Raw genomic sequence first — 72,089 nt, 5'->3', positions numbered from 1 at the left:
TCAACAAATATTTTGCTTTTCAAAGAAGTTTGCTTTAAAAGAAAACTTATTGTAACACAACTGAAGGCCTTAATATGAAGGAGGTGAAATTATTGCTCAGCTGAAGACCACACACAACTTCAAATCACAAACGGATGAAGGCCTGAAATAGATGTCAGAAAAACAATTCCAAATAGCACTTTTAAAATAAATCCCTTGCCTTTAAGACAAGTTTGCTTAAAAAATCATACTGCAACACAGCTGAAGGCCTTATCACCAAAGAAGTGAAATTATTGCTCGGCTGAAGGCCACGTCAACAATAATTAGAAAATTACAAATGGTTCAAATGGCTCTGAGCACTATGGGACTTAACTGCTGAGGTCATCAGTCCACTAGAACTTAGAACTACCTAAACCTAACTAACCTAAGGACATGACACAAACCAACGCCCGAGGCAGGATTCGAACCTGCGACCGTAGCGGTCGTGCGGTTCCGGACTGTAGCACCTAGAACCGCTGGGCCACCTCGGCCGGCCAGTAAATTAAAAATATCCTTAAAACAAACATCACAATCTAAGGAATCAGGACAAGCGGTTCTCAGCAAGTGTTCCAAGGGTCGGCCTGGGAAGGTAACTCAAACTTAAGGTAGGGTGAGACAGGCAGCCAAGAGTTGCACTCACGTAACAGGATGGCAACTCAAACTAGGGGCAGCTTAGCCGCCGACCGACCGACCGACTAACCTACCGCCTTACGTCCGATCACCGGTACAACGATGGAATATTTTTATGCAAGGGCGAAGAGACAGACAGCACCCAAGGCCGAAGGAAACACTAGAACCGAGACAGACCTCCCAAAACAAATATGCAGAGTGAAATACAAGAGGCTGTCGAACTACACGCCGTGTCGGATAACATCAACACGACGAGGAAAGGTACACCGTTGGAAAAGTACGCTAACCTCCAGGGCAGGTAACTGGGGCATTAGCGGCCGTGAAGCAGAAAATACCGCTCACTGCACTTCACTAATAAGAATAATGTTAAATTCGGTAATGAAAAACAAATAGAGAAAGACGGCTGCAATATTTCACTGCCTCGAAACACTTCATGCTCAGCATCCCTAGGAGCAACAACCCACCGACCAAAGGCGAGATCTGAGAATAGTCGAGGTTGCATTAGCAGTTAACTCTTCAATCACATTAAACGTCCAGGGTTCGGTGTCCAACGAAGTCATCGCTCTCGCAGCTACCCCTCCTCGATCCGGCAGTGGCAACACGCCGGCTTGCCCTAGCCCTGCACAGACTTGCTCGCTGCTGCGCCCCAAACAGACCTGATCTCCCTTTCGCAACTCCCTCTCAAAATCCAGTACGCAGACAGCATTAAAATAACTGCTCATTCAATTAGCACAAGTACACACGGATCCGAGAAAACAAGTCGACCATCAACTCACAATACTAAAACCAGTCACTGTGAAACAACACAGACGAATTATAAGTCGGCACATACACAGAGAAGACAGAAGCGGTCGGAAGACCAAATGTACGTCGCCCGCTGCCACGACCGACCGAACGACCAACCAATGGTCGTTCCCACTCGAGTGGGAACATCCCAGTATAAATCGTCGACTGACAACTTATTGCCATGAGGTCACCTCGACGAGCGGACACACACACAAGTTTAAGTTGCACTACTCGAATATCACGGTCCATTCAGCTAAAATTCACTGAATCCTGTCCTTGACGCGGCCGTGGACCCTCGCGACCAAATCCTTCCGTCGGACAGTGCATGGGTGTCACCAGCGGTCGGGCGAGTACTGGCTGTCCAGACCTCACTGCTTCTCCGTCCCAACTAGACTATCTCTATACACGACGACCCGGAAATACTAGAGGCAGCTCCAAAGATGGTACTACAGTACACGCTATCGATAAGCACTGCTGCTGCCACTCACGGACAGACAAGGCGAGCAAACGTAGTGGCGTCAGTGAACACACTACGAAAACGAGACGCCACTATCGCTATTACAAGATGCCAAGCTATCAACGGCATCAACGCGAGCCGCACGCGGCTCAGATGGCAATACACTCCCTGGCTATGGCATCAAGTCGATCGTACAATTGGCGAATAGTATCCCAGGATACGTTGTGCCACGGCTGCTCGACATCTTCACCTGGTCCTGTGACGCTGCTGGCTGACAGCTCTCATGACTCACTTCTCGTTCCGTCATATGCCACACGTGCTCGACTGGAGACGCGACGGGAGACCGAGCTGACTAGGGAAGCCGCTGCACGTTTTGCAGAGCACGTTGGGTTTCACCTGCAGTGTGTTGGTGAGCATTATCCTGTTGGAACAACACAGAACAAGAAACGGTTTATGGGCTAGCTGCTTAGTTACACAGATAAATCAGAGTCAGTGACTTACTCCAACAACAAAGTGCTAATCTTCCACCGTGTTCACTAGACACCTGTGAGCAACAAACAGCTAAGAGAAACTGTTGTAAATAACCACCAGGAGCAGCTAAGAGTTTTTGTTTTTATTATTTTACAACTAGTATCAATCTTAAGGCCATCATATAGTAGAACTTAAAACTGTAATGTCACCAATTTTTAAATGTATTACATAGGTGTTTAATTTATGAACTGGATTTTAACATTTAAGACATGTGGTATTCACCATGGAAAATATTGTGAGTTTTGCCAGATGATGATCTGAAGGGTCAACCTAGTTGCAGAATAATAATAATAAATATTCTTAGCAGCTTCTTGTGGTTATTTACAACAAAATTTTCTTCAATTAAAACTTGTGAAGCACTATTTTAAGATTTTGTAGATGTTAAGTAGTTTTGTCTCTATTCATACTGTAAGCACCATCTATCTGCAAAATTCGGGCACCATTCACGGCACACCTTCAGATGAAGGGTAGTAATGGAAAACGTTCTGATTGCCGTTCTTTCGGAGACTGCAGATTCACTGCTACTGCGTTCTGTTGGGTGTTGCTAGACTTGATCCAGCGACCAAACCAAGCAGAAACTCTTTCTAACGTGCGTTAGTTGATACCCACATAGACTATGTGCTAAGCTGTGCTTCACTCTGGAGTTCTAAAATTTAAAAGACACGAGAAGTTGTTTTTGTTGCCTATAGGTCTACTAGTTAAAAACAAAGTTCTGCATTTCTGTACTTGTATCATCTCAAATAAAACGACGTATCTCAATATTCATGGAAACTGCAACTGCAACTGCAACAAAAGTTTCCTTCCTGTTATTTTGTTGAAAACTTAACTTTTTGAGACGTTGTATATGTGCAAAACGTGAGTTTATTCTTGCAGGGAAGCAAACAGTAAGCTGACACAGTTAGTAGTGCGATTTGTTTACACAAATAGCGCCTTCGTCGGTTTCGGATCGACAGTTGTTCACATTTACTACGATTGTTGTTATTCGATGAAGTTTCCGGATTGAAAGCAGATGAGGTCGACATCTTGCCACTATACTTCGACTGACAACCATTCAGCCACTTTCTGGTGATAGTTTTAGACTGTAGGTTGCTGGTGCATGTCGCTAACTTTACATCAAAAACTGGTACGGACTGGGAAGTGGTTCTTCTTGAAATTGCAAGATCTAATACGGATAAAGGGGTTCTATCTACCGCACTAAAAAATCGCTAACTCAGACCATATTTTACTATAAAATATTCCACAAGAGGAACAGAACATGACAGGCAAACGTAGTACTAAACCCTCTCTCACAATGGAGGTCTTTGTAAGTCGGACTACAAAACATGTGTAGTAAAACAATTGCCAGTAACACAGTGGCAAAGTCTGCAGGGAAGGGGAGAAAATAACCCGATAACTAACTCGCGGTGTAATTTAAATAAAGTATGTAAAGGTTTCGAATCGGGTATCACAATTGTGTCGTAGCTGTTTGGGTAGGAAAATACAAGCAGGAATCCAAATAACTGCGTCACGCTTAAGCATGGATGCTCTGAGCGTGATTCAAAATGAGATCTCGTACTTTAATTGAAAATGCGCCTACTACTGCCTCATCACTGTTATGAAAGCAGGGAGTTGGGGCCGAAAATAATTACTTGGAGACGATTGATTGATTATACAATAGATGGTGAGTAATGAGTAGTTGGGCAAATGTCTATAAGGTACAATACATATGTAGAATTGTGGACGGTTGGGAACGTGAATCTCACGGGAAGCGTGCAAGGGATAAGTCCCTGCAGTCGCGCTATTCATCTGTGTCCTCGGTGGCTCAGATGGATAGAGCGTCTGCCATGTAAGCAGGAGATCCCGGATTCGAGTCACGGTCGAGGCACACATTTTCAGCTGTCCACATCGAGGTATATCAGCAACACCTGTCAGCAGCTGAGGTTTTCAGTTAGTCATCATTTATTCCAGAGAAAAGCTGCACGGTCATCAAAAGTAACTGTTCTTTCGAGAACAAGTTACTGTCTTCGTATATATGATATTTATTCGTCAATAGTGGCCTCAAATAAAAATAGCATAATTAGTATAACATAATGACTGCAAGTTCATATAAGAATGACTAACAGGATACGGTTACTAAAAATCGAATTTCTGCATCAAAATCTTATCAAAAACCAGTGTCTAATCCCTAACTCCCATTATATAGTTCCTGTTAATGAAAGAAAACTGGATGTTAAGAATTCTTAAAAACAACAAATACAAAATTCAAAATCATTACTTTTATAAAACTATTATACAATCATCTTCATTTGTCTCCTTTATCGTGCACACCATAGTCTTGGAACCCTCTGGTCTTTCGATCCAGGTTAGAACCCCGTAAACGACCTTCAGTTACAGAAATACATAAATCTGTAACGAAATCAAAACGATGTTTCCCTTCTGATGCATCACGCCACAACCGCTGCCACTATCCCGTGCAGAAATTCAGTAGCATAGAACATGTATATAGCAGGTTTCCCTTTTACAGTAGCAACAGTACATGGAGTTCATCGGTGCAGACCATGTCTTCATGTGCGTAGTACTTAGACACTGATTTCATTAACATGAGACAAGTATATGTAACACACTGGAAACAATAACATTTAGTCAATAGCGTCAGACTACTCACAAAACTATTAGAGAGACTCAAGTGCATTACTTCGGCGCCTTGTAAGGATGCCTTTAATGTTTGTTTTAAAACAACGTTGGCACACTGCAAAGGACTGAACATTATTAAATTCAGCACCTTGTCTCCGAACCACAAATAGTATTCGGTGTTCACAAGAGATAGGCCGTGAAAACAGCAGTGAACAGTGCCAAGGGGCTTCTCCAGTAATCTCCCAGCAGAAGCACTGTACAGCCATACCGTAGTTCAAACGTCGACTTGGTACGTGCTTGCATCGCCACATGATGTAGCACTAATACTTGTGCAACATCAGTGAGCAGGGCTCCAAACACACCACTTGTTCGCGGCCAGTTCCCTCGGCCCACCAGCAAGCTGTGTGTGCCACGCGTCCGGCTTGTCCCATTCTAGTCAACAACCACCTATCTTGCCGTCGAACCTGCGCCATAGAGCCAGCCCGAGGGTAAGCCATTGCCCCTTGATCTGACTGTCGAACAGTGCCGACATGGCACATCATTAACATCTCACCAATCTTTGCTGCCAGACCTTACCAGCACTGAGACGCAAACAAATGGACTGCTACTTCAGTAACTACAGAAGACATCTGCGCTGCAAGTACTATCTCAGGACCCATGTGGAAGTGCAAGTCTCGAACAAGTAGCCAGCTCGAGAAGTCGAAGAGGTTGCCGTAGGATCCTCAATCCTGCGTGCAGCAGAAAATGTTGGAACAGAGCGGTACTTAGCGCTGTCTTGCAGGAAAACAGCCAAAAGTTACGAAAGAGCCAATCACAGGGGTTGTTAGTAACACTGCCCGCATCTCGTGGTCGTGCGGTAGCGTTCTCGCTTCCCACGCCCGGGTTCCCGGGTTCGATTCCCGGCGGGGTCAGGGATTTTCTCTGCCTCGTGATGGCTGGGTGTTGTGTGCTGTCCTTAGGTTAGTTAGGTTTAAGTAGTTCTAAGTTCTAGGGGACTTATGACCACAGCAGTTGAGTCCCATAGTGCTCAGAGCCATTTTTTGTTAGTAACACTGACAATGAAAAGCCAGATCGCAAATATTGCCCTCTCCTAAAAAATGGTTCAAGTGGCTCTGAGGACTATGGGACTTAACATCTGATGTCATCAGTCCCCTAGAACTTAGAAGTACTAAAACCTAACGAACCTAAGGACATCACACACATCCATGCCCGAGACAGGATTCGAACCTGCGACCGTAACGGTCGCGCGGTTCTAGACTGAAGCGCCTAGGACCCCACTGCCACACTGGCCGGCCCTCACCTAAAGGTTTATTCTCATTAGGGCTAGTCACTTAATTTACAACAATTTGGTATGAGACCCTAGCCCTGTCATATGGTGAAGGCTTTGACCAGTAGGCAAAACCTCACCTTCCTTCTCTTCCACTCAGGCTAATTTTTAACACACCATCAAGACAATGAGTACTCTACAGCCTGCGTCAAAAACTCCGTCGATAATCTTCAAGCGTTGACACCTGGGAGGCATGGAGCACGCCTAATATATGATATTGAGCTCCACTTATTCCGCAAGAGCTTGTCTGCAGTCCAAATTACTGCCGAAATTTTCGAAAACCCAAATAAGCGGCTCGTTGTACAGTTGACACTAAGGCCTCTATAGCAGTTTGTGTCTTTTCTATTGCCTTTCTTGAATACAGGATGACAGGAACATAACAAGATGTTTTTAATTAATCTTTGTATTGATTATATTGTAATAATAATAATTTTCCAAAAGCAACCTTTGCTCGTCGGACCGGCGCCATCTGTAATACATTTAAATTACAATGCAGGCCTAATAAGTACGTAATTGCCCTCCTACACCCTACGCAGGGTCTTATCTGTAGCCGACGTTACTACCCAAATTCTCTGAACACTTTGGGTGAGTTCGCCAACATGGCACCACAAGCGATAGCGTGGGCGGTCAGTAAGTGTCCCCTGCAACAACCCATCGATGGTGGATGGAGGAGGCCAGACCACTCATGAGCTGACGACATGCTTATGTGAGGGCAGCAGCTATCTAGTGCCCTAAGTAGCTGCTGCCCAGACCCATTCTGCACAGCGGGCTTATTTCCATCCTGACTGCCTCGCCGTGTCTCAGCAAATGTTCTTGCCAGCTCCAGCATACGAATAAGTATGCGAATTAATTTAAAATACTTTTGTTGGATGAAAGTTGTTACCTCTCTAATGAATACGTAAGATTCATTTGAACATCGACACCTGCATTGTACTAACATCAAATAGCAGAAAATCTTCCTAGTTCTTGACTGAGTAACTAGTAATATTAATAAAAATGAAACCAAGGTGTCATTACGCATAAAATATTTTCTTTCAGAAGATATTAAATAGCTCACAGGCTCCCCTGCCTTATCCAGATGAAATCCGTTACAAGCCGCTATCAAGATTCTACATCTACATCCATACTCCGCAAGCCACCTGATGGTGTGTGGCGGAGGGTACCTCTATCGGTTCTCCCTTCTATTCCAGTCTCGTATTGTTCGTGGAAAGTAGGATTGTGGGTATGCCTCTGTGTGGGCTCTAATCTCTCTGATTTTATCCTCATGGTCTCTTCGCGAGAAATACGTAGGACGGAGCAGTATACTTCTTGACTCCTCGGTGAAGGTATGTTCTCGAAACTTCAACAAAAGCCCGTACCGAGCTACTGAGCGTCTCTCCTGCAGAGTCTTCCACTGGAGTTTATCTATCATCTCCGTAACGCTTTCGCGATTACTAAATGATCCTGTAACGAAGCGCGCTGCTCTCCGTTGGATCTTCTCTATCTCTTCTATCAACCCTATCTGGTACGGATCCCACACTGCTGAGCAGTATTCAAGCAGTGGGCGAACAAGCGTACTGTAACCTACTTCCTTTAGTTTCGGATTGCATTTCCTTACGATTCTTCCAATGAATCTCAGTCTGGCATCTGCTTTACCGACGATCAACTTTATATGATCATTCCATTTTAAATCACTCCTAATGCGTACTCCCAGATAATTTATGGAATTAACTGCTTCCAGTTGCTGACCTGCTATATTGTAGCTAAATGATAAGGGATCTTCCTTTCTATGTATTCGCAGCACATTACACTTGTCTACATTGAGATTCAATTGCCATTCCCTGCACCATGCGTCAATTCGCTGCAGATCGTCCTGCATTTCAGTACAATTTTCCATTGTTACAACCTCTCGATATACCACAGCATCATCCGCCAAAAGCCTCAGTGAACTTCCGATGTCATCCACATGGTCATTTATGTATATTGTGAATAGCAACGGTCCTACGACACTCCCCTGCGGCACACCTGAAATCACTCTTACTTCGGAAGACTTTTCGCAATTGAGAATGACATGCTGCGTTCTGTTATCTAGGAACTCTTCAATCCAATCACACAATTGGTCTGATAGTCCATATGCAATTACTTTCTTCATTAAACGACTGTAGGGAACTGTATCGAATGCCTTGCGGAAGTCAAGAAACACGGCATCTATCTGTGAACCCGTGTCTATGGCCCTCTGAGTCTCGTGGACCAACAGCGCTAGCTGGGTTTCACACGATCGTCTTTTTCGAAACCCATGCTGATTCCTACAGAGTAGATTTCTAGTCTCTAGAAAAGTCACTATACTCGAACATAATACGTGTTGCAAAATTCTACAACGGATAGACGTTAGATATATAGGTCTATAGTTCTGCACATCTGTTAGACGTCCCTTCAAGATTAAGTAGATATTCCACCTAACATCCCCGCAGATTCCTTAATAACTGAAACATTGGAGGATCTTGCTGAAGAGATGATTTCTGTAGCAGAATAATCCATAGAATGTCCCATAGGGATAGAATACTGGGTTGGATGGTTGATTTGTTGATTTGGGGAAGGAGACCAAACAGCGAGGTCATCGGTCCCACATCGGATCGGGGACCGCAGGCTTTGACACATCGGCATAGTATTCTGTAGATTCCAACCTTGCGCAATCCCGTAATGTCCCACGCAGAACCAAACAGAGCACCAATTTGTGCTGGTGGTCGGAAGATTTCTCTAACAGGAAGTTTGCTTAGAATTTTGCCTAATCTCGACGAAATGTTGCCGACATTTGGAAGGGACGCCCTGACCTTTAAGAGCTGCTTCTCTTCTTGTCCTTGTGAGTGGTCACATTGCTTCCTCCGTGAAGCTGTGCTGACCTGATGTAGAGAATACGTAACATCTTCAAAAACATGTAGGTGTTCCAGAGCTTTTGGAAGGCAGTCTATCAGACATAGCATGTGCCCGTTGCACCAGTGTTCCAAGGACGCCCATAGTCTAAATTTCAGTTTTCACCTGTTTGTTGTTGTTTTCATTAGTTGTTGGAAAATACAGCCAAAGATTAAAGCAAAGAACAAATGTAATATAAATGTGAACATCCGTCTGAAGGTGAATCTATCAGTTCGAAACCGGTAACTGATGTTATTTGTATAAATGAGTACCATTATTAACAGAGTGTGATTGCTGTTTTCTTCTTTGCAAGAATGAGCTCGTAAAAATTTCTTATTTGCTCTCAGAACCAAACAGTTTCAGGTGGGGAACTTTGAACGTTATAATAAAGTATTTATTTTCTAATTTGTCTCATTTTTTTGTGCGATACGGTGAGCAGCTTACTCGTGTGGTATCAGAATACCTTCTCAGCTTTTTGGATACAAATCAGTTATGTGCAAACAGCGTTGTGTTGCTTTTTCACTCTCCCGACAGTTGTAAGATTGGTACGTAGTCTGCAAAACGCTGAGCAGGTCACTCAGCGAAAAGCGACTGACTGAATGCAAAATGACTATATTAATCCAATATTACACGTTTAGGCGTTTGCCATCATCAGATACCCAGAAAATGTAACCAGTAGACACAACAGTTACTTTTTGTAGACGTAACAAATGGCTCAAATAGCTCTGAGCATTATCGGACTTAACTTCTGAGGTCATCAGTCCCCTAGAACTTCGAACTACCTAAACACTAACCTAAGGACATCACACACATCAATGCCCGAGGCAGGATTCGAACCTGCGACCGTAGTGATCGCGCGGTTCCAGGTAACAATTATGAGCAATCTTACGTAGCCTCTAAGTTCATGTCATAATTACTGTGTGTGTATGTTTGAGTGTGTTTTCCTGATGACAAAAGTGAACACGCTTCAAAAAATTCAGATCGTTGGATAATTTTGCTCTTGGATAAGATGGCGACCCTGAGGCTATATCTGGACCGGCTGTTTTGTTCTAATAAGTGGAAAAACACTGGTATATGATCGGCTGTTTCGTTTTAATTGGAGCCAATGTCTGAAGAAATGAAACATTTCCTTGTGTAGTGACCTACATCATAAATGGGTGATGTGGCTTGATTAAGATGACGTAGAGAAAGGGGTGAGAGTTGAAAATTCCTGACGGTAGGTAGCCGACATACCATGGGTAAACGGATAACATAACAAGAAGTCACATCCCCTGAATGAAATTTTCAACCTGCAGCCTAGTGTGTGCTGATATGAAACTACTTGGCACATTAAAACTGTGCGCTGAACCCGAGACTCCAGCTGCCTTTCGCAGGCATGTCTGCACAATATCCTTTCTTCCAGGAGTGCTAATACTGAATGTTCGTAGGAGAGCTTCTGTTAAGTCTGGGATGTAGGAGACGAGGTAATGGCAGACTTAAAGCTGTGAGGACGGGTCGTGAGTCGTGCTTGGGTAGCTCAATTGGTAGAGCACTTGCCCGCAAAAGGCGAATACCCGAGTTCGAGTCTCGGTCCAGTATACAGTTTTAATCTGCGAGGAAGTTTCGGATCAGCACACACACCGCTCCATAGTGAAAATTGATTATGGATACATCGCCCAGCCAGTGGCTAAGCGACCTCTCCGCAATACCCTTTGTTCCCGGAGTGGTACATCTGAATTGTTTGCACGAGAACTTCTGTGAAGTTTGGAAAGCAGGAGACGACGTATTGGCAGAATTTAAGCCGTTTTTGGGTTGCTCAGTCAGTAGAGCACTTCCCGTGAAAGGCAAGATACCGAGTTCGAGTCTTGGCCCTGCACACAGCTCTAATCCTCCAGGAAGCTTCATATCAGCACAGACTAAACTGCAGAGTGAAAAATTCATTGAGGGAGTGTGAGTAGTTACGTTATATGTTTGCCCCTGGTATGTCGGCTACCCAACTGCCAAAGGTCAGGATGAACCAGTTTATCCCATAGTCTTCTTACTGATCTTATTCGCCAACTTTTGGAATTACAGCTATTACTGTTTAGTGGCACACACTTTTTTCAAACACTTGGGTAATACCCATGTATCTACTGTGTGCATTTGCAGATTCTGGTCATAATAATTTTCTTTTGTCCTAGGCAGTGAATCTTCGTATATTTCTGCATTTACTGGGGTCACACTTATTTTTTGCCACAGAGAAACGCACTTGACTTCGATCCCGCCCTTAACATAAATTCGATTTACCTCAGCACAAGCTATCTAATTTCGTTATGCTTCTTGTAATAACCCGCTATGAAAGATATCCCCCATGAACCATGAACCTTGCGTGCCTCAGCGATACAGAAAGCCGTACTACCACAACGGAGGGGCACCTGTTGAGAGGCCAGACAAACGCGTGGTTCCTGACGAGGGGCAGCAGCCTTTCCAGTAGCTGCAGGGGCAACAGTCTGGATGACTGACTGATCTGGCCTTGTGACAGCAATCAAGTCGGCCTTGCTGTGCTGGCACTGGGAATAGCTGAAAGCAAAGTGAAACCACAGCTGTAATTTTATGAGGTGCATTCAAGTTCTAAGGCCTCCGATTTTTTTTCTAATTAACTACTCAGCCGAAATCGACGAAACTGGCGTTACTTCTCGACGTAATCGCCCTGCAGACGTACACATTTTTCACAACGCTGACGCCATGATTCCATGGCAGCGGCGAAGGCTTGTTTAGGAGTCTGTTTTGACCACTGCAAAATCGCTGAGGCAATAGCAGCACGGCTGGTGAATGTGCGGCCACGGAGAGTGTCTTTCATTGTTGGAAAAGCCAAAAGTCACTAGGAGCCAGGTCAGGTGAGTAGGGAGCATGAGGAATCACTTCAAAGTGGTTATCACGAATAAACTGTTGCGTAACGTTAGCTCGATGTGCGGGTGCGTTGTCTTGGTGAAACAGCACACGCGCAGCCCTTCCCGGACGTTTTTGTTGCAGTGCAGGAAGGAATGTTTTCTTCAAAACATTTTCGTAGGATGCACCTGTTACGTAGTGCCCTTTGGAACGCAATGGGTAAGAACTGCGCCCTCGCTGTCCCAGAACATGGACACCATCATTTTTTTCAGCACTGGCGGTTACCCGAAATTTTTTTGGTGGCTGTGAAACTGTGTGCTTCCATTGAGCTGACTGGCGCTTTGTTTCTAGGTTGAAAAATGGTATCCACGTCTCATCCATTGTCACAACCGACGAAAAGAAAGTCCCATTCGTGCTGTCGTTGCGCGTCAACATTGCTTGGCAACATGCCACACGGGCAGCCGTGTGGTCGTCCGTCAGCATTCGTGGCACCCACCTGGATGACACTTTTCGCATTTTCAGGTCGTCATGCAGGATTGTGTGCACCGAACCCACAGAAATGCCAACTCTGGAGGCGATCTGTTCAACAGTCATTCGGCGATCCCACAAAACAATTCTCTCCACTTTCTCGATCATGTCGTCAGACCGGCTTGTGCGAGCCCGAGGTTGTTTCGGTTTGTTGTCACACGATGTTCTGCCTTCATTAAACTGTCGCACCCACGAACGCACTTTCGACACATCCATAACTCCATCACCACATGTCTCCTTCGACTGTCGATGAATTTCAATTGGTTTCACACCACGCAAATTCAGGAAACGAATGATTGCACGCTGTTCAAGTAAGGAAAACGTCGCCATTTTCATTATTTAAAACAGTTCTCAGTCTCGCCGCTAGTGGTAAAATTCCATCTGCCGTACGGTGCTGCCATCTCTTGGACGTATTGACAATGAACGCGGCCTCATTTTAAAACAATGCGCATGTTTCTATCTCTTTCCAGTCCGGAGAAAAAAAATCGGAGGCCTTATAACTTGAATGCACCTCGTACGTGAGGGCATTCAGCTCTATGGTGTATTTCAATGATGATGGCATCCTCTAGGGTAAAATATTCCGGACGTAAAATAGTCCCTCATTTGGTTCTCAAGGCGGGAAGTACTCAGAACAAGAAACGTGGCGTTCTATGGATCGGAGCATGGAATTTAGATCGATTAATGGGGCAGTTAGGTCAGGAAACTTAAACAGGGAAGTGGATATGTTGAAGTTAGAGATGGTGGGAATTATTGAAAATCTGTGACTGGAATAACAGCTCTTCTCGTCAGGTGAATACGGGGTTTAAAATACAAATTCAAATACAAGGAATGCAGGGGTGGGTTTAATAATGAATAACAAAATAAGACTTCGGCTACGCTACAATGAACAGCATACTGAACAAGCTATCGTAACCAAGATACACACGAAATCCACACCTTCCACAGTAGTACAGATTTATACTCCAGCTAGCTCCGCAGATGATGAATGTAGAAATGTATGATGAGGTGAAAGAAATTATTCAGACTGTTAAGGGAAACGAAAATTTAATAGTAATGGTGGACTGAAATTCGATCGTGGGAGAGGAAGAGAAGGAAAAATAGTAGGTGAATATGAACCGGAGGAAAGGAATAAAGTATAATTTAATAAATAAACAAGGAATAAAGTAAATTTTGCATCGAAAATAATTTAATCAATGGCAAGACTTGGTTTAAGAATTGGGAGAGAAAGTTATACAAGTGGTGACACTGGAAGGTTGTAGACTGATTAAATGCTGAGGTAGACATTTCTGAAGCAGATTTTGAACTGTAAGACATTCAAGGGTGAAGATGTGGACTCTGAACACAATTTACTGGTTATGAACTGTAGACGAAAGCTGAAGAAATTGCAAAGAGGTAGGAAATTAAGGAGATAGGGCCTGGAAAAGTTGAAAGAGCAAGAGGTTATTGAGATTTTCAGAAGAAGCTTTCGGCAACTGTTGATTAGAACAGTGCAAAGGAATACAGTTGAAGAAGATAGTAGCTTTAAGAGATTAAATAGTGAAGGTAACAGATGTTCAAACATGTAAAAAAAATGACGCCTAGTATAAATCCTTGGATAACACAGGAGGTACTGATTCTAAATGAGGAGAGGCGAAAATGTGAAAATGCAGCAAATGGAACAGGCGAAAGGGAATACAAACGTTTAAAATATGAGACTGACAGGAAGTGCAAAATGGGTAAAAAGGAATAGCCAGAGGACAAATGTAAGGATTTAGAAGCATATACCACTAGGGGATAATTAGATACTGCCCACAGGAGAATTAAAAACGCCTTTTAGGAGAAGAGAAGCAGTCTCAAATTCGTCATTGAAATATGCCAAGACTGACAGTAATTTGATTTTTGTAAGAACTTGGTGGACACCGCCGTTCTATTTCTCGGTGGAGCTCGCAGCGGGTCGTGTTTGACTGTTCTTCACTGTGAAATCCATGAGACGACGCGTTTCAATGTTGGAGGCAGCCCTGTGCGCTGTATGGCGGAGTACACGCTTGGAGTTCTCAAGCGTGTGGCTGACTGGCTTTGAGTGCGCGATTGTGGCTGTGCTTTCTGACATTTTGGGCGCGGCATTACTGCGTTACGCCCAAGTAAATACGATTAGCGTATGCCTAGAAAGATCAGGCACTGCGGGCTGGTGTTAATTCTGTCCTTGCTTATCCACATTGACGGGATTGTTTCGGATGCTGGAATCTGTTGGATCTTGTTTATTAGACGAAATGGCAGTTTGTAATCGTCTTACGTGCCGCAGTGAGTGAGATTTTCTTTGCATATTTGTTGGTGCAACTATTCAGAATAAATTAATTTTGATTGATGTAAAAGCTTTATGTATCTATTACCGAACTGCTCTAGGTAAACCTTTGAGCTGTTGTTAATTTTGATGTGAACTATATGTACGGATACTGGCCATAATGTAACCAGTCGGCATGCGTAAAGGAACCAGGTGAATTTTTAATAGCAGGCATGTTTGACTAAGTTTTTTGGAATTCAGAGATGGAGCAAAGTAAGTTCATTATTAACAGGAATCTACCTTTTTCTAAATGTTTGATTTTTAAGAATGTCTTTTATACCTGTTAGCCTCATCAATTATTTTGAAATGTTGTTCGAAATATTGGTTTTGCTACCATTAGCTGTATTTTAAAAATGATTTTGTTTTTAAACAAAATGTTTTAATAGGTACTAAGTTGATTTCAAATCCTTAATATGTTGATATATGTCGCTTGTGAGGCATGTCTTACAGTTATTGATATTTTCCATCTTGCTTTTCTTTACGTTTTGTGGCATAGCTGTTAGGGTATACACTGTTAGTAAGGCTCAAGTTAAATGTGTTTTTCTGAGAACGTCTAAGAAGCGATCTTTCAAGTTGCTGTAGTTTGTTCTCTTTTTCTAAGGTCGTTACTAAATAATTTTGACAACTATTGCACCTTGTATTTCCATCCATCCTTCTCCACCTTCCATGCTACTGTCCAGTACCGCCACATGAGTCATTGACCAGCGCACACATTCGCAAAACTAACCCCATTGAGAAAACATTGCCTTACTAAGTTCATACATGCTTACTGGTTATTATGCACTACGTATTTCCTGTGCGAAAGTCGTTGATGACTGTACAGTTCAATATAATATGGGCACAGAACGTAAGCACATTGTAATCAACATATATCTTTCAGTTAATTATAAACAGATACCACATTCTGAACGGAGAGCTGTCTGCTAAGACTATGTTTTCCATGTTAAACATTCGAAACATCAGTTAGTTTTAGTACGAAAGATAGTTTAGTTGTCTTTAAGGAGACGGGCACGTTACTCATATAATGTCAAACAACGCTATTAATTATATTGTTGTAATTTCTCATAATGCTCTTAATCGTAAATATGCACATTATTTTAGATCAATCTGATGGTGTTCAATATGATCGAAACTTGTCGTTCAACCGAATAAAAGAAACCTGTTACCAAAGACTCTCCTAGTTTGCACGTAAGTTTATCAGAAATACGTGGTGGCGCGGAGCGGATTTGAACCGTTGTGCACCGAACACAGCGTCATCTCTCATTACATTCAGTTCGCTTAAACTTGTAATACAAAGATAGAACCGGTATCAGTGTCTTCTGTGAGTGCTGCACAACGTTAATTTTATTTGCAGTAGCCAGTTTTTAACACTGTATGCGGAGAGTTCAAGAAAATGCAATTCCTTACGAAGTTACCGAATTTCCGCCATATGGGTACCTTATTCGTTATTGATTTCATGTGGATAGATTGCGCAAACTGAATCTCCAAACCGGACTTCCGAAGCAGATATTCAATGTGATATAATTTGAGTTAAAATGATCACGATGCGGCGCCCAGTCGTAAAAACCTCAGGAGTCGTCTGCTTGATTTCACTGCGAGAAACAGAGCGCCAAGTTTATAATTAACAAGTTATTAAGTTTTCTAAGTAACTGCCTAGTTCTTAGCTACATTACAATACAGATATGACACTTCACGGAATTGAGGGATCATATCGGTTTGAAAGAAAGTAGAATACAAAATGCGCAACTCAAGCACTGCAGTAACTACACTGTAAACAGTGAAAGTGATTTATTTTGTGGTATTATGACAGCGTTTCTGATATGAACTTCAATTGTTGGGAATAACCTTCTTATTAATACTCAAAACTTACAAATATGGAACTTTTCTATGCAGATACTGAAACTGCACACACAATCGAACCCACGTGTGCATATCCTTTGATGGTGACAGTGGAAAAACTCTGCTGACGTTACTCTCATGGCTATCAGAGATGTTTCAAGTTACGCTGCCACCGATGTTGTTTAAAGAAGGACCATTTACTGTAGGCAATAATGTTTTAAATAGCTTCATTCTGCCATATTTTTTCCATCAATTACTACATACGACTGACGGATTTATTCAGTCTTCAGAAGTGACTTGTCTAATCGCTCAGTTGCCTCAACAACAGAAGCACTAACTCTTTTTAAATACTGCCGACAACTTAAGCCTTAATCTGTTTGGTTAAAAGGGCAGTAACAAGCTGGCAACCCTATGACGGTATGCGTAAGTCTTTTGCCAGCTCGTCGAATTACGACAGAATCCTTTAAAAATATATATATGAATCCTTTAAAAACATATATACGTTTCCCTATCTACTGCTCGAGGAAGTAATTTCTGGGAATGTACGTTTGGAGTACAAGGAGCACGGGGTAGTGAAACATGGGCTGTGGGAAAACCGGAACAGAAGAGAATCGAATCATTTGTGGTGTGGTGTTTCAGACGAATGGTGAAAAGTAGGTGGACTGATAAGGTAAGGAATGAGGAGGCTCCGCATAGAATTGCAGAGGAAGGAAAGCAATATACGGAAAACACTGACAAGGAGAAGGGACAAGATGACAGGGCATCTGTTAAGACGTCAGGGAATGACTTCCATGGTACTAGAGGAAGCTGTAGATGACAAAACGTGTGTAGGAAGACAGAGATTCGAAAACATCCAGCAAATAACTGAGGGCGTAGGTTGCAAGTGCTGCTCTGAAATGAAGAGATTGGCACACAGAGGAACTCATAGCGGAAAGCATCAAAACAGTCAAAGTCTGCTGACTCAAAAAAAAAAAAATGTAATTAGTCATCAGTGATTAGAGTACATCAGTATTCAGTAATGAACACATGTTGCAACACAAACTCCTTGTCTACAGTGTACCACTGCAGCTTTCAATTCACAACAATAGTCATATATCACACTACTGGGCTCATAAAACTGCATTTATTCCAGAAAGCCTTCGTTTTATTGCTTCATCCTGCGGAAATGACAAATAAATGGAAATAAAACAGTTTGGATTCCCGCTACATAAAACAGTTGTTACACGGGCTAATGGAACATCAATCAATGGCTTTTGCAAATAACAGTAATTTGTACGCGTCTAACGATCTGCTGATCTGTTCATTTGCTCTGCTGCCTCACTTTACACGTTGACAGCAGTGACGCTGGTAACCCAAATGTCCATACTAATGGAATTATCACGTGATTCTGTTCTCTGTGTTGCTGCGTCCTCGGCAAGTGTTTAAACATATCTAAAGAAAGTGATGAATGGCATGAAGGAACAGATTTCGTAGTAGTCACGTGTTTTTTGACATTTAACAGTCACCAATATTTGCGAAACCGAAATCAGCCTTATATCGAACTGTTACTCTGAACGAGGTCGTTCCTTTATATACTGGGAACGTTCGAACAATAGTCAATGCCTATTAGTCTCTCACAAATAATCGAAAAATAAAGCCACTCAAATTTTCTTGTCTTTTTCTTTTCCACTTCCCACATAGCCCTATTCATTCCTCTGAAGTAAGGAATTTCGAGAAAAAAATAACTGGCAAAGTTGCACATTAATTAACAGTATAATTGCTTTCTTTATGTGTCAGTAGTTCCAGTAATTCCTTCTACTGCTATTTTTTTGTTCGCTACAATCATGTTTCTCAGCTCGAGAGAAATATTTCATCACTTTGGTTTATGACTGCACCTCTAGTTCTGAGCCGTTTACTTCCTATGAACATCTTACTCTGTTTAACTACGACTCTCACACAATTTTTTTTGTCTGTTTATATTCTCTAGGTGATTCTTAGTTCTGTTCGCGCTACTCTCACTTTCTTCTTTTATTTATTTTCAGGCCAAATACAACCACAGCCATCACTTGTGTTGCATTTAAGAAGTTTGGGACCACGTGATATTTAGTGAGAAGGTTAGTCACGTGAACTTCTACAGATGCCCCTCCGTTGAACACGTCAAATGCGGTGCAGATGATGGATAAGAACCCTCTTTTACGTCTTTCTAATGGGATTTCAGCTCCATCTTAACTTTGTAGTTATTCTTTCTTTATGTGACCTCTGTATTTCATATATTTTCGAACATTTTCCATTGTATGTTGTTGCGAGCTTGTTCGATAGCTTATCTACGGAAATATAGAGATATTCTAGTGCTTCTTAATCGTTTCTTCCTTCACTAATCATGAAATCAGATTTTGTTCAATATTACTTTATCTTCATGGATCATGATTCAGTGTTATTCAATTTTCCGTCTATTATTTCCTGCATTATTATTCCACTTAAAATTTCAAAATGATTACTAAACAGTCTACCTGGACAGAGCGTGTAGGGTTTTCAATATTGTAGTTGGCTCTGGCTCTGAGCACTATAGGACCCTACTTCTGAGGTCATCAGTCCCCTAGAACTTAGAACTACGTAAACCTAACTAACCTAAGGACATCACACAAATCCATGCCCGAGGCAGGATTCAAACCTGCGACCGTAGCGGTCGCGCGGTTCCAGATTGTAGCGCCTAGAACCGCTCGGCCACACCGGCCGGCAAATATTGTAGTTGAAAGAACCAGAACCCACATTCCCATACTGCAAATGTGACTTAGGTACGTATCTATGGATTCCCCAGATCATTTCAGAAAGTAGTCATGGCGGTTTCTTCTAGTACTGTTGTCGAATTTAAGTCTGAATACCATGATTCATCAGTATCTCTTACGTCTATACAAGCTGCTCCTGTCATTGCTGGATATTTGTCAACCTTCTATGATTACTCAATTGCTTGAACCAATGCGTAATATCTTCTTTTGATGTTTGTTGGCGAAAATACATGTTTAATTCCGGAGGTGCGCATAAAATATCATCCGAAATTGTGCTAAACGCATTCTCTGAAAATTATTTCGAGCAGTTACTTCATGACCCCACGCGAATAGTAAAAGGTTGTAAAAAAACACCTGACCTCTTAGCAACAAATAATCCTGAGTTAGTAACGAGCATCAAAACCGATTCAGGGATTAGTGAACACAGGGTTGTCGTAGCGAGACTGAATATTGTAAGCCCAAACCATCCAAAAATAAACGAAAAATATACCTATTCCAAAAAGCAGGTAAAAATTCACTTGACGCCTTCTTGAGAGACAATCTCAACTCACTGCAAATTAATAATGTAAGTGTAGACCAGATGTGGCTAAGATTCAAAGAAATAGTATCGGCAGCAATTGAGAGATTTATACCAAATAATTTAACAATCGACGGAGCTGATCCACCTTGGTACATAAAACGGGTTAGAACACTGTTGCAGAAACAACGAAACAAACATCCCAAATTTAAACAGACTTAAAATCCCCAAGATTGGCGATCTTTTACAGAAGCTCGAAATTTAGCGCGGACTTCAATGCGAGATGCTTATAACACTTTCCACAACGAAACAGTCTCGAAACCTCGCAGAAAATCCAAAGAGATTCTGGTCGTATGTGAAACATGTTAGCGGCAAGAAACAATCAATATTGTGTTCGAACATTTTGAATTACCTTGAAGAAAACGGTCTATTGACACACAGCAAACATGGGTTTACAAAACATCGTTCCTGTGAAACACAACTAGCTCTTTATTCACATGAAGTGCTGAGTGCTATTGAACAGGGATTTCAGATCGATTCCGTATTTCTGGATTTCCGGAGGGCCATTGACACTATAGCACACAAGCGGCTCTTAGTGAATTTGTTTGCTTATGGAATTATCGTGGCAGTTATGTGACTGGATTTGTGATTTGCTGTCAGAGAGGTCACAGTTCGTAGTAACTGACTGAAAGTCAACGAATAAAACAGAAGTGATTTCTGGCGTTCCTCAAGGTAGTGTTATAGGCCCTTTGCTGTTCCTTATCTTTATAAACGATTTGGGAGACAATCTGAGCAGCCGTCTTCGGTTGTTTGCAGATGACGCTGTCGTTTAACGACTAATAATGTCATCAGAAGATCAAAACAAACTGAAAAACGATTTAGAAAAAATATCTGAATGGTGCGAAGATTGCCAGCTGACCGTAAATAACGAAAAGTGTGAGGTCATCCACATGAGTGCTAAAAGGAACTCGTTCAACTTCGGTTACACGATAAATCAGTCTAATCTAACAGCCGTAAATTAAACTAAATACCTAGGTATTACAATTACGAACAACTTAAATTGGAAAGAACACACAGAAAATGTTGTGCGGAAGGCTAACGGAAGGCTAACGGAAGCCTGCGTTTTACTGGTAGGACACTTAGAAAATGTAACACATCTACTAAGGAGACTGCCTACCCTATTTCTGTCCGTCCTCTTTTAGAATACTGCTCCGCGGTGTGGGATCCTTACCACGTACGACTGACGCAGTACATCGAAAAATTCAAAGAAAGGCAGCACGTTTTGTACTATCGCGAAATATGGGAGAGAGTGTCACAGAAATGATACAGGATTTGGGATGGAAATCATTAAAAGAAAGGTGTTTTTCGTTGCGACGGAATCTTGTCACGAAATTCCAGTCACCAACTTTCTCCTCCGAATGCGAAAATATTTTGTTGACACCGACCTACATAGGGAGGAACGAACACCACGATAAAATAAGGGAAATCAGAGCTCGTACGGAAAGATATAGGCGTTCATTGTTCCCGCGCGCTGTACGAGACTGGAATAATAGAGAATTGTGAAAGTGGTTCGATGAACCCTCTGCCAGGCACTTAAATGTGATTTGCAGAGTATCCATGTAGATGTAGATGTGCTCTTCTACGAATTAACATCTTTGGAAGTAATACGCTATTTTCCTCACTACTACAATATGTGGGGCAACGGCCTTGCCGCAGTGGAGACACCGGTTCCCGTGGGATCACCGCAGTTAAGCGCTGTCGGGCGTGGTCGGCACTTGGATGGGTGACAATCCCGGCCGCCATTCGCTGTTGTCATTTTTCGGGGTGCATTCAGCCTCGTGATGCCAATTGAGGAGCTACTTGACCGAATAGTAGCGGCTTCCGTCAAGAATAGCATCATAACGACCAGGAGAGCGGTGTGCTGACCCCACGCCCCTCCTATCCGCATCCTCTACTGAGGATGACATGGCGGTCGGATGGTCCCGGTAGGCCAATCGTGGCCTGAAGATGGAGTGCTTTTTACTACAATATGTTATCGGAGTGTACAGATTCCTCTATAATATCGAAGTATAGCTAATTTATTTTTGAAGGACAACTGTTGAGCCGGCCGTGGTGGCCAAGCGGTTAAAGGCGCTACAGTCTGGAACTGCGCGGCCGCTACGGTCGCAGGTTCGAATCCTGCCTCGGGCATGGATGTGTGTGATGTCCTTAGGTTAGTTAGGTTTAAGTAGTTCTAAGTTCTAGGGGACTGATGACCTCAGATGTTAAGTCCCATAGTGCTCAGAGCCATTTGAACATTTGACAACTGTTGACACATTGAACGCTGAAAGAACCTTGTAAGCAGGCTGTATAGGTTTTTTTAATTGGTAACGCCACGTAGCGCTCTGTATGAAAATCACTGGCTGTGCTGTGTTTGCATTGTTGTCTGCCATTGTAGTGTTGGGCAGCTGGATGTTAACATCGCGTAGCGTTGCGCAGTTGGAAGTGAGCTGCCAGCAGTGGTGAATGTGGGGAGAGAGATGGCGGAATTTTGAGAGCGGATGATCTGGACGTGTGTCCATGAGAGACAGTAAATTTTTGAGATTGGACGTCATGAACTTATAAATATATTATGACTTTTGAACACTATTAAGGTAAATACATTGTTTTTTCTCTATCAAAATCTTTCATTTGCTAACTATGCCTATCAGTAGTTAGTGCCTTCAGTAGTTTGAATCTTTTATTTAGCTGGCAGTAGTGGCGCTCGCCGTATTGCAGTAGTTCGAGTAACGAAGATTTTTGTGAGGTAAGTGATTTGTGAAAGGTATAGATTAATTTTAGTCAGGGCCATTCTTTTGTAGGGATTATTGAAAGTCAGATTGCGTTGCACTAAAAATATTGTGTGTCAGTTTACTGTTGATCAGAATAGGCAAAGACCGAAATGTCTGAGTACGTTCAATTCTGCTCAGCTGTTTGAAAATCAAATAATGTAAGAGGTTTATCAGCACAGCAATTCAATAATTTTTCTAAGGGGACGTTTCAACCTTTACGCTTTATAATAATTTTTTAAAGTAAATGGCAATGATTACATTTTTGAAAAAGTTTTATACGTACTATAAGCGAATGACCAAGAAAGATCTTACTGTTGTTTGATTACTCTATTATCTGAACTCGCCAGTAACTGTAAGAACGGGATAGACAGTAGTAAACCATCATGACATGCCGATGAACTTCGATAAAAAAGTGATATCAACGAGATTTCCAGTCATTCTCGTTACGGTTATCGTAAGTTTCGGCTCTGCTGCAATAAACATGGGCGAAGATCTGCTTGAAGACTACTCAAATTAGCTACGTTGTACGGACAACTAACAAGGCTGATCATTGAAATAGGCTAACTTCGTTTTTCTTTTGTAATGATTGCTCCAGTCAACTATTCATGCTGGAATAAATACTAATTTATTGCTTTTTAAAATCAGTGCTACTAGTTAAGTTATTTGTGCTACAGTCACTTTCTTTCTCCTCTCTGCTAATCATTTCAAAGTATCTTTTGTAAGTGTTATATTCCGAGAGGAAGTTTAGTCATCCCCTCAACCCTTTAACAGCTACACACATGGCCCCTGTATTCCGTGCTGAGTGCGACTTTGTTGTCGCTGTAGTGCTCGCCTAGAACAGCTACCTACGTAACTATGGAATATTTGTCATCCCATTTCAAGAAAATAATTCACTTAAACAATAGACCTTTGCGCGTCTGCGCTACCAGACCTAAACTGACTGCCACGGTTTTCGTGTCCCAGGCGTCTGAATGAAAAGAGCTTGCCCCATTTAGCAGATGACACAAATATGTATATTGATAGGCCATCGGGGTCTCATGTTGTTAAGTTACCCACTATTGGAGTGTGGGAGGGCATGGACTACGACCCTACTTCCGCAGAGCGGGTGCTGGGTGAAGGTCGTAGAAATCAGTATACAAGTAAAGGATATCAAAATAAGCATAAAGAAATATATTCTGAAAGTAGCTCAGAACGACGTACCCTTAACCGAGGGCATCCTCCACTGTCATAGACATATTCACAGAATGACACATAGAAATACACTATGCGATCAAAACTATCCGGACACCTGGCTGAAATGACTTAAAAGTTCGTGACTCCATCGGTAACGCTCTCGCAGGCATACGGTCAATTAGGTGCTGGAATGTTTCTCAAGGAATGGCAGCCCATTCGTCACGGAGCGCTGCACTGAGGAGAGGTATCGATGTCGGTCGGTGTGGCCTGGCACGAATCCGGCGTTCCAAAACATCCCAAAGGTGTTCTATAGGATTCAGGTCAGGACTTTGTGCAGACTAGTCCATTACAGGGATGTTATTGTCGTGTAACCACTCCACCACAGGCCGTCCACCATGAACAGGTGCTAGATCGTGTCGAAAGATGCAATCGCCATCCCCGTATTGCTCTTGAACAGTGGGAAGCAAGAAGGGGGTTAAAACATCAATGTAGGCCTGTGCTGTGATAGTGCCACGCGAAACAATAAAAGGTGCAAGCTCCCTCTATGAAAAACACGACCACACCATAACACCAGCGCCTCCGAATTTTACTGTTGGCACTTAACACGCTGGCAGATGACGTTCACCGGGCATTCGCCACACCCACACCCTGCCATCGGATCGCCACATTGTGTACCATGATTCTTCACTCCACACAACGTTTTTCCACTGTTCAATCGTCCAATGTTTACGCTCCCTACACCAGGCGAGGCGTCGTTTTGCTTTTATCGGCGTGGTGTGTGGTTTATGAACAGCCGCTCATGGAGATGTTTAGGAGTGTGGAAATCTCGCGTACTGACGTATGACACAAGTGACACCCAATCACCTGACCACGTTCGAAGTCCGTGAGTTCCGCGGAGCGCCCCATTCTGCTCTCTCACAATGTCTAACGACTACTGAGGTCGCTGATATGGAGTACGTGGCAGTAGGTGGCAGCACATTGCACCTAATAAGAAAAAAACGTATGTTTTTGGGGGGTGTCCGGATACTTTTGATCAGATAGTTAAATTTCTGTAGCTACAGGTGAAACCTACACTAAGAACCCATCGGAGAGAGAATACTGAACCATGAGAACACTAGGTTTCGGCAACAAAAAGGGGGATGGTGGAATATGGTGAACTTTGCCGTATGGCTGGCGCTGCAGCTCTCTCCCGTAGTATTGCAGAATACTCGCATTTGCCAAACGAAACGGCGACCGAATCAAAGCATCATCTGTAGCTAGTGCCCGAAGTCACGAACGGTTAAGCTTTACCGTCACATAGCGGCAACATTGGTCTGTAATTTTGCGGGTTCGTTCGTTTGCCCTTCTTATACACCGGAGTCACATGTGCTTTTTTCCCAGTCGCTTGGGACTTGCCACTAGGCGAGAGATTTGCGAGAAATGCAAGCTAAGTAGGGGGGCAATGCCGTACAATACTCTTTGAAAAACCGAATTGCGATTCCGTCCGGACCTGGTGACATATTTATTTTCTACTCCTTCAGTTGTTTCCTACGCTAGGGATGCGTATTATCATGTCGCCCATACGGGAGTCTGTTCGATGGTCAAACGACGATATGTTTAAACAGTTCTCCTGCGTGAACAGAGGAAACGGCAAATCTACAGTTTCTTACCCACTTTTTTAGTATATAAATTGACGAAATGGAAAAAAAGAAATTATCCCGGGAATAAAATTAATTCCTTGAAATACACTTTTAAATGCTGTACTCTTTAATGATGACGATATTGTTTCACAAAAGGCAGAGGGGGAATTATAACTTCCTTTATATCGCTTGGACTTAATAGACAACCCCCCACAAATTGAAAATATCAGAGATTAAAACCAAAGTTACTGCTTTTAAAGGTACGTACCCAGTACATCCTAAAATATTTCTAAATGAATAATCAGTGGAGAGGAATCTCAATTTCCGCTGTTTGGTTGTGATACAAGTAATAAAGTTAAACAAGTTAGAAATGATAGTGGCACTACACATAGAACATTAGCCAATAAACCTAGAAAAGACACAATGACAAAGTTCTGCAGAGTAATGGCAAATCTTACGCTCACATGCAGCGGTGAGATCTGGACATTAACTAAGGAAGACCAAAGAAGAATATAGTCAGCTGAAATGGAATTTCTAATGAAAGTAAAAGCATGTATTGTGAGAGACAGAATAAAGAAACATGAAATAAGGAAAGAATTAGATATATTTTTCATGAATAACGGAGTAAGGGGTAAGAAAATGAAAGAAACATATTTAAGGAATGGGGGTACAACCAATAGTGAGACATGTAAGAGCTATATACATAAAGGAAAGAGAGGTACAGGAAGATGAATTGAAATGTAGAATTTTTGAAAACAGAACAGGATACAAGCCTACTCCTTGCAGTGAAGAAGAAGAAGAAGAAGACGATTATTATTATTATTATTTCTTTACTTTCCCAGACGTTAAGTCTGGTTAAGAATGGAAAGTGACGCGGACCTTGATCAAGCGTCACTTCCTATTAACTGTACGGTATGTGTTATATTGCATTTAGGAACTTTCGGGTAATTGAACATGTATCAATAATTACGGATTTCTGTAGTTGTATATATATGTTTGGATGTAGCTGTATTGCATTGATGTACTGGTGGATATTGTGTGGTATGACTCCTGTAGTTGATAGTATAATTGGTATGATGTCAACTTTATCCTGATGCCACATGTCTTTGACTTCCTCTGCCAGTTGGATGTATTTTTCAATTTTTTCTCCTGTTTTCTTTTGTCTATTTGTTGTATTGGGTATGGATATTTCGATTAGTTGTGTTATTTTCTTCTTTTTATTGGTGAGTATGATGTCAGGTTTGTTATGTGGAGTTGTTTTATCTGTTATAATGGTTCTGTTCCAGTATAATTTGTATTCATCATTCTCCAGTACATTTTGTGGTGCATACTTGTATGTAGGAACTTGTTATCTTAAAAGTTTATGTTGTAAGGCAAGCTGTTGATGTATTATTTTTGCGACATTGTCATGTCTTCTGGGGTATTCTGTATTTGCTAGTATTGTACATCCGCTTATGATGTGATCTACTGTTTCTATTTGTTGTTTACAAAGTCTGCATTTATCTGTTGTGGTATTGGGATCTTTAATAATATGCTTGCTGTAATACCTGATGTTTATTGTTTGATCCTGTATTGCAATCATGAATCCTTCTGTCTCACTGTATATATTGCCTTTTCTTAGTCATGTGTTGGATGCGTCTTGATCGATGTGTGGCTGTGTTAGATGATACGGGTGCTTGCCATGAAGTGTTTTCTTTTTCCAATTTACTTTCTTCGTATCTGTTGATGTTATGTGATCTAACGCGTTGAAGAAGTGGTTATGAAATTGCAGTGGTGTAGCCGATGTATTTATATGAGTGATTGCCTTGTGTATTTCGCTAGTTTCTACTCGTTCTAGAAAGAATTTTCTTAAATTGTCTACCTGTCCATAATGAAGGTTTTTTATGTCGATAAATCCCCTTCCTCCTTCCTTTCTGCTTAATGTGAATCTTTCAGTTGCTGAATGTATGTGATGTATTCTATGTTTGTGGCATTGTGATCGTGTAAGTGTATTGAGTGCTTCTAGGTCTGTGTTAGTCCATTTCACTACTCCAAATGAGTAGGTCAATATTGGTATGGCATAAGTATTTATAGCTTTTGTCTTTTTTTTGCTGTCAATTCTGTTTTCAGTATTTTTGTTAGTCTTTGTCTATATTTTTCTTTTAGTTCTTCTTTAATATTTGTATTATCTATTCCTATTTTTGTCTGTATCCTAGATATTTATACACTTCAGTTTTTTCCATCGCTTCTATGCAGTCGCTGTGGTTATCCAATATGTAATCTTCTTGTTTAGTGGGTTTTCCCTTGACTATGCTATTTTTCTTACATTTGTCTGTTCCAAAAGCCATACTTATATCATTGCTGAATACTTCTGTTATCTTTAGTAATTGGTTGAGTTGTTGATTTGTTGCTGCCAGTAGTTTTAGATCATCCATGTATAGCAAATGTGTGATTTTGTGTGGGTATGTTCCAGTAATATTGTATCCATAATTTGTATTATTTAGTAGGTTGGATAGTGGGTTCAGAGCAAGGCAGAACCAGAAAGGACTTAATGAATCTGCTTGGTATATTCCACGCTTAATCTGTATTGGCTGTGATGTGATATTATTTGAATTTGTTTGGATATTAAGTGTGGTTTTCCAATTTTTCATTATTATGTTTAGGAACTGTATCAATTTAGGATCTACTTTGTATATTTCCAATATTTGTAGTAACCATGAGTGGGGTACACTATCAAAAGCTTTTTGGTAATCAATGTATGCATAGTGTAGTGACCTTTGTTTAGTTTTAGCTTGATATGTCACCTCTGCATCTATTATCAGTTGCTCTTTACATCCTCGTGCTCCTTTGCAACAGCCTTTTTGTTCTTCATTTATAATTTTCTTCTGTGTTGTATGTGTCATTAATTTCTGTTTAATGACTGAAGTTAATATTTTGTATATTGTTGGTAGGCATGTTATGGGGCGATATTTTGCTGGGTCTGCGTGATCTTTAGGTTTCAGATAAGTTATTCCATGTGTAAGTGTATCAGGGAATGTGTATGGGTCTGCAATGTAACTGTTAAATAATTTAGTTAGATGTGAATGTGTTGAGGTGAACTTCTTTAGCCAGAAATTTGCTATTTTATCTTTTCCAGGGGCTTTCCAATTGTGAGTAGAATTAATTGCTTGGGTGACTTCATGTTGCAAAATTATCACTTCAGGCATTTGTGGTATCATCTTGTATGTGTCTGTTTCTGCTTGTATCCACCGTGCATGCCTGTTATGTTGTACCGGGTTTGACCATATGTTGCTCCAGAAGTGTTCCATGTCTGTTATGTTTGGTGGATTGTCTATTTTAATGTGTGTGTTATCTATTGTCTGGTAAAATTTCTTTTGGTTTGTGTTGAATGTTTGGTTTTGTTTCCTTCTATTTTCACTTTTTTGTATCTTCTAAGTCGTTTGGCTAATGCTTGTAAATTCTGTTTCTTTTCATCTAATTGCTCTATCGCTTCTTGTTGTGAGATTTTACCTAACCTTTTTCGTTTTTTTTCTGACATTCCATTTCTTATAAATTGTGTTAGCTGTCCGATGTCCTTTCTCAGTTTTTCTATTCTGATCTCTAGCCTGTGTTGCCATGCTGGTTTTGTGGGTTTCTTCTGTGTGTTGGTTGGTTCTGATCTCTGCCTAGTGTGTATATTTAGTGTAATGAGTGCTCCTATATAAACCAGTAGTTGTAACTCTTCCATAGTTGTGTTTTTATTTATTTTGTTGGGTATGATTGTGTTGATAGTTTTTATTGTTGTTTCGACGTGTGGGTTATTTGGTGGTCTATGCAAGAATGGTCTAATGTCTGTATTTGTGTCTTTGTATTCTATATATGTCAGCTGAAATTTTTCATCTATATCTAACATCTGTGTCACTTTGTGTTCTGTTTGTGCTTGTTCTGGTGGCTGTCTTAAGATTTCTTTTTCCTCTGATTGTTTAATTGGTGCGTGTTGTTCTTTGTTTGTTTGCTCTGGGATGTTTGAGTCCATTACTGTATTTTCTTCTTCTTCTTCTTCTTCTTCTAATTGCACATTATTTTGTTCCAGTATTTGTTGTTTGATGTTTGATGTTTTATAATTCTGACTGGGGTATCCTGTTATTTTTGATTATTACACGGATCTGATCAGCTAGTCGTTGTTCTGTTAAAAATTTTAATTCTGGGTATCTGGTAATAAATGTTGTGTATACTTGTGATCTGTATCCAGTTGTATTGGTTCCTAGGTTTGTTGCTTGGTAATAACAGAACATGAGGTGTCGATTAACTTCATCTGACCATCTCATCCTCTGTCTTTGTTTTCCTTCTAGGGTGGTTGCAGGAAGCATATCCTGCAAAACACCTCTATTTGGATTTAAATCATTTTCCAGTTGGCTAGCAGTGTCGTTACCATTGTGGGCGGGCATAGGGTTCAAGCGTCGTCCCCGACCATGACGGCGCTTGTCCGAGGCTTCTTTAGTTCTGTCCTGAACCAAGTAATCACACTAAAAGAGGGGTTAGCCCTATTAGTGGTTTGTTCTTTTCGTCGCCTTTTACGACTGGCAGAACATACCGGAGGCCTATTCTTTTCCCGGGCCTCAACGGGGATTATTATTATTATTATTATTATTATTATTATTATTATTACTATCACTATGATCAGCATGTACAAACATTCAGTGACCAAACTAACAGGGATGATACAACAGACAAAAACAAATATATTTCGTAAAGCAGCCATGTGTCGGAATCCCGCATTGCGTGAGCACTGACATGAGTCGGTAATTGACGAGTGGAGCAGCAAAGGTTGTTGTAACTCGTGGATAAGTCGCATGTTTCGTAAAGCGTATTTAAACTACCAGCTGTTTATTTGTCCAATTAGTCATCCATTGGTTTTGGTTGTTAACCATCATCCAGGATGTTCATCAACATCAACATCAACATTTAAAAAAATTAGAAAACTACAAAACATTCAATAATAGCAAAACACAACAAATATACGGGTGCAGAATTCCATTCTTATACTTACAGGTTACAACAGATTAGTTAAAAGCATCCTATATTCCTTTGAAGCTGAACAATATCGAAATTCGCCAGTGAAATTGTACAAATAGCTGACGTAAATTGTCTTAGAATACCGGCAGTCATATCTCATGTCAAACAGACAGACTACATCGCAGATAAAACAATACGAACAGTTGCTGGAAGACTCCCTCAGCAGTTAAGTTATAGCAAAGATAGTACGTTTGTACTACGTAGGTAACATAACACTATACTTTTGCATCAGTGGTTAAGTGAGGGAACAGAACATATAGTATTTACCAACACCTTGACTAAACGTAAACAAAAACAAAGAAAAATTAATACTGAAAGTTGCAGTAAAAAAGGTCGCAAGATAAAGGTGGGACCACATATCAGTAAATCAGATATTACAACGCTAAATGTGTACACCCAGTTTAGGGAGCTAAAGGAATTACGTATTAAAAGCAATAATGTTAATCTAAAGTGCACCATCGAGTTTCTAGTGGTACTTCACTTACACCAGCACCCTTTATGCAATAATACTTGTCAGACACGGTTTTAGTTCTGATTATAGTCTCTTTTAACTAAATGACATTTTTCGAAACGGGTTTATTGAATTTATTAAATTAAAAGGAACAGTAGTAGACAATCGTGAGCATCGTTTCAAGATGATCGGTTATATAGTTCCAGGTAAGGCAACATAAAACTTCAATAAGTAATTATCTGACGACAGCCCTAAAATCACCTATACCTCATATTGTAAGAGCTATTCTTAAGGGGCTCCGGAAAGGCTCAAAATCATGAAAAGTTCAATTTTTACTTTTTTGCGTTTTCCGAATCTGCAGACTATTACCTATTAATAGATATATAATTTATTCAATTCAGAAGACTACAACTATTTTTAAATTTTTTTTGATATGTGTTCTACATGAGCGTGACCCACTGTGGCGCTGCTAAACTGCTGTCAGATGGTGTTATTATTAACGTCCGTGTTCATCAGGTAAATTTTAGTGATGTGAGATAAAGTATGTGTTGTGGCTAACCTGTGATGGTTCAATATATATCGCTGGTGTGATTGTCGATTGACTCATGTTTATTTACTCTGTCGTTATCTCGAAAATATTCGTAATTAATTCCGTTTCTTCAGTCTCTGTTTTGTTGAAGTATAATAATGAGTAAAAGTAAAGTTATTAGAAATCCTCTGAAGGCTTTTAAGAAAAGGAGAAATGTTAGAAATCCAAAGGTATGTGTTATTACCGTAAACAATAAAGACGATGAAAATCCCCAACATAGCTTGTGTCCCAAAGAAGAAGACAGTTGGTGTAAATATAACAAAGGATTGCTAACTGGTGAAGTGTACACTCATAAGCATAGTCTGCCTCATGCAATAATGGAGGTGATAAAACCTATTTTCAGAGACTTAGCAGCACCTGAACTGTTGAAAAAGTGTATTCACGGAAAAACTCAAAACCCCAATGAAAGTGTAAATAGTGTTATATGGTCGAGAATCCCCAAGACTGTATTTGTTGGAATAGAAACAATTCACTTTGGTGTGTATGATGCTGTTACGACTTTCAATGATGGCAACATTGTAAGGTGCAAGGTATTTAGAAATATGGGAATGAAGATAGGTTCTAACATGGTACGAGCGATGCTTGCTTTAGACAAGGAACGCCTTCGGGCTGCAGACAGGGCTGTAAAGAGTCTAGAAATACAAGCAAGAGTAAACAGGAGGAGGAACAAGAGGAAGCTGGAGGAGGAGTTTGCAGAGGATGAAGATAATCCATCCTATGGACCTGGAATGCACTAAAAAGTTAATCCAATCTTTGTCGCTCGATTCCCAAAACTTTTATTTTCTCATACTAATTACATGTTTTCTAAGGATCTTCCAAACATATTTGTTTCAAACTTTCAGTAAATGTTACACAGTACCTTCTGCATAATTTAACACAGCCTTTTTCCAAAAAAACTGTATATTTTTGAATATATAAATAAAAAATTGCAAAAAAATTTTGTGAATTTTCATTACAATTGAAAAAAATCATCTTTAATAACTGAACTAAAATTTTGTAAAATCCGTATGTTAAGTTGTAGCCCATATTCCAATAAATAATCTGTAAAAAGTTCAACTTCCTACCTCAAATACTTTGTGAGGAAAGATGTAATTTATAAGCGTTATTTTAACATTGCAAGTATAGGGCGTTCCAGAGCCCCTTAAAAGTCCGAAGGCAATCATCAGATACGTAAATGGAGATTACCAACATGCAAACAAATGACATAAATGGTTCTTAGGGGGCTAGCAATCCATATACAGGCAGTAATTGTTATATTAACGCTCGTTATTAGTCAAAAACAATGTGTTTCTTGGTATTGTATAAATACTGTGCCAAAACCACCTAGGCATCAGGTTGCACATCATCGTTATGAACTGCGATGGATGTACAGAACAGTAATGGTTATGGCATACCACTGGCACCTGTTTCTAGGTTGCCACTGAAGAAACACCATACAATCATTTATCACAGAAAAGTTGTGGACATTAAAACAACCCATGATTCTCTATTTTTTTTTTATGTTCAGTCAAAGATGTTGGAAAAGATGTTCTCTTGCTTCACTTGACGACTGATGCAAAAGTATGTTGTTATGTAACCTACGCAGTACAAATGTAATATCATTGTTACTACTTGGCTGTTGACGGATTCTTCCAGTAATTTTTCGTCTTGTTTTTCCTGTGATTTTTGTCTGTTTGACATGAGATATGACAGAATTCTAAGACAAAATATGTCAGGTGTTTGTACACTTTCACTGGATAATTTCGACACTGTTCAGCTTCGTAGGAATATAGGATACTTTTAAGTAAGCCATTGTACCGCGTAAGCATACAAATGAAGTTTTGCACCCATATATTTGCAGCGCTCACTGTTTTTGTATGCATTGTACTTTCATAATTTTTCTTTAATGTTGATGTTGATAGACACCCTGGATAATGGTTAATAACTAAAACTGAACAAATAAACAGCTGATGGTTAAAATGCATTTTATCAAATACTTTACGGCTGCTGAACCTCACCTTATGGAAACATTACAATTCGTATGTACAAGGCGTGACAGTGAAGTAATGAGATTGATTTTCTTCGCAAGATGTGGCAACCCTGCAGGCTTTCGCAGACACAATATCTTTGACCTTGGTCTATAAGCTGCGCATCGATACAACTGCTCGGTTCTGAGTTGCGCTGTAGCAAGTTAACACATGTTTGTGTCTCTCGTCACTAAAATGGAACCGTATAATACTGCGCAACGGTATGCCATTTCTTTTTGCGTTAAATTGGGTGAAAACGCGACGACAGCTTACTGCAAGGTACAGAAGGCTTTCGGAGAGGAGCTTATATCAAGAGCCCAGTCCATAAAAACCTCACATGTCAAAGTCAAAAGTTAAATGCATGCTTGTGTGCTTCTTTAAATCCAAGGGAATTGTTCATAAAGAGTGCGAGCCTCCTAGACAAACAATTTACCAATATTACTACAAAGAAATTTTAGAAAGACTTCACAAGAGAGTTCTTCGTGTCCGTGCCAACATTACTGATAATTGGATCTCCATCACGATAATGCGTCATCCCATACTGCTCTGTCAGTTCAGCGATTTCTAACCTCAAAACAAATTTTAGTAATACCACAGCCACCTTATTCACCTGATATCGCTCTGTGCAACTTTTTTCTAATTCAAACAGTCAAAATGGCGTTCAAGTGACATTATTTTCAAACAACACAAGATGTCCAAAAAGCTGTGACGAGGATATTACAGAAGATGAGTTCCAGAAATGTTACCGTCAATGGCAGAAGCGCTGGAAAAAGTGTGTGCAACCAGAAGGGAACTACTCTGAAGGAGACAACACTAAACTTCACTAAAAAGGTAAGTAACATTTTTTTTCACATCAGTCTCAATACTTTATTGTCGCACCTCATATGGTGGGATGAAACTATGTACTACAATTGCGCTACATCATCACAGACACTTTCCAATAAACATGTGGGCCGGAAACGTGGACAACTACTTATTTGGATGTTAATGTTGCCTGCTTGACTTAGGTGGTCAATGGGCCGCGTGTCTTTGGAAGTTTACCAGCCGATGTTACTGGAGCAGGTACCTCCCAGATATCAGAACAAGGATGTGGTTTCAGCATTATGGGATCCCAGAGCACTTTGTAGAACCAGTACGACTGTTAATAACCAGTACTTCTGGCAATCGGCGGGGGAGGTCCTGTACATTGGCCTGCAAGATCGCCTGACCTTACCCCATCAGACTTCGCTCTCTGGGGCTACAAGAAAGCTGAGGTGTAATCTACCCCTGTTGACTCTGGGGTGGGATTGGTTGCAAGCATTCTTGCAGCGGCCACACAAATACGGAACACACCACACAGTTTCCACCGGACACGGGATTCCTACGTCGATACCGGCTTTGTGCTAAGGTTAATGGTGCTCATTTTAAACATTTATTGTAATGTGATAGTCATCAGAAAAATAAGGCAATGAAAAACATTTAACACCGTTTTATTCTAAATCAAACAGTAATCTTCTGCAAACTCAGTACTCCAAAAATTTGCGTTCCAGACGCATGATTGCTTTACGAAATGTATTTGTTTTTGTCTCCGTCATCATGAGCGTTAGCCTGGTCACGGAATTTTCGAACGCTCTGTATACTGCTAGAGTGCTACACGTAACAATGATTAGCCGAAACATTATCACCACCGCCCACTGCGAGAATGAATGGCTCCTGGTGTTGTTGCGGGCACGTGACGCAGTAAGGAAAAAATGTAAGCGAAACAGAGAAGATACTGGCCCCAAGTGTTCTGCTGATATAAGCGGCTTTGAGAAGGGGCACATTGTTGTGGCGATGCGGCTGGGAACGAAAATCTCTGAAACGGCGAGACTGGTCACCTGTTGGTGTACTGCTGTCGTGATCACCTATGGAAAATGGTTAAAGGAGGGTGAAATTATGAGTAGGTAGTACAGTAATGGACGACCAGGTCTCATCATAAAACGTAGAGGTCGGGGGATTCCACACTGTGAAATCCAGGATAGGCAGCGATCTGTGTCAGATCTGACGTCAGAGTACAGTGCAGGTGCGGGCACAAGTGTTTCGGAGCTCACCGTTCAAAGGCCACTGCTGAACGTGGAGTTTCACATCACACGACCCCTACGTATTCCTGTGCTGACCCAATGAGATCGTCAGTTGTGATTGCGCTGGGCACAGCATCACTGAGTCTTCACCGTGGATCAACATGAGTTGAAAATGGCTCTGAGCAGTTCTGAGGTCATCAGTCCCCTATAACTTAGAACTACTTAAACCATAACTAACCTAAGAACAACACACACGTCCATGCCCGAGGCAGGATTCGAACCTGCGACCGTAGCGGTCGCGCAGTTCCAGACTGTAGCGCCTAGAACCGCTCGGGCACTCCAGCCGGCCAACGTGAGTCCTAACACGCCGACATCCAGGGGAACGGCTGCACGAAACATGCACCGCGCCACAGATGCAGGCTGGTGAGGGCAGAACTATGCTATGGGGTACGTTGAATTGGGCTTCAATGGGAGCGGTGAACTACGTGACCATTACTGCACCGCTTCATGTTGGAAGTCTCCCCTAAGGCGAAGACACCTTCCAGCAGGATAACCGTGTTGCTAGGTCAGAATCATGGTTTGAGGGGAATTGTAGTGAACTCGCATTAACGTCTTGGCCAGCAAATGTGCTGGATCTGTACTCACCCACTGGAACGCGGATTGGGCGTCACGTGCGTACCCGAAAACCACCATCCATTAATTTGAGGGAACCGCTTCACCTGTGCGTAGGCGGCCAGTGCGACATACTTGTGTAATCCTGTCAAGGACTTGTAGAATCCATGCCAAGCAAAATCTCTGCTGTACTATATTTGGAAAGTGAAACAACATGCTATTAATGAGGTGGGAATAATGTTTTGGCTCATCGATGTATTTTAATGTTGACTCACTAAGGGTGAAGGAATAGGTGTAACACGGAACGTGATCTTCCTAGCAGAAACAAATGAAAAAATAAATAAATCTCCTAGGATTCTCCTTTTTTATATGATATACAGAACAGGAAAAACTGTAATATTTCTAGCTTTGCAGCCATCATATTCGGCTACAATTAGCCATTTTTAGAGCAGTTGAGAAGGCAGCTGTGGCAAGACAACGTGATGTGGTGTGAGGTACCAATTGCAGATGAAACTTCCTGGAAGATTAAAACTGGGTACTGGGCCGAGACTCGAGGCAGAAGACGAGGTACTGGTAGAAGTAAGGCTGTGAGGAGGGGGCGTGAGTCGTGCTTGGGTAGCTCAGATGGTAGAGCACTTGCATGCCAAAAGCAAAGGCCCCAGTTCGAGTCTCGGTCTGACACACAGATTTAATCTGCCAGGAAGTTTCTTTTCAGCGCACACTCCGCTGCATATAGAAATTTCATTCTCTATTGCAGATGGTTTGTTCAGTAGGGGTATCGTGAGAAAGACCACAATGTAGGCGGTCTTTCTCCACGATTGGCTGCTTCGTTCAGAAGTTGCGCTAAAATGACATTCTATTATTAATACTAGACAAACTACACAGCGCGTATACTTGCATTTCATATTTAGAGCATCTCGGTAGCGTGCTATCATCCCATTATTTCACAAGGATTAATAAACAGCAAAATAGTAAACAACTGCCAAACGAAGAGGCAGACGAGGCACATCGGTGATCTTCGGATCGCGCCTCGCTTGGATCGCGGGTGAAGTGGTTCGGCTATAAGAACAGACCTCGTTCGGCAGTCCCGGAGGACGGACATGTCCGCCGCTGTACCAGTAAAGACTTGGTTAGCAATGTCTAGTGTGTAAATCCGAGCTCGTTGGGTAGCGTCCGAGGACGGACGGGTTGTCCGCCGCAGTATCAGTTAACACTTAACTTCCAATGTCTAGTTGAGAACAGTGTGATTGTAATTACAGAAATAAGCAGTTAATTATTTGGTTGAAGAATTAAAACTATTTCTGACTCTAAAGTGGAATGTAACTGCAGTTTCTCGTGTTCTGCCAGTAAAAAAGCGAGTGGTATCCCGTAGAAAGAAACTTATCGGAAATTTAATCATTTCTAAGACAACAGTTCCTCGCTAAGGTTATCTTACAACCTCAAGATTATGGATTCACGACATATGATATGTCTGCGTAAGCAGAAGAAACTAACGATCAAAGTGCAAAAACAATTTATGGGACTGTTCAAGTAACCAAAACAAATTCTCCAAGTATAACACCAACACAAAACGGTGATCCTTCTTCGAATCACAACTACATACAAGAATATTATATTGCTAGAGAAGGCCGAAATGCACGCGTTAACTCACGCAGGCTAGTAGATAGGTCTGAAACAGGATACGTAATGAATGCTATAAAGAAAAGTACGTAGCTCCTGGAATACTTAACTTTAATCCATCCTTGTGGTACATCGCTCTTGACGATACAAGTGAGACTCTTTAGATACATGCTATGTAATGCTAATGGCTCCTTGCTAGGTCTTAGCCATTGACTTAGCTGAAGGCTATTCTACCTATCTGCTCTGCAAATGAGCGAGGCTTCGTCAGTGTGCATCGGTAGCTACGTCGTCCGTACAACTGGGGCGAGTGCTAGTAAGTCTCTCGAGACCTGCCGTGTGGTGGCGCTCGGTCGGTCCGACATGTACTAATGGACCGCAGCCGATTTAAAGCTACCACTTAGCAAGTGTGGTGTCTGGCATAATACAGAAAACAACTTAATAATTTCCTACTAGTCTCCGCCAGAGACTTCTCCGATATACCAAGCCTAATCCAGGGATCAGCGAGAAGATCCAAGCCGGGCTGCCAGGACGGCAGCTATCCATGTCTGCTGGCAGTCGATGAACTGCCGATGTGCGGTTTTTTTTTACTTTATTGTCATTTTAAAGCCTATACAATAGGCAGGCTGGCAGCAGCACACTACGCTGCTCTTCAGCCAAAGAAGACATAAGCATAAAAAACAGGAGAAAAACATAAAAGTCACAAAATGGTGGGCGAGAAAACAGGAGACACAGAGAGACAAACACGGAGCCGTTCACACTCGACGAGAAACCACACTGCAAACTGTTGAGACGACGCACAAACACTGAAGAAGACGATGGCACTGGTGAACAATGGAGTGTGACGGTGAACACTGAACACTAAACACGACGGCACACACAAGACACTGATGGCGGCGATCTCCGGCGCGCGAAAGTCCATGTAGCGTGTGCGAGTCCGGGGACCTGCCAAGAGGGGAACGGGGGGAGGTGGGGGAGAGGGGAGAAAAGGATGCCAATGGCGGAGGAGACGGGGGCAGGAGGGAGAGGGACAGGGGAGGGGAGGCCCGGGGGAGGAGGGGAGAGAAAAGGAGGGGGAAGGGAAAAGGGAGAGAAGGGAGGGAGGGTGCCCTGAGGAGCATGCACAGGAGGAGGGCGGGAGGATCAAAGTTGGTAGGAGGGGTAGATGGAGGGGAGGAGGGCATCATCAGGGAGGGGGAGCTGGCGGAAGCCACCTTGGGAGAGGGTAAGGAGGGTGGAGAGATGGAGACCGGGTGGGACATGGGAGTACAGGCGCGGCAGCGGGCGGGGGTGGGAGAGGATTGGGGAGACGAGCGGGTGAGGAGGATCGAGTTTACGGGAGGTGTAGAGGATGCGTATCCTTTCGAGGAAGAGGAGGAGGTGGGGGAAGGGGATAAGATCATACAGGATCCGCGTGGGGGAGGGGAGACGGATGCGATAGGCAAGGCGGAGAGCATGGCGTTCAAGGATTTGGAGGGATTTATAAAAGGAAGGGGGGGGCGGAGATCCAGGCTGGATGGGCGTAACAGAGGATAGGGCGGATGAGGGACTTATAGGTGTGGAGGATGGTGGAGGGGTCCAGACCCCACGTACGGCCGGAAAGGAGCTTGAGGAGACGGAGTCGGGAACGTGCCTTGGCTTGGATTGTCTGGAGATGGGGAGTCCAGGAGAGGCGACGGTCGAGGGTGACGCCAAGGTACTTAAGGGTGGGGGTGAGAGCGATGGGACGGCCATAAACGGTGAGATAGAAATCAAGGAGGCGGAAGGAAGGGGTGGTTTTGCCTACAATGATCGCCTGGGTTTTGGAAGGATTGACCGTGAGCAACCACTGGTTGCACCAAGCGGTGAACCGGTCAAGATGGGATTGGAGAAGGTGTTGGGAGCGTTGCAGGGTGGGGGCAAGGGCAAGGAAGGCGGTGTCATCGGCAAACTGGAGAAGGTGGACGGGGGGTGACGGCGGCGGCATGTCCGCCGTGTACAACAAGTACAGAAGGGGGGAGAGGACGGAGCCTTGGGGCACACCGGCGGAGGGGAAAAAGGTGTAGGAATCGGTGTTATGGATGGTGACATGGGAAGGACGGCGGGAGAGAAAGGAACCGATCAGACGAACGTAGTTAATGGGAAGGGCGAAGGTTTGGAGCTTGAAGAGGAGACCGGAATGCCAGACGCGGTCATATGCGCGTTCGAGGTCAAGAGAGAGGAAGATTGCGGAGCGACGGGAATTGAGCTGTTCGGAAAGGAGATGAGTGAGGTGAAGGAGAAGATCGTCGGAAGAGAAGGACGGCCGAAAGCCACACTGGGTAACGGGGAGGAGGCGGTGCTGGCGGAGATGCTGGTGGATGCGGCGGGTGAGGATAGATTCCAGGACCTTGCTGAAGACCGAGGTAAGGCTGATGGGACGGTAGGAGGAGACGGCGGACGGCGGTTTGCCAGGTTTGAGGAACATGAGGATACGAGGGGTTTTCCACAGGTCGGGGTAGTAACCAGTGGACAGGACTACATTGTAGAGCCTGGCCAGGGTGGAGAGGAAAGAGACAGGAGCTTCACGAAGGTGACGGTAGGTGACACGATCATGACCAGGAGCGGTGTTGCGTTTGGTGCGGAGTGTAGTAATGAGATCCTGTGTAGTGATGGGGGCATTAAGTTCCGTGTGTGGAATGTTGTCCAAGTACTGGAAACCAGGAGCGAGGGGAGGGACAGAGGTGTCAGTTCGATCGCGGATATCTGGGAAGAGGGAGTAATCGAACCGGGGATCATCAGGGATGGAAAACACATCGGACAGGTAGGAGGCAAAGTGGTTGGCCTTACTAAGGGCGTCAGGGAAGGGGTGGTCATCGTGGAGAAGAGAATAGTAGGGGGAGGGCTTAGTTCCGGTAAGGCGACGGAAGGCGGTCCAGAACTTGGACGAGTTTATAGGGAGGGTAGCATTTAAACAGGTGCATGTCTGTCGCCAGTCCCGGCGTTTCTTAGCCGCGAGCAAATTTCGAATGTGTCGCTGTAGTTGCCGGTGGCGTCGTAGGGTGTCCGGGTCACGCGTGCGGAGGAAGGCACGGTAGAGACGACGGGATTCACGGAGGAGGAGGACGGCCTGTGGTGGCAAGGTAGGACGGTGGGGGTGGATGGCAACAGTAGGGACGTGGGCCTCCACGGCCTCAGACAAGGTCTGCTGGAGAAAGGAGGCGGCATGGGAGACATCATCGGGACGGCGGTAGGCGAGAGGGTGGCTGTCGACCTGAGTGGAGAGGGTATCCCGGTAGGCATTCCAGTTGGCACGGGAATAGTCATGGATGTACTTGGGGGGAGGGTCATGACGAGGGTCGGGGCGGGGGCGACGACCGTCTGAAACGGTGAGGAGGACAGGGAGATGGTCACTACCAATAGGCTCCAGGACATCCACCGTAATGCGACCAAGGAGGTTGGGGGAGGAAAGAATAACATCGGGAGTGGAATTGGATTCGGGGCGGGTGTGCTGGGGGATGGGGATGAGGTCGCCTTGAAGGGAGGAGAGGAACCGATGCCACCGCCGTAACTGGGCAGCGGAGCGACTATGGATGTTGAGGTCGGCGGCGATCACATAGGAGGAGAAGGTACGGTCGATGTGGGAGAGGAAGTCGAAAGGAAGAGGGGCGTTGGGGCGGACATAGATGGTGGCACAGGTAATGGTAAGGCCGGGGAAGAAGAGACTAAGGATCAGGTGTTCGGTGGGGTCGGGAAGGAGAGGTTGGAGCCGAACGGGGATCTGGCGGTGGTGGCCAATGGCAACTCCGCCACGCGCAACTGGGAGGGGATTATCGGATCGGTGGAGGAGATAGGGGGAGGTGTGGATGGAGTGGTGGGGTTGGAGGAAGGTTTCATTGAGGAGGAAGGCATCCACACGGTGGGTAGCAAGGGTGTGCAGGAAGAGGTTCTTGTTGGCGGGAAGGGAGCGGATATTGTTGAAAAGGATACGATGCTGTCGCGCCATGATAAGGATTTAGACGAGGGTGTCAAGGCGGGAGAAGGTGAAATGGGCCTGGTTATTGGAATAGGTGGCGTACATTTTAAGGTGGAATATGGAACGGGCGGCGAGGGAGATCTGTTGGAGGGTGTGGGGGCGCTGAAAGGGATGGACGTTTTGGAGGACAATGGTGAGGAACCTGATGTCCTCAGCAGTGGGGGGGGGGACGAAGGGAATTGCCAGGAGGGGTGGGGGCGTCCAGGGGACGGACAGGTACGGTGAGTTCAGGGCTGGTGGGAGGGGGTCGGGCTTTACACTTTTGGGAGTAGGTAGGGTGGGGGAGGCTGCAGGTATTACAGGAGGGAGGGGATTGGAGGTTGGGGCACTGCCGGAGGAAGTGCGCTTGTCGACAATGCGGGCAGGTGGGGGCCTCGCGGCACTCTGCTGTTGCATGTGCATTGTAGCGCAGACATCTCTGGCAGCGCAGGGATTGAGGGGGGGAACGGGAGGGGTCTACCTTGTACCGCTGATTGAAGAGGAGGGCACCCTCCTTCAGGAGACGGTCAATGGAGGGGGCATCCTCAGAGAACACCCGCATAAGGCGGGTGGGGCCGGTCGCGTTAAAAATGCGGCGGACTGCCCGCACCTCCAGGGTGGGATGGGCCTTCAGCTCCGCCAACACCTCCTCCTCCGTGATCGACGGACTAAGCCGAGTGATCACGGCGGTGAGGGTCAGCGGGCGACGCGGGGGTTGGGGTTGGCGGGTAGGAGATGGGGAGGGAGCAGGGGTGAGGGAGGCGTTAGGACCAAAACGGGTGATGGGGAGGCGGGAGAGGATGTCAGTATGGAGGGTTGGGCTGGGGGAGGAGATAAGAACAGAATCCCGTCTGGGAATAATGAGAGATACGGGGGCGCCAGGGAAATGTTGGTGGAGGAGGAGGGAGAGATTCCGGGCCTCGAGGAAGGAAGGATCGGGACGGGACAGGAGATATTTGTAGAGACCGGGCGGGGAGGGGGAGGAGGAGGAGGAGGAGGGAGCGGGGCCTGGTGGGGAGACGTCCATGGCATTTTGGGGTGGGGATGGGGGGCGGGGTGGAGCCTTTTTAGGAGCAGAGGAAGTGGGGGCGCCACTAGGGCGTTTGACAGCGGCAGATGGGCGGGTGGTGATCAGAGGGACGGGAACGATGGGGAGGTGGTGGGAAGGGACAGGTCCCGGCACGGACGCAGCAGTCGGCGCCGGAGATAATGACTGTGACGGTGCAGGTGAAGGTGTCAGTGATGGTGAAGGCGACGATGATGGCAGTGGTGGTGGTGGTGGTGGTGGCGGCGGTGACGGCGATGGCGACGGGGAGAGCTGGGCGTGGGCAGTGGCCCGACGGGCCACCACCCGAGCCGGAGCTGCAGTGACAGGCTGGGGGAGTGGGGGGAAGGGATCAGAACGAGAGGAAGAAGCGGGAGAGGGGGCGACAAAGAGCGAGGGCGAAGGGATAGAGAGGAGGGGAGGGATGGAAGGAGGGGGGTGGGACTGGGCACACCAAGTGATAGTGGTGGAGGCGGCGGAAGGGGACGTATACACGATGGCGGTGGTGGTAGTAGTGACGGTGGTGGTGGGGGCGGACATGATGACAAGGAGAAGAAAGAAAAAACACAGCACTAAAAGGACAGGACACGCACTGGGGGACGACGGACGGCGACGGCGACGGCGACGGCGACGGCGAGGGGCAGGAACGCTGCTGCCGGGGGCGGGGGCGGCGGCGGCTGCTGCTGCTGCTGCTGGCTGGACCGCTGCTGGCTGGCTGGCTGGCTGGCTGGCTGGCTGGCTGGCTGGCTGGCTGCGGGACCATTGCTGCAGGCCGGGACCGGGAACTGCTGCTGCTGCTGCTGCTGCTGCTGCTGGGCTGGCTGGCTGGCTGGCACCTGGAACACCTAACACTTCGATAAGCGCTAGAAGTGCACTATCGAAGGGCGGTAACCATGCGGTGTACCGCCGGAGAACGCCGATGTGCGGCCGAGCGTCGGCCTTTATAGCGCTTCGGCGGATGAGTACCTCGGTACTATTTTCCATCATGTGGTTTGACGTGTGAAAATAGTTCCGGGATCTGCAGCGACCTCTTCCTTATGTTTATGTTGGCCGGTAGTCGCCCCTGGTGGCCGCTAGTGTCTTTACTGTGTTGTTGTTGTTGTTGTTGTTGTGGCCATTCATTAATATTGCCTGTCGGTTGTGTAGTGCTTTGGTGTGCCTGCGAAGCGGGCAACCCGCGGCTGCAGGCGGTCATTTTGGTTGCTGATACTCTAGGCGCCGTGATGTCTGGTGGAGAAGGCCACAGCAACCTATGTGCTGTTTTTTGCGAAAGGGTCAACAGCTACAGAAGACTGCGTGTTGGTGAACTTTTATTAGAACTTATGTATTTAACCCTGGGCGGTGGAAGCAAATAGGCATCTCGCGTGTACTGCAATCTTAGTACAAATGAGATCAGTGACACATTATCTGTGGTAAACCAGAGGAGGTTTGAAGAGGGGAAATACTTTTGGGGGAATGGATTTATCATACACACGTATATATCCCTCCCCCCCCCTCTCTCTCTCTCTCTCTCTGTCTCACTCACTCACTCTCTCTCTCTCTCTCTCTCTCTCTCTCTCTCTCTTGTTCAACTTGCCATAGAACGAATGGTTGTAATAAGTGAATAAACACTTGGAAAGACTGGAAAACTAACGAAACTAGTAAAGAGTGTCATTCCGTGTTCTGTTACTGGATGTAGAGACAGCGTTTGTGGAGATCCCTACGCGTTAGAGATGGAACAGCAGTAGGTGTGCAAACAGTTCCGATTAAAGGGCCGGAGCGGTGGACGGCTGATATTTGCGGCAACTAAGGGCGCGTCCCGGTTGGGCGCACCTGTTGTCGTCGCCTGACGGCCGCCTCCTGTAATAGGGCCGGCGCTTCATTAGGGCGGCGACCGCCGGCGCCACAAAGCGACCGCCGGCCGCCGGCGCCGCAGCGGCCACTGTACAACCGTGTGACGTCAGCGGCGACGCGCTCCGCCTCTACTGTTACTTCCGGCACCTTAATTATCCGGCGCGAGGCGTTTAAACACCACGTCAACTAGGGGAAGCGTTCGGGCGTTGTGTATACCAAGTGTTTCTGAACTGCCGTAGCGTGAATGGAACCTTCGCTCTGCAGGGGAGTGTGCCGCTTTTATGAAACTACCTAGCAGATTGAGCTCCTCAGTTCTTCTCTAGTTATATGCTATATTCAGATTTAATGTTTTCTAGCTCAGCGAATGAACTAAACTCGCTTTTTATCGCAGTGTAATCATGTCGTTGAGATGTATAGGTAAAATCCGTTTTCAGTACTTTTGTACTATAACCTCTTATTTTAATATATACTACATTACTTTAGTTTTACTATAATACTACATTTTTTTATTTTTTTGAAATCTTATGGGACTTAACTGCTAAGGTCATCAGTCCCTAAACTTACACACTACTTAACCTAAATTATCCTAAGGACAAATACACATACACACCCATGCCCGAGGGAGGACTCGAACCTACGCCGGGACCAGCCGCACAGTCCATGACTGCAGCGCCTTAAACAGCTCGGCTAATCCCGCGCGGCATACTATATATATATATATATATATATATATATATATATATATATATATATATATATATATATATATATATAGTAATCTCTTACTTTAATATGCTAATACACCGTGTACTATCGAGTACGTATTTGTTTATCCATCGTTATGTACGGTATCGCTCCATAGAGTCGTCAGACACATATTCTCAGGTGCTTCGGCAGATATTTGGAATTTCGCTTTTTGCATTGAATTTTACGTTTCCATTCGCTAAAGTGCTCCAAAATTAGTCTAGTTCGATAATCGCTTTATCGATACGTCTCAACAGGACAAAAACACGAAGAACTCACCTGATCTCATGTAGAGCCCTACCTTCTGCTGTCTGCTATCGCCATGCCACAGCGCCACTCAGCAGCTGGTGGAGTTCAAGGAAGAACATGTTTATTGGCATTGAGTAATACATGTGTGGAAAGCTTAGACTTCTACCTATTTTTCGACATCATCGCTTTCGAGATCAATGCATTTTTGCATGCGGTGTACCATTTTCTGTATGCCTCCAACGTAGAACAACTCTCCGGTTGTAAAATGCATCAGACCCATGTGTTTCTTCAATTCAGCGAAGAGATAGGAGTCACTTAGGGGTATGTCTGGGCTACAGGGTGGTTGCGTGACAGTATCCCATCAAAGTTTTTTGGCGATATTGGTTATGACACAGGCAATGTGCAGACGAGCGTCGTCCTGATGGAAATGCACTCCCTTCGTGAGAAAGCCTCTCCTCTTGCTTTGGATCGCGCGGCGAAGGTACGCATTGATTGTTGCACAGGCGAGCAGGAATTCGCACAACAATAGCTCCTTCCTGTTCCAAACTTGCACGAGCACTTTCCAGAAACAGTGATTGTTGAAACTTCCACGGATTCGACGACGCTGGATGTTTTCACTAACTGGATAGTTGTTTCATTTCCAGCATTGTGTAGTGCACCCATGTCCCGTCAGAGTCGAAGAATTCCTTGCCACGAGTTGCGTAGGCCTTCAAAAATTCGCGGGCTGTTTCCACAAATAAGTTCGAGTATAATGACTTTTCTGGAGACTAGAAATCTACTCTGTAGGAATCATCATGGGTTTCTAAATAGACGATCGTGTGAAACCCAGCTCGCGCTATTCGTTCATGAGACTCAGAGGGCCATAGACACGGGTTTACAGGTAGATGCCGTGTTTCTTGACTTCCGCAACGCGTTTGATACAGTTCCCCACAGTCGTTTAATGAACAAAGTAAGAGCATATAGACTATCAGAACAACTGTGTGATTGGATTGAAGAGTTCCTAGATAACAGAACGCAGCATGTCATTCTCAATGGAGAGAAGTCTTCCGAAGTAAGAGTGATTTCAGGTATGCCGCAGCGAGTGTCTTAGGACCGTTCCTATTCAGAATATATATAAATGACCTTGTGGATAACATCGGAAGTTCACTGAGGCTTTTTGCGGATGATGCTGAAGTATATCGAGAGTTCGTAACAATGGAAAATTGTACTGAAATGGAGGAGGACCTGCAACGAATTGACGCATGGTGCAGGGAATGGCAATTGAATCTCAATGTAGACAAGTGCAATGTGCTGCGAATACATAGAAAGAAAGATCCTTTATTATTTAGATACAATATGGCAGGTTAGCTACTTGAAGCAGTTAATTCCATAAATTATCTGGGAGTATTCCAGAATGAGATTTTCACTCCGCTGCAGAGTGAAAATCTCATTCTGGAAACATCCCCCAGGCTGTGGCTAAGCCATGTCTCCGCAGTATCCTTTCTTTCAGGAGTGCTAGTACTACAAGGTTCGCATGAGAGCTTCTGTAAAGTTTGGAAGGTAGGAGACGAGATACTGGCAGTAGTAAAGCTGTGAGGACCGGGCGTGAGTCGTGCTTAGGTAGCTCAGATGGTAGAGCACTTGCCCGCGAAAGGCAAAGGTCCCGAGTTCGAGTCTCGGTCGGGCAGACGGTTTTAATCTGCCAGGAAGTTTCATATCTGGGAGTAGCCATTAGGAGTGATTTAAAATGGAATGAGCATACAAAATTAATCGTCGGTAAAGCAATTGCCAGACTGAGTTTCATTGGAAGAATGCTAAGGAAATGCAGACCGAAACCAAAGAAAGTAGGTTACAGTACGCTTGTTCGCCCACTGCTTGAGTGCTGCTCACCAGTGTCCGATCCGTACAGATAGGGTTGATAGAAGAGATAGAGAAGATCCAACGGAGAGCAGCGCGGTTCGTTACAGGATCATTTAGTAATCGCGATAGCGTTACGGAGATGATAGATAAACTCCAGTGGAAGACTCTGCAAGAATAACGCTCAGTAGCTCGGTACGGGCTTTTGTTGAAGTTTCGAGAATATACCTTCACCGAGGAGTCAAGCAGTGTATTGCTCCCACCTACGTACAGGGTGATCAAAAAGTCAGTATAAATTTGAAAACTTAATAAACTACAGAATAATGTAGACAGAGGTAGAAATTGACACTCATGCTTGGAATGACATGGGGTTTTATTAGAACAAAAAAAACAACACAAAACGTCCGACAGATGCCGCTGGACAACAAAACTGCTACCGTGAAGGATGAGAGGTACGCGGATATGTTACAGAATCGCATCATCCCCATCCTGACTGATAAACACCTGCTGGAACGTAGGATGTTTATGCAGGATGACGCTCCATCCCATATTGCTATACACGTGAAAGATCTCTTGCGCGCGTCGTTTGATGGTGATCGTGTGCTCAGCCGTCACTTTCGTCACGCTTGGCCTCCCAGGTCCCCAGACCTCAGTCAGTGCGATTATTGGCTTTGGGGTTACCTGAAGTCCCAAGTGTATCGTGATCGACCGCCATCTCTAGGGATGCTGAAAGACAACATCTGACGCCAATGGCTGACATAAATCCGGAAATGCTTTACAGTGCTGTTCACAACATTATTCCTCGACTACAGCTATTGTTGAGGAATGATGGAGGACATATTAGGCATTTCCTGTAAAAAACATCATCTTTGCTTTGACTTACTTTGTTATGCTAATTATTGCTATTCTGATCAGATGAAGCGCCATCTGTCGGACATTTTTTGAACGTTTATAATTTTTTGGTTCTAATAAAACGCCATGTCATTCCAAGCCTGTGTGTCAATTTGTATCTCTCTATCTACACTCCTGGAAACTGAAATAAGAACACCGTGAATTCATTGTCCCAGGAAGGGGAAACTTTATTGACACATTCCTGGGGTCAGATACATCACATGATCACACTGACAGAACCACAGGCACATAGACACAGGCAACAGAGCATACACAATGTCGGCACTAGTACAGTGTATATCCACCTTTCGCAGCAATGCAGGCTGCTATTCTCCCATGGAGACGATCGTAGAGATGCTGGATGTAGTCCTGTGGAACGGCTTGCCATGCCATTTCCACCTGGTGCCTCAGTTGGACCAGCGTTCGTGCTGGACGTGCAGACCGCGTGAGACGACGCTTCATCCAGTCCCAAACATGCTCAATGGGGGACAGATCCGGAGATCTTGCTGGCCAGGGTAGTTGACTTACACCTTCTAGAGCACGTTGGGTGGCACGGGATACATGCGGACGTGCATTGTCCTGTTGGAACAGCAAGTTCCCTTGCCGGTCTAGGAATGGTAGAACGATGGGTTCGATGACGGTTTGGATGTACCGTGCACTATTCAGTGTCCCCTCGACGATCACCAGTGGTGTACGGCCAGTGTAGGAGATCGCTCCCCACACCATGATGCCGGGTGTTGGCCCTGTGTGCCTCGGTCGTATGCAGTCCTGAGTGTGGCGCTCACCTGCACGGCGCCAAACACGCATACGACCATCATTGGCACGAAGGCAGAAGCGACTCTCATCGCTGAAGACGACACGTCTCCATTCGTCCCTCCATTCACGCCTGTCGCGACACCACTGGAGGCGGGCTGCACGATGTTGGGGCGTGAGCGGAAGACGGCCTAACGGTGTGCGGGACCGTAGCCCAGCTTCATGGAGACGGTTGCGAATGGTCCTCGCCGATACCCCAGGAGCAACAGTGTCCCTAATTTGCTGGGAAGTGGCGGTGCGGTCCCCTACGGCACTGCGTAGGATCCTACGGTCTTGGCGTGCATCCGTGCGTCGCTGCGTTCCGGTCCCAGGTCGACGGGCACTTGCACCTTCCGCCGACCACTGGCGACAACATCGATGTACTGTGGAGACCTCACGCCCCACGTGTTGAGCAATTCGGCGGTACGTCCACCCGGCCTCCCGCATGCCCACTATACGCCCTCGCTCAAAGTCCGTCAACTGCACATACGGTTCACGTCCACGCTGTCGCGGCATGCTACCAGTGTTAAAGACTGCGATGGAGCTCCGTATGCCACGGCAAACTGGCTGACACTGACGGCGGCGGTGCACAAATGCTGCGCAGCTAGCGCCATTCGACGGCCAACACCGCGGTTCCTGGTGTGTCCGCTGTGCCGTGCGTGTGATCATTGCTTGTACAGCCCTCTCGCAGTGTCCGGAGCAAGTATGGTGGGTCTGACACACCGGTGTCAATGTGTTCTTTTTTCCATTTCCAGGAGTGTACATTATTCCGTGATTTATTCAGTTTTCAAATTTATACTGACTTTTTGATCACCCGGTATATCTCGCGAGGAGACCATGAGGATAAAAAAGAGAGATTAGAGCCCACACAGAGGCATACCGATAATCTTTCTTTCCACGAACAATACGAGACTGGAATAGAAGGGAGAACCGATAGAGGTACTCATTGTACCTTCCGCCACACACCATCAGGTGGCTTGCGGTGTATGGATGTAGAAGTTTCCATTTCTGCTCTCGCAAAACAGTTCTAGAGACCCACCTTGCACGAATCTTGGCAAATCCTAAATGGTCTGTCAAAATTTTATCAATGTATGGTACTGGCTCAGAGCACTATGGGACTCAACTTCTGAGGTCATCAGCCCCTAGAACTTAGAACTACTTAAACCTAACTAACCTAAGGACATCACACACATCCATGCTCGAGGCAGGATTCGAACCTGCGACCGTTGCGGTCACGCGGTTCCAGACTGTAGCGCCTAGAACTGCTCCGTCACAATGGACGGCAATGTATGGTGTTGCAGACATCAGGGATAATCTCGGTCTTTCAGCATTGCTTCTTCCACTTTCGTAATCGTTGCGTCCAAAACCGATGGCTGTGTAGAACGCTGCTCGTAATGGACGTCTGTACGCCCATCTTTGAATTCCCTGCACCATTTCCGCACATGTTGTATCTAATACAATTTTCTCCGTAGACTTCACACAGCTGGGGATGATTGTGTACTGGAGCAGTCGTTTTTGTACACAAAAAACGAATCACAGAGCATAATTCGCACCTGGCATGCGAGGTGGGCGAGAGCTCCATCTCCAATCGTTGTCAAGCCCAGACGGTGCGTCGCTGACAGCTCACCGGACCGGGAAACAGGAGAGGGAGAAACAAGCTAGATGCCAGAGTTGCCGATTCCCGCGTAACAGCATTCCTCGCGACTGTAGCTCCTTGTGAGCCTTATGTCTCGGACAACCCTCATACATATCCCTAAAACCAATTCCGCACTACTGTAATTTTGGAGCGCTCTATCGAATGAGTACGTAAAATTCCCGTTTCAGAATCTTTTTGTTTGTAACGGGAAAGAAACAAACGCTTTCCATTGACAAAGGGCGTCGCACGAAATATACGGCGAGCGGTATTTCGTGCGTGCATTACGTGCCCCCACCTCTCAACATTCTGAGGGTACTCAGAGAACCACTACTGAGGTCGAAATTGAGCACGCGACCGCAGCCCTCTACGGTCACTCCATACGCTCATGGCACCATCGCATTTGGTGTCGCGACTGTGCGCGTGCCAACCTAACATAACGTACTGGTCGTGTGGCGAAGAGAACACTGCCACGCAGTCGCGGTGCCATGTAGGAACGTGAGAATGCGTGCGTTTCACTCCTGTTAAATGAGGTGTCAACTGCATCCGCTCTTCGACGTGGTTCCCCTCTAGCCTCTTGCACAACACAGAAGTCATCTGCTGCTGTAGGTGAGCGTAGTCTCTGACCTCCTCACACTCGTGCGTCGGTGAGAGTGGTTCGGAACGCTCCCCATACATGTGAAACAATGCTGTGAGCAACACCAAGCTCTTGGGCAACGCTCGTCACACTTAGTCCTTCCAGTTTTCCGATGATTCTTCAGCCTACCGGTGTGGCCGAGCGGTTCTAGGCGCTTCAGTCTGGAACCGCGTGACCGCTACGGTCGCAGGTTCGAATCCCGCCTCGGGCATGGATGTGTGTGATGTCCTTAGGTTAGTTAGTTTTAAGTAGTTCTAAGTTCTAGGGGACTGATGACCTCAGTTCCATAGTGCTCAGAGCCATTTGAACCATTTTGATGATTCTTCCTCACGTAGGTTAACCAGATGTTGCCTCCGTGACATGTTGTAGTGAAGAACACAATCAGAGTGCACTGTAACTACTTGCTGATTGGCACACACTGTCTTCTCCTGTTCTTTCAAATGCCATATTTTCCGGGTCCGGTCCAGGTTGTGACGTACAACTTCCTGTGCACCTCCGAGACACTTCGGCAACACGCTCCAGCACTTTCATTCTCACCGAATAGTTAATATGTTAGGTTATCTATCACTTCCTTAAGTATTGTGTAACAGCATTACGCAACCAACCTCTGACTATTTGTTAGATACTGGAAAAATGTCACTGTTAGACGTCTGAACATCGACTGATGTATTGTTGTTATAACATCTTACAAGTTCCCAGAGGTATAATGCAGTATTATTGATACATTGGGTATGCTGAACAGTATTTAAATTTTATCTATTGAGGTACGATGTACATTTGATGGTTTTCACGTTACATACACTGGGATGGAAAGTCATATATACTATCTACATCACACTCCGCAAGCCACCTAATAGTATGGGGCGGAGGGTAATTTTTGAACCACTATCTAAGCCAACCAACCATGTTCTACTTGCAAATAACGCGCGGGGTAATGATTATCGGTAAGCTGCTGTATTAGCTCTAATTTCTCGAATTTTCTCCTAGTGGTCATTACGTGAGCCGTTATTGTTGTTGTGGTCTTCAGTCCTGAGACTGGTTTGATGCAGCTCTCCACGCTACTCTACCCTTTGCAAGCTTCTTCATCTCCCAATACGTACTGCAGCCTACATCCCTCTGAATCTGCTTAGTGTATTCATCTCTTGGTCTCCCTCTACGATTTTTACCCTCCACGCTCCCGTCCAATACTAAATTCGAGATCCCTTGATGCCTCAGAACATGTCCTACCACCCGATCCCTTCTTCTACTGAGCCGTATATAAGTCATATGTTGTCCGACTCTTCAAGAAAAGCGCTCTCTAATAATTTCAATAGCAAATATCTCCTTGTTGCACAACGCCTGTCTTGTAACGTCTCCCAATAGGGTTTGTAGGTCACCTCGTAACACTCTTGCGCCAGCTAAACGATCGCTTGACGAAACGCGCCGCTCTTCTTTGCATCTTCTCGGTCAGTCCTATCTGGTAGGCATCCTAGACAGACTAACAGTACTCAAGAATCGACCGAATAAGCGCTTTATAAGCCACTTCCTTCTTGGATGAGTTACATTTCCGTAAGATACGTTCTATGAATCTGACTTTGGCATCTGCTTTTCCCACTATTTGTTTTATGTGGTCAATCCACTTAAGGTCACTCTGGCTAGTTACTCACAGATATTTTACGATATATACTGTTTCCAGCTATTTGTCATCAATTGCAGCTGTACAGTAGTCGATCGCGCAATATATTACATTTATTTACGTTCGGGGTCAACTGCCAGAGCCCACACCACTAATCAGATCTCTGAAGGCGTTTTTTATAATTTTTTTTAATTTTTTAGTTACCAGTCTTCTGACTGATTTAATACGGCCCGCCACGAATTCGTCTCCTGTGCCAACCTCTTCATCTCAGAGTAGCACTTGCAACCTACGTCCTCAATTATTTGCTCGCTGTATTCCAATCTCTGTCTTCCTCTACAGATTTTGCTCTTTTGACAGCCCCCTCTAGTACCATGAAAGCCATTCCCTGATGTCTTAACAGATGTCCTGTCATCCTGTCCCTTCTCCTTGTCAGTGTTTTCCGCATATTCCTTTCCTCTCCGATTCTGAGCAGAACATCGTCATTTCTTACCTTATCAGTCCACCCAATTTTCAACATTCGTCTGTAGCACCACATCTCAAACGCTTCCATTCTCTTCTGTTCCGGTTTTGTCTACAGTCCATGTTTCACTAACATACTGGAGGTTATTCTCATCATAAGTATCCATAAATTCCTATGTGAGTAGGATTAGTCACTAGATGTTACGGGAGGTAGACAACGCAGTGTAAAAGAAGTCGTGGGTATTGTGTTGTCATTACAGAAGCAAGAGAGCAAGTTGTGTCTATTGGGAGAGCTCCGAGACCCTGAACGTTGACCAGTCATTGGACTCTCATTGGACTCACCCGAGTGACGTCTCCTCTAGGGACGTTTCCATACTTCTGAGTCTGCCAAGTTGACTGCTGTTGATGTGACTGAAGCGGAAACACGGAAGAACAACCACGTGTACATGTGCTGAACGGACAAAAACTGACGATCATTGCGGAGGTGGTTGTAATAAATCGAATGAACTCCGTGTAAGGAATCACTCGTGCGTTTCAGAGTGCGGCCAGCAGTCCAAGTAGCACACAGACTGTGCGTTGTTGTTGTTGTGGTCTTCAATCCTGAGACTGGTTTGATGCAGCTCTCCATGCTACTCTACCCTGTGCAATCTTCTTCATCTCCCAGTACCTACTGCAGCCTACATCCCTCTGAATCTGCTTAGTGTATTCATCTCTTGGTCTCCCTCTACGATTTTTACACTCCACACTGCCCTCCAATGCTAAATTGGTGATCCCTTGATGCCTCAAAACATGTCCTACCAACCGATCCCTTCTTCTAGTCAAGTTGTGGCACAAACTTCTCTTCCCCCCAATCCTATTCAATACCTCCTCATTAGTTACTTGATCTACCCACCTTATCTTCAGCATTCTTCTGTAGCACCACATTTCGAAATCTTCTATTCTCTTCTTGTCCAAACTAGTTATCGTCCATGTTTCACTTCCATACATGGCTACACTCCATACAAATACTTTCAGAAACGACTTCCTGACACTTAAATCTGCCATCGCCGTGGTTAAACCCCTTTGTACTAGAAATAATACCGGGAAAGTGAAGAAGTATAATTACGGAAGTGGTCCGTGACATTTCTAGTGCCGATATTTTGGTTTCGTTTCTACCGTGCCGGCATCACCTTGGATTGCAGTGTTGGATTGCAGTATTGGATGCAGTGATGGATTAGCGTGTGACGATAATAGAAAATGAAGAAGACTGTGCGTAGAGAGTTAAAATGAATGGGAACAATGGTCGAGCAGCTGTTCTTCCGCCACATATTTCTGTGGTAAAGGCTAATTAACTCTTGACGTTTTGTAAAGAACGATGCCACCGGACAGTGAACGACTGGAAACGAATGATTTTCTGCGCTGACTCACGCTTTACACTTTGGCAGTCAGGTGGAACGGTCTGGATTTGGCGAATGTGTTGAGAAATTTACCCGTCATCATACGTGGTGTCAGCAGCTAAGTACGCAGGAGATAGTGTTACGGCATGGGACTGTTTTACATGTACCCCAGGAAAACGTAATACTATAAGATCAATAGTCATAGTCATAGTCAAAAATTAAAAAGCGTCAATCCATATCACTATGTGATCAAAAGCATCCGGACACCCCCAAAAACATACATTTTTCATATTAGGTGCATTGTGCTGCCACCTGCTGCCAGGTACTCCATATCAGCGACCTCAGTAGTCATTAGACATCGTGAAAGAGCGGAATGGGGAGCTCCGCAGAACTCGCGGACTTCGAACGTGGTCATGTGATTGGGTGTCACTTGAGTCATACGTCTGTATTCGAGATTCCCACACTCGTAAACATCCATAGGTCCACTGTTTCCGATGTAATAGTGAAGTGGAAACGTGAAGGGACACATACAGCACAAAAGCGTACAGATCGACCGCGTCTGTTGACTGACAGAGATCGCCAACAGTTGAAGAGGGTAGTAATGTGTAAAAGACAGACATCCATCCAGACCATCACACAGGAATTCCAAACTGCAGCAGGATCCACTACAAGTACTATGACAGTTACGCGGGAGCTGAGAAATCTTGGATTTCATGGTCGAGTGGCTGCACATAAGCCACACATCACGCCGGTTAATGACAAACGACGTCTCTTTGCTGTAAGGAGCGTAAACATTGGACGATTGAACAGTGGAAAAACGTTGTGTGGAGTGACGAATCACGGTACTCAATGCGATGACCCGATGGCAGGGTGTGGGTATGGCTTATGCCCGATGAATGTCAACTGATAGCGTGTGTAGTGCCAAGAGCAAAATTTGCAGGCGGTGGTGTTATGGTGTGGTCATGGTTTCCATGGAGGGGGCTCGGGCCGGCCGGGGTGGTCGAGCGGTTCTAGACGCTACAGTCTGGAACGGCGCGATCGCTACGGTCGCAGGTTCGAATCCCTCCTCGGGCATGGATGTGTGTGACGTCCTTAGGTTTGTTAGGTTTAAGTAGTTCTAAGTTCTAGGGGACTGGTGACCTCAGCAGTTAAGTCCCATAGTGCTCAGAGCCATTTGAACAATTTTTGAGGGGGCTTGCACCCCAGGTTGTTTAGCGTGGCACTATCACAGCACAGGCCTACATTGATATTTTAAGCACCTTCTTGCTTCCCACTGTTGAAGAGCAATTCGGGGATGGCCATTGCATCTTTCAGCACGATCCAGCACCTGTTCATAATGCACGGCCTGTGGCGAAGTGTTACATGACAGGAAGATCCCTGTAATGGACTGGCCTGCACAAAGTCCTGACCTGAATCCTATGGAACACCTTTAGGATGTTTTGGAACGCCGACTTCGTGCCAGGCCTCACCGACCGACATCGATACCTCTCCACACGGCAGCACTCCGTGAAGAATGGGCTGCGATTCCCAAAGAAACGTACCAGCACCTGATTGAACGTATGCCTGCGAGAATGGAAGCTGTCATCTAAGGGTGGGTCAACACCATATTGAATTCCAGCGTTCTGATGGAGAGTGCCACGAACTTGTAAGTCATTTTCAGGCAGGTGTTCGGATACTTTTGATCACATAGTTTATACTGCCACAAAAATCAACACACTTAAAAGACAATGTTCACGGTCAAATGAGTATATATCCGTATAATGAATGGTTAATGTCAACACATGATCTGGGAAAAAGAGTAGAAAAAGGAGTAGCGCCTCTGTTAAGTAATCATAACGTCATGGGTACCTGGGTCGAAACTCCCCAGTGTTTAAATTTTGTTTAAAAATGGAGCCGAAAACTTCCGGCATGAGACGTCACCTCGACCTGGCTATGGTCTTGTCAAAGTGGATGGTAAAGCGGACAGTTGTTTAGGGCAAAATGTTGCGCTTGCGGGAAACTGCGGTGGCAAAGCGTAAGATTCAACAGTAATTAAAGGCATAAAGATGCAAAAGACAATGGAAACCACTGCACCGAAAACACATAACGTATATCCACATGACAGGTGGCCCGTGATTGAAAAAGTGTCATGAAGGTCTCTCCACTGGGGAAAGATTCCGGATTAGTCCCCCTTTCGGATTTTCAGGAGAGAATTGCCAAGAGGGAGACGATGGTGAGAGAAAGATGTCATAACCAACGAAAGAATAATATTCTACGACGCAGAGCGTGGAATATCACCAGTTTGAACGAAGTGGGAATGGTAGAATTTCGGAAAAGGGAAATGCAAAGGCTCAATGTAGATATAGTGGATGTCGAGGAAGTGAAATGGAAAGAAGACAAGGACTCCTGGTCAGGCGAATATTGGGCGGTATCAACAGCAGCAGGAAATGGTATAACATGAATAGCATTCGTAATAAATGAGAAAGTAAAACAGAGAGTGGATTACTGTGAACAGTTTGGTGATAGGTTGTCCTCATCAGATTCGACAGCAATCCGACGCCAACAACGGTAGTTCTGTTATACACTCCCGGAAATTGAAATAAGAACACCGTGAATTCATTGTCCCAGGAAGGGGAAACTTTATTGACACATTCCTGGGGTCAGATACATCACATGATCACACTGACAGAACCACAGGCACATAGACACAGGCAACAGAGCATGCACAATGTCGCCACTAGTACAGTGTATATCCACCTTTCGCAGCAATGCAGGCTGCTATTCTCCCATGGAGACGATCGTAGAGATGCTGGATGTAGTCCTGTGGAACGGCTTGCCATGCCATTTCCACCTGGCGCCTCAGTTGGACCAGCGTTCGTGCTGGCCGTGCAGACCGCGTGGGACGACGCTTCATCCAGTCCCAAACATGCTCAATGGGGGACAGATCCGGAGATCTTGCTGGCCAGGGTAGTTGACTTACACCTTCTAGAGCACGTTGGGTGGCACGGGATACATGCGGACGTGCATTGTCCTGTTGGAACAGCAAGTTCCCTTGCCGGTCTAGGAATGGTAGAACGATGGGTTCGATGACGGTTTGGATGTACCGTGCACTATTCAGTGTCCCCTCGACGATCACCAGTGGTGTACAGCCAGTGTAGGAGATCGCTCCCCACACCATGATGCCGGGTGTTGGCCTCGCCGATACCCCAGGAGCAACAGTGTCCCTAATTTGCTGGGAAGTGGCGGTGCGGTCCCCTACGGCACTGCGTAGGATCCTACGGTCTTGGCGTGCATCCGTGCGTCGCTGCGGTCCGGTCCCAGGTCGACGGGCACGTGCACCTTCCGCCGACCACTGGCGACAACATCGATGTACTGTGGAGACCTCACGCCCCACGTGTTGAGCAATTCGGCGGTACGTCCACCCGGCCTCCCGCATGCCCACTATACGCCCTCGCTCAAAGTCCGTCAACTGCACATACGGTTCACGTCCACGCTGTCGCGGCATGCTACCAGTGTTAAAGACAGCGATGGAGCTCCGTATGCCATGGCAAACTGGCTGACACTGACGGCGGCGGTGCACAAATGCTGCGCAGCTAGCGCCATTCGACGGCCAACACCGCGGTTCCTGGTGTATCCGCTGTGCCGTGCGTGTGATCATTGCTTGTACAGCCCTCTCGCAGTGTCCGGAGCAAGTATGGTGGGTCTGACACACCGGTGTCAATGTGTTCTTTTTTCCATTTCCAGGAGTGTACATGCCGACGTCTAAAGCTGAAGAAAGAGAGACAGAGAAAGTATGTGAAGATGAGAGGGTAATTGAACATATAAGAATATATGAAAAATCTAATAATTATGGGGAATTGGAAAGCAGTTGTTGGGGAAGGAATAGAAGAAAGAGTGACGGGAGAGTACGAGCTAGGTAGTAGGAATGAGATAGAGATGATTAATTGATTTCTGCAATAGATTTCAGATTTCAGTGACGAATATTCTGTTCAAGAATCAAAGGAGGAGGAGATATACTAGAAAAACACTGCGAAAAACGTGTTTACTGGCAACAGTCCAATCAATATCACGTGAACAACTCGTGGCGCTAGCGCTGTCCTCTCCTAAAGATTCCGAGAACTTTTGAAAACCATGCTCTTAGATGCTGAATTGCGTAAGAGTGCACATTTCTCCATTTATTTACTTTTTCATGATGAGTTAAATACACCATGGATACACATTCTTTGAAGCACATAGTTCATCTATAATTACCAGTAATTTTAAAATTTGAGGGGCTGTTGTGATTCATCTGTCACCGTCGTCAGTGTTCATATGGCGCTCAAGGGCCTCTCTGCCCTTTGTTTTGATTCCACAGTCAGCAAATGTGTTGAGTTTACAGATGAACAATGTTTGCACCTTTCATCCTAGGGTACAACCACGTCCCACCGACGATTAGGTATTCTTGGTGAACAGCTTCGTCCATTTCAAAGGGGTCTCACTGTAAGCCTGCCGGAAACTGGATGGATGTTCCGTCAAATTGATTCACATGTCGTTGATTTCAACTATGTTCCAAGAAAGTCCCCAGGAAATGGTCTCCAAGTAGCCGAACATAGCTCTTTCCAGTCAATGACCGGTACGGTTTGACCAGAGGAGCCAGTCCATTCATGTAAACACAGCCCACATGATTATGGAGCCACCAACAGCTTGCACAGAGCCTCGTTGACAACTTGGGTCCATGGTTTCGTGGATCTGCACCAGACTCGAAACCTACGAAAACTCTTACCAACTGAAACTAGGAATCACATGAGCAGGCCACGGTCTTCCATTCCTCTAGAGCAGGGCTTCACAACGTACGTGCTCGCGGAGCTAGCTGTGAGCAGCAAGGCGCGATCACGGAGCAGCGCGAGCACGCTACCCCCCACTACCGGACCAGAGCGGAGAGTGGGGACAGTCACGTGGGGCACACAGCAGCTGCCGCCAGTCGATGTAAATCCGCGGCCACCTGCAGGGATATCACTCACGAATTATTACTGCGACAAATGAAACACATAAAGGAGAATGTACACGTGCCACGTAATTTTATTAGCTTAGTGTATGCCTCTACATTCGTATTAATTTGTGAACTGTTACACAATAAAAGGTGTCACTGAAGTGTGGGATTCTCGGTTATCTTGTACTTTTCGCCCTTTACAATTGCGTCTATGTTCGGAGTAATTGTTCTTGTGCATTTTAGGCGCAGCGTGCAGTTTAAATTTCGATCAGACAATGCGTTTCTCAGGCGCGTCTTGTTACATTTCATTGCAGAGAACAGTTCTTTAAAAACATACGTGGAACCGAACATTGATATTATTGTAGCCGCCAGTTTGTGCAAACGAGGAAATCTATCCTGAGGGAAGTGTCTGTAGAATTCCAAAATATTTTTCTTGTTCTGAAATTTCTCTCTGTATTCTCTGTCGCACTGTAGGTCAATAATTTCTTGCTGCAGCTCAGGACGAATCCCTTAAATATTCGCTGAATATGGAGAGAACAGATCAAAATCACTGTCTAGTGCTCTCAGATCATGAAAGCGCTGATCAACTAAACTATGTGAATAACGTTCACAGTCTTTGTGAACATCTTGCATGGATGATAATTTAGGGAAATGAGCTAGGTTTCCTGTTTCCAGTTGACTCACCCAAAGTGTCAGTTTCATTTTAAAAGCTCGTATTCGATCTATCAAATGAGTAATTAGCAGATCTTTACCTTGTAGTAAAATGTTCAAAGCATTCAGATGGCTAGTTAAATCTGCTAAGAACGCGAGATCACATTCAAACGTGCACGCGCATTTCCCCTCCCTCCCCTCCCTCCCTACTCCGCGACCTTGCAGCTGCTCGCGAGCACGTGCCTGAGCAGACGCGAGTGCTCGCGCTCAAAACCGGCCAGTTGTGAAGCCCTGCTCTAGAGTCTAACCGAAATGTCAGGAGCGCAGGAGCGTCGTCGTGGGCGACGTCGTGCTGTCAACAAAGGTAGTCGGGTCGGTCGTGTGCCACCATAGCCCATTAACAACAATTTTCGCCGCAATGTGGTCGTACGTCCCACACTGATCTCTCCTTTTATTTCACACAGTGTTACTTGTCTCTTAGGAGTGACACCTCTAAGCAAACGCCGCTGCTCTTGGTCATTAAGTGAAGAACACCGGCCACTGCGTTGTCCGTAATGCCTGAAATTTGATATTGCCGACACACTCTTGACACTGTGTATCTCGGAATTTCGAAATCCCTAACGATTTTCGAAATGAAATGTCCCTTGCGTTTAACTCCAAATACCATTACGCGTTCAACGTCTGTTAATCACCCTCGTGCGGCCATAATCACGTCCTTATGAATCACCTGAGTATAAATGACAGCTACGCCATTGCACCACCATTTTAAACCGTGTGTTCACTATAGTACTGCCATCTATATATGCGGATATCGCTATCCCATGACTATCATCCCCGTGTAAAGTGAAAAGCATTTAATTTCTATCTGAGCCGATTTTCTTCTTTATTTAGCCTAATCGTACGACTGCAATCCGCATATGCCTATGTAAAGCGTAATCTCTTTCTCTTCCACTTTTGAAGTGTATTGCCACCAGCTACGTACTGTACCTGCTATTTTTACATGTTGTTGTTCTGGTCTTCAGTCCATCCGGCCGGTGTGGCCGTGCGGTTCTAGGCGCTTCAGTCTGGAACCGCGTGACCGCTACGGTCGCAGGTTCGAATCCTGCCTCGGGCATGGATGTGTGTGATGTCCTTAGGTTAGTTAGGTTTAAGTAGTTCTAAGTTCTAGGGGACTGTTGACATCAGAAGTTAAGTCCCATAGTGCTCAGAGCCATTTGAACCATTTCAGTCAGATGACTGGGTTGATGGAGCTCTCTTGTGCAAGCCCCTCTACGAGTAACTACTGCAGCCGACATATTTCCGAATTTGCTTCTTGTCTTCACCTCTTGATCTACCACTACGACTTTAACAGCCCGCACTTCCATCCAGTTCTAAATTGGTGACCCCTTGATGTCTCAAAATGTGTCCTATCAACCGATCTCTTCTTTTGATCAAGTCGTACCACAAATTTCTTGTCCCCTCAATTCTGTTCACTACTTCCACACTAGTTAAGTGATCGACGCATCTAAATTTCAGTATTCTTCTGGAACACCACATTTCGAAAGCTTCTACTTTCTTTTCATCAGAAGTGTTTATCGTCAATGTTTCACTTCCATACATGGCTACAATCCAGACAAATACCTTCAGAAATGACTTCCTAACACTTAAATCTATATTCGGTGTTAACAAATTTTCTTCAGAAACGCTTTTTTGCCATTGACAGTCTACGTTTTGCATCCTCTCTACTTTGGTCATCATCAGTTCTTTTGGTGCCCAAATAGCAAAACTCATCCACTACTTTAAGTGTCTCGTTTCCTAACCTGAGTCACTTAGCATCACCTGAGTTAATTCGGCTACATTCCATTATCCTTGTTTTGCGTTTGTTCATTTCCATCTTATATCCACCTTTCAAGACACTGTCCATTTTATATACTAGTTTTCATAAAAATAAGTAAAAGTAATGATAAAAACTGCAAATTTCTTCATTTAAAGCGGCTGCTCTAGATACGTAGATAAACAGTAGCGATGGTGATGCAGCTGGCATTGTAACTTTGCCGAGGTTGTTGATGGAGTAGCTCCTATGGTTTTCCTGGAGATCATCGTCTGTGACCTGATGATCAGCTTCAGATAAAGAGGTGGGTGGTACAAGATTATAGTACTGCAAGTGGAGGTAGAACATGGGGAGATTACCGATGCGAGGTTGCAGGTGAAGGAAGAGAACTTTAGTTGAGCATTCTGTACGTTGAGGTGATGTAAAAGGATTTGGCTGTTTTCATACCGAGGAGTGAGTGCATTAGAATAATACATTCTGTGCAGTTTGGGATGGTAATTATCTTAAAGATGGGTATTTACGACGAAGAAAATGATATCTGGATGTGTTTTATTGCAGCAAATCATAATGACTCAACATCAAAGACTTAAATGTAGCGAAGAAAGTTTGTGCGTATTCTACTGTCTATCGGCAATTTCGTTGTTCTATTGTTTAAAAAAAGGAAAAAAACGATGTACAGTCGATTCGTGTTATTCTCCCTCATAGAGCATTTACTGGAGAATGTTCTGTATATTTTGTTAGCGTAATTTTATAATGAAGCAACACTGAGATGCTTAAAATGCATTATGTTTTATGTAGTAGAGAGAATTTTAGTGCCGTACTCTACTGATCAAAAATCTTGTACTTATTTTTCAGCGTCTTAAATTAGTTCTAGGTGGTCGGTTTTGTGACGCAATGATCGCGCACAGTAAGTCCTCTATCGTTTCCGCATTACAAAGTATATCATTCGAGCCTGCAGTTTTTAATTTTAATGAAGCCCGTCCATTATTACTATTTTCATTATAAAGCTGAGTTTTTGCATTAACCGTAACAACAACACGGTCTCGCGTCACCAAGCTTACCGTTTTCCATCTACGATCTCCAGCTATGACACTCCCAACGTTCCGAGTAGAAAAAGTATCTTATGGCACTAAAGATAAACTTGCGCCACGCGATTGTGTTTACCAGCAAAAAGTTTCTTGTCGGCTAGTTACGTGTCTCTCCTTCGTCAGAATTTTAACTTACCAATTTTTAGCATTTAAAAAAAGTAACCTCAGTTACAAGGGGGATACATTACAGTATCCAAGGGGCGCTGTGATCTCACGCAGTATAGCCATGTCTGTGGGGTTACCTGCGTGGTAGACAAAAGCAGCGCACCCACAACGTAGGTCAAGTCAGGTGCACGGAGGACACCGGCTCTGCCAGGGGGCAACATCATGACCGCACTACTTTACACTGCTTTACAACGCTCCCCAGTCTGGGGTCCGCACAGCCTAACGACAGCGAGATGTTCCGGGTGATCAAATAACAGATGCAACATTACCGATTTTATATATCACTGATTTTTTGTATGATATAATATACAATCCCGCTACAATCTGTCTGATGAAGTATATATACCAGTTCAAGTGATAATAGTTGCTGGGAGTGTCAACAACATGTATTTCAACACCAAGAGAAGAGATTCGCTGTCCTGCTGTATTGTTGTTGTTGTTGTTGTGGTCTTCAGTCCTGAGACTGGTTTGATGCAGCTCTCCATGCTACTCTATCCTGTGCAAGCTTCTTCATCTCCCAGTACCTACTGCAACCTACATCCTTCTGAATCTGCTTAGTGTATGCATCTCTTGGTCTCCCCCTACGATTTTTACCCTCCACGCTGCCCTCCAGTACTAAATTGGTGATCCCTTGATGCCTCAGAACATGTCCTACCAACCGATCCCTTCTTCTGGTCAAGTTGTGCCACAAACTCCTCTTCTCCCAATCCTATTCAGTACCTCCTCATTAGTTATGTGATCTACCCATCTAATCTTCAGCATTCTTCTGTAGCACCACATTTCGAAAGCTTCTATTCTCTTCTTGTCCAAACTATTTATCGTCCATGTTTCACTTCCATACATGGCTACACTCCATACAAATACTTTCAGAAACGACTTCCTGACACTTAAATCTATATTCGATGTTAACAAATTTCTCTTCTTCAGAAACGCTTTCCCTGTCATTGCCAGTCTACATTTTATATCCTCTCTACTTCGACCATCATCAGTTATTTTGCTCCCCAAATAGCAAAACTCCTTTACTACTTTAAGTGTCTCATTTCCTAATCTAATACCCTCAACATCACCCGATTTAATTTGACTACATTCCATTATCCTCGTTTTGCTTTTGTTGATGTTCATCTTATATCCTCCTTTCAAGACACTGTCCATTCCGTTCAACTGCTATTCCAAGTCCTTTGCTATCTCTGACAGAATTACAATGTCATCGGCGAACCTCAAAGTTTTTATTTCTTCTCCATAGATTTTAATACCTACTCCGAATTTTTCTTTTGTTTCCTTCACTGCTTGCTCAGTATACAGATTGAATAACATCGGGGAGTGACTACAACCCTGTCTCACTCCCTTCCCAACCACTGCTTCCCTTTCATGTCCCTCGACTCTTATAACTGCCATCTGGTTTCTGTACAAATTGTAAATAGCCTTTCGCTCCCTGTATTTTACCCCTGCCACCTTTAGAATTTGAAAGAGAGTATTCCAGTCAACATTGTCAAAAGCTTTCTCTAAGTCTACAAATGCTAGAAACGTAGGTTTGCCTTTCCTTAATCTTTCTTCTAAGATAAGCGCGTAAGGTCAGTATTGCCTCACGTGTTCCAGTATTTCTACGGAATCCAATCTGATCTTCCCCGAGGTCGGCTTCTACTAGTTTTTCCATTCGTCTGTAAAGAATTCGTGTTAGTATTTTGCAGCTGTGGCTTATTAAACTGATTGTTCGGTAATTCTCACATCTGTCAACACCTGCTTTCTTTGGGATTGGAATTATTATATTCTTCTTGAAGTCTGAGGGTATTTCGCCTGTTTCATACATCTTGCTCACCAGATGGTAGAGTTTTGTCAGGACTGGCTCTCCCAAGGCCGTAAGTAGTTCCAATGGAATGTTGTCTACTCCGGGTCCTTGTTTTGACTCAGGTCTTTCAGTGCTCTGTCAAACTCTTCACGCAGTGTCGTATCTCCCATTTCATCTGCATCTACATCCTCTTCCATTTCCATAATATTGTCCTCAAGTACATCGCCCTTGTATAGACCCTCTATATACTCCTTCCACCTTTCTGGTTTCCCTTCTTTGCTTAGAACTGGGTTTCCCTCTGAGCTCTTGATGTTCATACAAGTGGTTCTCTTATCTCCAAAGGTCTCTTTAATTTTCCTGTAGGCAGTATCTATCTTACCCCTAGTGAGATAAGCCTCTACATCCTTACATTTGTCCTCTAGCCATCCCTGCTTAGCCATTTTGCACTTCCTGTCGATCTCATTTTTGAGACGTTTGTATTCCTTTTTGCCTGCTTCATTTACTGCATTTTTATATTTTCTCCTTTCATCAATTAAATTCAATATTTCTGCTGTATTATTTCATCCAAAAGTTAGAACATCGGCCGCTGAGACGAGCTGTAAGTTGAAATTCACTTACAGTGCCACTAAGCGTATCAGATCCTATACACTGGGTTGACAAAACTCATGGGACACCTCCTAACATCTCGTTTTGCTCGGCGTAGAGCAACAACTCGACGTCGCATGGGCTGAAGTCGTTGGAAGCCCGTGCGGGAATGCATGCTGCCTCTGTAGGCGTCGATAACTGCGTAGTTGTTGCTGGTACAGGAGTTTGTGAGCGAGCCGATCCCTCCATTATGTCGCATAAATGTTCTACGCGATTCATGTAGCTCGATCTGGGTGGCCAAATCATTCACTCGAATTGTTCAGAATGTTCTTCAAACCAATCGCGAATAACTGTTAGCCGGTGACATGCCGCACTGTTACACATAAAAACTCCTTCGTTGTTTGGGAAGTCCACGACACGCTGCATATGGTGTCCAAGTACCCGAATACGAGGTGCATTCAAGTTCTAAGGCCTCCGATTTTTGTTCTCCGGACTGGAAAGAGATAGAAACATGCGTATTGTTTTAAAATGAGGCCGCGTTCATTGTCAATACGTCCAAGGGATGGCAGCACCGTACGGCAGATGGAATTTTACCGCCAGCGGCGAGACTGAGAGCTGTTTTAAATACTTAAAATGACGACTTTTTCCTTACTTGAACAGCGTGCAATCATTCGTTTTCTGAATTTGCGTGGTGTGAAACCACTTGAAATTCATCGACAGTTGAAGGAGACATGTGGTGATGGAGTTATGGATGTGTCGAACGTGCGTTCGTGGGTGCGACAGTTTAATGAAGGCAGAACATCGTGTGACAACAAACCGAAACAACCTCGGGCTCGCACAAGCCAGTCTGACGACACGATCGAGAAAGTGGAGAGAATTGTTTTGGGGGATCGCCGAATGACTGTTGAACAGATCGCCTCCAGAGTTGGCATTTCTGTGGGTTCTGTGCACACAATCCTGCATGAAGACCTGAAAATGCGAAAAGTGTCATCCAGGTGGGTGCCACGAATGCTGACGGACGACCACACGGCTGCCCGTGTGGCATGTTGCCGAGCAATGTTGACGCACAACGACAGCACGAATGGGACTTTCTTTTCGTCGGTTGTGACAATGGATGAGACGTGGATACCATTTTTCAATCCAGAAACAAAGCGCCAGTCAGCTCAATGGAAGCACACAGATTCACCGCCACCAAAAAAATTTCGGGTAACCGCCAGTTCTGAAAAAATGATGGTGTCCATGTTCTGGGACAGCGAGGGCGTAATCCTTACCCATTGCGTTCCAAAGGACACTACTGTAACAGGTGCATCCAACGAAAATGTTTTGAAGTACAAATTCCTTCCTGCACTGCAACAAAAACGTCCGGGAAGGGCTGCGCGTGTGCTGTTTCACCAAGACAACGCACCCGCACATCGAGCTAACGTTACGCAACAGTTTCTTCGTGATAACAACTTTGAAGTGATTCCTCATGCTTCCTACTCACCTGACCTGGCTCGTAGTGACTTTTGGCTTTTCCAACAATGAAAGACACTCTCCGTGGCCGCACATTCACCAGCCGTGCTGCTATTGCCTCAGCGATTTTGCAGTGTCAAAACAGACAGCCTTCGCCGCTGCCATGGAATCATGGCGTCAGCGTTGTGAAAAATGTGTACGTCTGCAGGGCGATTACGACGAGAAGTAACGCCAGTTTCATCGATTTCGGGTGAGTAGTTAATTAGAAAAAAAATCGGAGGCCTTAGAACTTGAATGCACCTCGTATAACCATTTGCAGTCAATGATCAGTTTAGTTGAACGAGAAGACCCAGTCCATTGCAAGTAAACGCAGACACCACTATTATGGAGCCACGACCAGCCTGCACATGCTTGTGCACATCTTGGGTTCATTGTTTCGTGGCGCCTGCGGCCTACCATCAGCGCTTGCCAACTGAAATCAGAGCTCATCCGACCAGGCCACAGTTTCCAGTCGCCCATGGTCCAACCGATATGTTCGCAAGCCCAAGAGAGGCGACATCGCGGTCTTAGCAAAGGCACTCGCGTCGATCATAGCCCATTAACGCCAAAATTCGCCGCATTGTCTTAGCGGATACGTTTGTCGTACGTCCCACATTGATTACTTCGCTTATTTCAAGCACTGTTGCTTGTCTTTTAGTACTGACTTCTCTATCCAAATGCCCGCCGCTCTCTGTCGTTAAGTGGAGGCCGTCAGCCGCTGCGTAGCCTCTGGTGGCTGCCTGAAATTTGGTATTATCGACACATCTTGACATTGCAGATCTCGGAATACTGTTTTCCACAAAGATTTCTGAAATGGATTGTCCCATGCTTCTAGCTCCAACTACTATTCCCCAATAATCCCCGTCGTTCGGTGATAATTAGGTCTAAATGTAAACGTCGTGTGACTAGGGCCTCCCGTTGGGTAGACCGTTCGCCGTGTGCAGGTCTTTCGATTCGACGCCATTTCGGCGACTTGCGCGTCGATGGGGATGAAATAATGTTGATTAGGACAACACAACACACAGTCCCTGAGCGGAGAAAATGTCCGACCCAGCCGGGAATCGAACCCGGGCCCTTAGGATTGACATTCTGTCCCGCTGACCACTCAGCTAACAGGGGCGGACTAATTACGTCTGAAACCTTTTCACATGAGTTACTTGAGTACAAATGACAGCTTCGCAGAAGTACTGCCCTTTTATACCTTGTGCACATGATAATAGCGCCGTCTGTACGTGTGCATATCGCTATCCCGTGACTTGGGCCATCTCAAGGTAGTTAACTGTAGTGCAGGCAAAGACTGTGCCCTAACATCTGAGATTTCTGTTATACAAGTCATCCGAAGAACTCAATTCAGAAGCTTATACAGGGTGTTACAAAAAGGTACGACCAAAGTTTCCAGAAACATTCCTCACATACAAATTAAGAAAAGATGTTATGTGGACATGCGTACGGAAACGCTTACTTTCCATGTTAGAGCTCATTCTATTACGTCTCTTCAAATCACATTAATCATAGAATGGATACACACACAGCAACAGAACGCACCAGCGTGACTTCAAACACTTTCTGACAGGAAATGTTCAAAATGTCCTCCGTTAGCGAGGATACATGCATCCACCCTCCGTCGCATAGAATCCCTAATGCGCTGATGCAGCCCTGGAGAATGGCGTATTGTATCACAGCCGTCCACAATACGAGCACGAAGAGTCTCTACATTTGGTACCGGGGTTGCGTAGACAAGAGCTTTCAAATGCCCCCATAAATGAAAGTCAAGAGGGTTGAGGGCAGGAGAGCGTGGATGCCATGGAATTGGTCCGCCTCTACCAATCCGTCGATCACCGAATCTGTTGTTGAGAAGCGTACGAACACTTCGACTGAAATGTGCAGGAGCTCCATCGTGAATGAAACACATGTTGTGTCGTACTTGTGAAGGCACATGCTCTAACAGCACAGGTAGAGTATCCCATATGAAATCATGATAACGTGCTCCATTGAGCGTAAGTCGAAGAACATGGGGCCCAATCAAGACATCACCAACAATGCCTGCCCAAAAGTTCACAGAAAATCTGTGTTGATGACGTGATTGCACAATTGCGTGCGGATTCTCGTCAGCCCACACATGTTGATCGTGAAAATTTACAATTTGATCACATTGGAATGAAGCCTCATCCGTAAAGAGAACATTTGCACTGAAATGAGGATTGACACATTGTTGGATGAACCATTCGCAGAAGTGTACCCGTTTGTGCCAATCAGCTGCTGATAGTGCCTGCACACGCTGTACATGGTACGGAAACAACTGGTTCTCCCGTAGCACTCTCCATACAGTGACGTGGTCAACGTTACCTTGTACAGCAGCAACTTGTCTGACGCTAACATCATTAGGGTTATCGTCAACTGCACGAAGAATTGCCTCGTCCATTGCCGGTGTCCTCGTCGTTCTAGGCCTTCCCCAGTCGGGAGTCATAGGCTGGAATGTTCCGTGCTCCCTAAGACGCCGATCAATTGCTTCGAACGTCTTCCTGTCGGGACACCTTCGTTCTGGAAATCTGTCTCGATACAAACGTACCGTGCCACGGCTATTGCCCCGTGCTAATCCATACATCAAATGGGCATCTGCCAACTCCGAATTTGTAAACATTGCACTGACTGCAAAACCACGTTCGTGATGAACACTAACCTGTTGATGCTACGTACTGATGTGCTTGATGCTAGTACTGTAGAGCAATGAGTCGCATGTCAACACAAGCACCGAAGTCAACATTACCTTCCTTCAATTGGGCCAACTGGCGGTGAGTCGAGGAAGTACATACATACTGACGAAACTAAAATGAGCTCTAACACGGAAATTAAGCGTTTCCGGACACATGTTCACATAACATCTTTTCTTTATTTGTGTGTGAGGAATGTTTCCTGAAAGTCTGGCCATACCTTTTTGTAACACCCTGTAAACAACGATAGATTTGAGTGTATATCCTCAGGTTACGAATCCACTCCGTTTAAATAGAGTAATAAAATTCTACGCCAACGGCCGAAGTTAAGCACTGTGGGGCTAGGCTAGCTTTGGATGGTTGACCATCCGGACTGCCTAGCGCTGTTGGCGAGCGGGATGCACGCAGCCCTTGTAAGGCAAACTGAGGAGCCAGTTTATTGAGAAGTAGCGGCTCCGGTCTCGGAAACTGACATACGGCCGGGAGAGCGGTGTGCTGACCACATGCCTCTCCATACCCGCATCCAGTGACGCCTATGGTCTGAGGATGACATGGCGGCCGGTTGGTACCATTGGGCCTTCATGGCCTGTTCGGGAGTAGTTTGCTTTAATTTTTTAGTAATAAAATGTTATAAGCGTACGCTTCCAGAGCTATTGTCACACACAGTAAAATTGTTCTGGGTGTAGTACGGCGTTATCAATGTGTAAAACTTCCGACGTTTCGGTCACTATTCCAAATGGCTTTCTTCACGGTGTTTCTACTTACTGGCAATTAGTAAAAATACCCTGAGGAAGAACATCTGCAATAATCGCCGAAATGTCAGCTGCTTTACATATTGACATTGCGGCCACACACCCAGAACAATTTTATTGGACTAAAATTGTGTTAGTTGAAAGACGAATTTACCGAAAATTTTAAGTTTCAGAATTTTTAACCGTAATGAAGAGTATCATGACACGCCTCTACAGGAATCAAAGCAATCTATGTGCAAGAATTCGTGCATTGCCCACGTTTGTCTTCACCTTATCAAAAAAGCTAATGGGTGATTTATCGACTCATTGATAGCCTCCAACCTCACAAAACTTTGAAGAATATTCCTTGAATGTTTTGAGATATCAAGACGAACGTTAGGACGAAGATGAGGTGAAGACTTTCTTTGTTTCCGGAATCTATCCAAGAAAATCTGTCCAATAAAGACATAGGATCAGTTTGCCGGCCGAAGTGGCCGAGCGGTTAAAGGCGCTGCAGTCTGGAACCGCAAGACCGCTACGGTCGCAGGTTCGAATCCTGCCTCGGGCATGGATGTTTGTGATGTCCTTAGGTTGGTTAGGTTTAACTAGTTCTAAGTTCTAGGGGACTAATGACCTCAGCAGTTGAGTCCCATAGTGCTCAGAGCCATAGGATCAGTTTCAGGAGATTACCTCCTGATGTGTGATTCATTTCGAAGTGTCCTGTTGCTGTCCAAAATGCTATTCATTCCCGTGGGTTCCACTGTAATGTCTTAATGTACACTCCTGGAAATTGAAATAAGAACACCGTGAATTCATTGTCCCAGGAAGGGGAAACTTTATTGACACATTCCTGGGGTCAGATACATCACATGATCACACTGACAGAACCACAGGCACATAGACACAGGCAACAGAGCATGCACAATGTCGGCACTAGTACAGTGTATATCCACCTTTCGCAGCAATGCAGGCTGCTATTCTCCCATGGAGACGATCGTAGAGATGCTGGATGTAGTCCTGTGG

The sequence above is a fragment of the Schistocerca nitens genome, chromosome 7, assembly GCF_023898315.1.
Source record: "Schistocerca nitens isolate TAMUIC-IGC-003100 chromosome 7, iqSchNite1.1, whole genome shotgun sequence".
In the NCBI taxonomy this organism is placed as follows: Eukaryota; Metazoa; Arthropoda; class Insecta; order Orthoptera; family Acrididae; genus Schistocerca; species Schistocerca nitens.
The sequence above is the reverse complement of the archived record's forward strand: the minus strand, read 5'-3'. Positions refer to the sequence as shown.